General features: G+C 35.8%; 3 protein-coding genes across 7 annotated transcripts in view; all 3 read left to right on the forward strand.

Annotated features, from left to right (window-relative positions):
- The first annotated feature begins 4085 nt into the window (after window positions 1-4085).
- On the forward strand, window positions 4086-21278 carry LOC142832428 (sulfotransferase 1 family member D1). Its single transcript, XM_075942824.1, has 8 exons — window positions 4086-4395; window positions 11495-11651; window positions 13192-13317; window positions 14156-14253; window positions 17216-17342; window positions 18556-18650; window positions 19058-19238; window positions 20223-21278. The coding sequence occupies exons 2-8, from the start codon at window positions 11504-11506 to the stop codon at window positions 20333-20335; spliced, it is 888 nt and encodes a 295-aa protein (XP_075798939.1). The 5' UTR covers window positions 4086-4395; window positions 11495-11503; the 3' UTR covers window positions 20336-21278.
- A 10886-nt stretch (window positions 21279-32164) lies between these two features.
- Window positions 32165-44474, forward strand: LOC142832341 (sulfotransferase 1B1-like). Its single transcript, XM_075942777.1, has 8 exons — window positions 32165-32446; window positions 33031-33159; window positions 36485-36582; window positions 37481-37607; window positions 38224-38318; window positions 41349-41529; window positions 43814-43927; window positions 44114-44474. The coding sequence occupies exons 1-8, from the start codon at window positions 32302-32304 to the stop codon at window positions 44143-44145; spliced, it is 921 nt and encodes a 306-aa protein (XP_075798892.1). The 5' UTR covers window positions 32165-32301; the 3' UTR covers window positions 44146-44474.
- Window positions 44475-65622: 21148 nt separating this feature from the next.
- The window catches only part of LOC142832325 (UDP-glucuronosyltransferase 2A1), a 21670-nt gene continuing 15203 nt past the window's right edge, over window positions 65623-72089 (forward strand). For 4 of the 5 annotated variants that reach the window (XM_075942733.1, XM_075942734.1, XM_075942735.1 and 1 more), the window contains exon 1: window positions 65623-66337. In XM_075942733.1, coding sequence (XP_075798848.1) covers window positions 65623-66337 — 715 coding nt within the window. The remainder of the gene's footprint in view (window positions 66338-72089) is intronic. The other variant, XM_075942737.1, reaches the window with a different exon arrangement.

The following is a 72089-nucleotide window of genomic DNA, read 5'->3' on the forward strand; positions in this document are numbered from 1 at the left end:
GGTCCTGCATAGAGTAGTCTGTGAGACTGGACCATCTCAGCTACCCATCTTGAATTTGTACTGAGAAGTTTGTAGTCCAAAGGCGATCTTTGGGTGGTGTTTATCAACTTAGTGGCATTACCATAATCTGGGTAATCATTGTGGGGCCCCATCTTCATTTTGGAGACATCAAGTGTCACTGTTAGGCATGGTCATAGTTCACTGCAGAAAACTTAAGCATTTTAAATGTCATATACAGCATATATCAAAGAGATTAAAGGACCATAATTTGTTATATACATCCAGAGTCCAAAAAATTAATTTTTAATTACCTAATAGAGACTCAAACCCAAACTCATATATAAGAAGTTAGATAAAGGCTTTTTAAAGAATTATTTAATAATTTTTATGACCATTAATAACATAACAGAAGTTTAAATATATGCATATACATGTTATAAAATTTGAGATAATATTTATACCTTAAGAAAAATTTTAAAGACTCAAAACAAAAGAATTGTGAGATTAGTGACGATAGAATAACCCCTTAATTTTGGTTTTTCTTCTGTTACCTATCAGGTGACTCTTCTGCCATGAGAGAGAGATTTTGGGTTTTAGTTTAACAAGCATGCTTCAGTTTAAGGAAAGAGAGATCCACACTCCCACTGAAACTTCAGCTTTAATTTTTAATTGAAGCGAGAGCACAAATGACCAAAGAAGACCGTTTGTATTATGTCTATAGAGAATAGTAGAACCAAACATTTAAGAAGACTTATGAAATTTTATCCTGTTGTAAATGTGATATACCAATAGGCCAATTTAGTTTTTTGGGGGGATTTTTTTCTGGATTATTAATCCTTTTTTTAAAAATGTCTCACTTGTTCAGGGGTCCTCAGATTTCTTAGTTATATGCCTTCATTCTCCTGGAATAAAAGGAAAAAGAAAACTTGCCCCAATCCTAACTTTGGGGAGTTTCCCTTTTAGCAAATTATATCTGATCAAATGAAAAGCATTTGTTAGTCTTCTTGGTTAGTTTAAATTGAATTGTCATAGTATTTTATGAACTGTCTATTGCCTCTTCTAATCAAGAGGTCTCTCTTGTTTGGAACAAATCTTTATCAATTTTGATTGTATTTATAACTTTTCTTCTCCTGTGGAATCAAAAGTAAAACCTCTTTCCAATGAAACATATATCCCAGTTTCCATTTTGAGGTCAGCAATATTTAAAATATATAGGCTGATTTAATTCAGCAGTGTTTTCTGTTATTCAATCTCTCTGCAACTGTTGTGGAGTAATTTCTAAAATAATTGATGAATCAATGAAGGGTAAGGTGTCTCTGTGATTACTAAATCATATGCATTCATCTTCAATAATAGCCAATTTTAGAAGTTCCTACATATATATCAATAACCTGATATTTTATCATTTGCAATAGCTCTTAAAATATCAAACTCATGTTTTAACTGAATTATCCAATCATTTTGTCCTAAATCTCAAATGTAAGACCCAAGTTGTGTGGAAGAAAGGAAATTTCTAATGTATATATCGACGAAAACTACTCATAACTAAAAAATACTAAATTTAAAACAGTCTCCATTAGTGATTTTTGTTAGCTTATTTGTTTTTGGTTTTTTGAGACAGGGATTCTCAGTGTAGTTCTGGTCAATCGGGACCTTGATCTATAGACCACGCTGGCCTAGAACTCAGAGATCTGCCTCCTTTGGCCTCTAAAGTGCTGGGATTAAAGGCATGCACTATCATGTCAAGCTTGGTGATTGTTTTTAATGAAGACTTCAGAAAGAACTGTTTAGTCATGTCTGGATATATACTTTTTCTTTAGGTCTAGGATTGCCAGAGCCTGAGTAATATTGATAAAATCCACTCAGATCACATCCTTCCCCAAACCCACATGTTTTATGCCATGTATAATAGAGGTCATTTTTTTCCACTTTTGTCTGTACACTGTCTGTATGATGATATTTGTTTTTTTGTGTGTGTGTGTTTCAAATGTGTTTATCTTCACACATCATAGACACATATTCTACAAATTCATAAATTTTGTCTTTAGGAATCTATTATTATATATTTATTTCTATAAAACATCTTAAATGATTTGCAACAAACAAAGTGGCAATAGCTGAAAAACAATTGTAAGTAGAATGAATGAAAGTCCTCTAAGGCACTGCGTTGGCTTTTTTCAGTATACTCCGTTAAGACCTCTTTTCTCCATGTTGGTTGCTGGACTAGGAGGATAATGTTTCTGGATTATTTCCCCAGTGTCCTCGTACCTTTGTTTTCTTCTTGATAGGAGAGAGGAAGGAGAGAAGAGTGTGAAATCAAGTTAATTATTGTTGAATTCCCTGGTTCATTTTCAGGAGAAAAAACTTAGTGGTCTGTACTTCGGTGAAATGACCAGGATATAATTTGTCACTTAATTCTTTTTTTTCTTTTATAATGATTCGTTTGTTTCAACTTTGTTCTATGACTGTAAACAACAATTCCATAATGCCATTTTACTAGAAAACAAATCTTCAGCATCCTGTAGAAGGAAAACATGGGAACATGCTAAAAGCCTGCAGATCACTTTCTGTCTACAAGGCAGGAGGTGGCAATCTAGGAAACTTTTTTCTTTGTTGTTGTACTGATCATTTGTTCAAAGCCATTGAGTGCTTGGTGTGCTATGGCTGTTTCCTGTAGAAACGTGCTATTGGGGCTGAGGTGGCCTCATCCCTGAAGCAGACTGATGCCAGGCCTCTTTAGCCATATTCCCCAGGGAAAGGTGAATGCACTATCCTCCCTTTGGCAGCCCCACCAAGCAGGACAATCAGAAGCAATAGAGAGTCAAGTCAAAGCAGGAACTCAGTTTATTACTGTGAGCATCAGCTTACACAGATTAAGTGACCTTGTGTGATGTGGGGGTACCTCTGTGAGACCCTCATCCCTTATTCTCTAAGAACGAGAAGGAATTTCCTAGCAGGGTGTTTTAAAATAAAAAAAATTAAAAAAAAAATCTTCGGACTAGCTTCATGTTCCCAGAAAAGATAGTGGCCTCCCTACTGGGGAAATTCCAAAGCACAAGGACACCTGGCCACCTGTTGGAGATTGATAAAGATGTCCTGACATGGTGACCTTGCTCTGAAAAAAAAAGAACAACCTGACATTGCAGGATGGGAAGAGCAAAGAACTTCCACCCATGCCAAATCCCCGTGAAGGCCCTGAAGAGCTTGTAGATTTTGCCTTTAAGAAGCAAACCCTACAAAAGGATTCGAGCTCCTCCCTGCCTCGCTGCGCTGCTACAAGTGTGGAGATGAGTCCCAAGCTAGCCCATATTATGCTAACAATAAACCTTGCTCATTGCAGTCTGGAATTATCTGGTTTCTGGTCTCTTTGGGGGTCGTAATCTGGGCACAACACCTCCAGTCAATGAGAGACAGCCAAACCCTACCTCTGCCTGGAGGAGCATCTACTTAGATTTTACTGTCTCATTCCCACCTCAGAAGCTTTAAGACTATTTATCCTTCAAACTCAAGCCAGGCTTTTTTCTATCCTACAGGCCTTGAGGTACAGGCCCTGAGATAATTTTGGCCCAAAAAACTGAAATAAAAATCCCCAGTCAAGATTTTTCTTCTGTATCAAACAATATGTATGCCCGAGATGTTCACACAGGAGAATAATAAAAAAAAATAGTTATATCCTTATATCTTACAAAATGGGAGGGTTTAACTTCAACTTATTTTGTCACATCAGCAATCAGATGTGAAAACTAGGAATAAAAGCAGTAAGCACATACCAGGCTGTCTTTTTGGCAGTATGAGAAATTAAGACTCTTAGTCTACTTGTATTTGGAAACAGACTTTATCACAGTCACAGTTTGAAATGGTGGCAGATATTTCTACTTGTCTCAGGATGGTACAGCATCATTTAGGAGTAGAATTTGCTCCATGTTTTCCTGGCCACATTTCCTCTCGCCTTTCTCTGTCACAGGGAACATGGTTTTGCTTTTGTAGTTGCAGAATTCAGTAAGTGTTCCTTGGATTGACTCCTAGGGGCTTGGAGCCCTGAAACAGCTTCTGTTGTTTGTTTTTCCTTCCAAACCAGGAGCTCCAAGAGTGAAAACAAAGGGCTTTCACTGTGGAGTACAACTACTTCAGGGCAGTAAGTTCAGAATAGATATATTCTTTTATCGTATTTTATTCTACCTACAATTTTAACCTACACCTATAAGGCACTCTTGAGTCTTTTAAACTTAAGACAGCAACTGACTTTGTACAGCAAAGCAAATAACTTTAAGCAAGTCATTAGTCTTCAGGCTTCACCATTCAAAACAACTCAGAGAACAAGGCTTCTGTTAAATAACATCTCTACAAACAAAGGTTTGTCCTCCGGTTCGTCCTCCAGTTCGTCACAAGTGCCTGGTAAGTAATTTATAAGTTCCATCATTTTAATTACCCTACATTCTAGAACTGAGAAACAAGAGATTAAAATCCGAAACATTCTTGTATTTGTATTTTTTACCACAAGATAGGAAACATTTGGAAATCCTTAATTCTAAATTTCTTCCCAGTAAAACCAGAACATTAATATTTAAAGTTCTATTGAATTAGTCTTCTCTACTAAGTTTTATGTTTGTTAAGATGAAAATAATATTAAAGGTATAAATTGCAGTCATAGTAAATATTACTTTTCATCTTTTCAGTATTTCTGTTCATCACAGGGGAATATTCTGAGGCTGAGTCCTACGATCTGTAATTGGAAGCCATAAAAACAACAAGGAGGCAAGGATAATCAAAATAAGCTTGTTTCTATACGATTCTCCAGGATCTCGACAGTGAAGAACTATGCCAATACTATTCAAGCATATTTGCCACTGGTAGCTAATTTGTGTTCCCTTCTAGAATATTTTGGCTTTTTAATATGTTTACATATAGTTTATTTTATTAGGCAGTAAAAAGTTACTGAGGTAATTGCTCTTAAATTTCTGGTGATTTGTTATTTCCTCAAGGATATTCGCATTTGATTTTAAGTGCCCCTCCCACTGCTGTCAATGCAGGGATTCTCCATTTAGAATGCTCCTTTGACCGCTTTCCTTCTCCTTGGCTTCAGTTCAATAACAAAACACTATGGTAACAAGTTTGCACAGAACAAAAACGTTCTGGTTGATGAAGAGCCCTGTGAAGTAGCCATGGGAATGTTTAGTGTTTGACTAAATGCAAGAGTAACAAGCATTTTTTTTTTAACCACTGAACTTTCTTTCTTGTCTCATTCTCCTGGGTTGTTAGAAAATTTATCTTTGTTTTTTAAACCAAGAACAACTTAGTCTTTTTCTCTAAAAATTGACACAGTTAATTATAAAAGAACCTTTGCAATTAAATGCAAATGTTGTTGAGAAGTTGTTTTCAAAAGACTTTAACAAGGTCTTGTGCCCCATCAAAATCTACATATTTCAGACTGTTGCAAACACAAGTGTTTACACAGGGCAATTCTTTATTTCTCTTAGAAATTAAAGGCAAATTTTATTATTTGCAGTGCATGTGTTTCATTTTATTGAATTCTGGGCAAATAATTAAATTCAGAATGATTAGATTTGACATAAATGTCAAGGAGAGGAGACTGGGCACTCTAGCATTTCTAGATTTTTCAATCTGAGTAGTTCTAAAGTAAGTAATTATAAATCAATTATTAGTGCATCAACTTTTATGAATATATAGCATGGAAACATCAATTATATTTGCTTATAGTTCATTTAATTATTAAACATCAATGTGGTGACTATAAGCTTTTATTTACCCAGCAAAACTAAAAGTGTGTTTCTCTGATATAACTAAAAAGAAAAAGAGACTTAAACATATTATATCATTATTTTAAGTTTTCCATTGTGTGATGATGAATACTTGTTTCATGCTAAGCATTTGTTAACTATCAACTCATAAATTTCTAGGGGAATAATGTATTGATTGTCATGAATTTGATATTTACTTTAATGCATAAAGTTCAAAATATAATCAGCTTCACTACTGCTTAACTCACCAGTAGGATGAAAAGTCCTAGTTAATAATTCATCAGTAATGACTGTTACCAATGAACAAAACATATAAGATGTCAGGTCTCATAATTACATCCCTAGGGAAGTTATATTCAAGGGACAGTTGAGGAAGGTAAACAGAGGGGTGGCCTTAGGGAAACCAACATCTTCCAATATTTCCTGAGATTACAATGACTCAATTTCTTTCCGCTATTAAGTTGTGTACTATCCAGGGGCATCATTTTTTTAACAAGATTTTGGCTCTGATTCTTTATCTGAGACAATTCATTTAAAGCTCTCAGGATTTAAAGGTAAGCCAAATTTGGCAATATTTCTTACAAGAATATGTTATTTTTTAAGGAGCAGTTATTACAAATATGGAATCTTAAATTTATACATAAAATTTCAAAGATCCAAGGACTATAAATTATACTTTTGGGATCTGAGCATCTGGTTGGGTGATCTGTGATTGTCAGATACTGATAAAAGCACAGATATTTCACAAGGTTCAAAGAACATTATCTAAACAGTATCTTATAATATTTAAATATTCACTCAGAAATAACTCTAGGTACAATCTTACCTTTTATATAATCGAGTAGACTATATGGCTATCAGAAGAACACCAATATTATTTAAAGAAATCACTAGTAGGATTATATTTTCTAAATTATCTCATATTCTTTTCAATATTATATTTATAGCAATGTGCATGAAGCTCATTATTAAGGAATACAGGGAGTAAAAACAACAGGGCTAACCTCTTTGAACTAGCATATTCTTCTCAGATAATTAATGAAAATTCTTACCACTTCACCTTTATTATTCCTTTGCCAGCACCTTGGCATAGCTTGGAGTTTCTCTTATCGCACCTTGTATTATTATTTATTGTTTAAAGGCTTATAGTACAACTTTAAAATAGCTAACACCGTAGGACATACAGTTAAACCAAATTCTGCCACTTATTAAGAGAAAATTCTGGAGTAGAATTAATTAAGTTTCTCATTGTTATTTTCCTTTGTAGCTAAAATCTGACAGTTGTACTTAACACATTAGATTCTTATGTAAACTGAAGAATACAGTATATGTCAGTTAAAAAAGTTCTGACTATGCATGTGTTAGTTCTATATGATCATTAAGAATAGAAAGTCCTTTATGAAAGGGACTGATCACACTATACCTGGTATTTTGTTAATGTTTTCAGTGTTTACTTTTTGTTATTGAGAATTTCATATGTGTAATAGATGGTGAAATAAGAACATATCTATTCCATTTTTCACTTGCAGTTCCTCCTTCGCTCCCTCATCAAATCCTTCTGACAGATTCATGTCTTTTATCTTTATTTATTTTTTTAAAAACCACTAAGTCCACAAATGCATGGCTGTGGGACAATTCATTGGATCACGGTTATGCTACCAAGTATCCACATTTTCATAATTGGATTATTCCTCCTTGCTCAGCAACTATAATTTCTAATAGGTTCTGGTAAGGAGGAAGGCCTGAGGATTATCTTCTCCATTTATCCTGGAATTTTGGTTGGCTTAAACGACCTTATGCAGGTAGCCCCAGGTGCTCAGGAGAATGTTAGGCAGCCACGTCAGGGCCAGAAGACATTTAGCAGCATTCCTCCCAATCCTCTGGCTATTGCACTCTTCCCTCCTCTCTTCTGGAATGCGTCCTGAGTCTTGTGAGGGAGAGATTGCCCATTCAGATCTGAGAATTCAGTCTATTATTCTTAGCACTTTAAACAACTATGCTTTTGGTTTTTTTGTTTGTTTGTTCTGTTTTTTGTTTTGTTTTTTTGAGATAGAGTTTCTCTGTGTAGCTTTGCTTTGGTACCTGTCCTGGAATTAGGCCAGGCTGGCTTCGCACTCACAGAGATTCTCCTGCCTCTGCCTCCAGAGTGCTGGTATTAAAGGGTGCGCCACCACCACCCGGCTTAATCAGCTATAAATCTCTCCACTGACTTTTGACCGCAATTGAGAGCAGCCTCATTCTATGGGTGTAAACAAATAATTGGAAAGCACTTTGAAAACATGGAATCCATCTCCAAGATGGCAAAATGAGATTTTCTACGAGTTTCCTTGGGTGAATGTCCTTATTGATGAGAGGCATAGTTAGTGCCTAAGAGGGGGCACAGGATTCTCTATTTTATCTGTATCAAGAAACTTTGGATATTCAGTCCCAGTGATTGCCTTCGATTCTTGCATTGTAGGCAATTTAGTTTTAATTGTTTTACATTCTAAATACACACATTTCACAAATTTAAAATATTAGGTTTATGCTCATTAGCATTAGTATGCCAATCCCTTTTTTGAGAAAGGACAAACACAGCCAGAACATTTCTGGGAGCCTTTGTTTATTTAAGGAGCAAAATTACTTTCGTGAGGGGGTCTGTGATGATCTGTTGGATCATGAAATGAAACAAAAAGCAGCTGAAGACTGTATATTATGACCAGGTGGTGGTGGTGCATGCCTTTAATCCCAGCACTCCGTAAACAGAGGTAGGTGGATCCCTGTGAGTTTGAGGTCAGTCCTCTGGTCTGGTATACAGAGCTAGTTCCAGAACAGGCCCCAAAGCTACAGTGAAACCCGGTATTGAAAAACAAAAGCAAACAAACAAACAAACAAAAAGATTGTGATGAGAAAAAAAAGAACAATCTATTTGTTGGTAGAACAGATGAACACAGAATTTTGGGTGTTAACTTCCACCCTATTGCCTCTAACAACAGTACAATCTTAACAGCAAGGCTTTTTTCTATTTATTTAATTCTAGTTTCCTGATGTGCCCCAAATTAAGCACTGAAAATAAAATATTTGAAGCTAGGATCCACTTATGAAAGAGAGCATATAGTTTTGTCTTTCCGGGCCTAAGTGACATGACTAGGCATATGTTTTTTCCATTTCCATCTGCTTTCTGCAAATTTCATTTTTCTGTACTGATGACTAATATATCATTGTGGAAATGTGCCACATTTTTTCTCAGTCATTCATCTGTTGATGGAAACCTAGATAGATTCAATTTCCTAGCAACAAACGTGGATGTGTGAATGCCTCTGAAGTATGCACTGAATAAATGCCCTTTTGGAGTAGAGCTAGGTCATAGGACAGTTCTCTTTCCAGTTCTTTGGGAAACTTCCAATCTGGTTTCCAAAGCAACTGTACTTTTTTTTTTCACCCTAAGGACATTGTAGCTGTCTAAGTTTGGATAAGTGCACTCTAATGTTTTTTTTTTCATCTGGACAAAATCAACTAATGACTTTTTCACAACTGTCCCCTATTTTAATTGACACATGGCTATATTTCTTGGGCATAGAACTGTGATACATGGTTAATGTCCCGTGTTGTTTCCTCATATGTACCTAACTATATTTGTTGAGTTAGAAAAGCTCCCAGGAATAGGAGTTGTAGTTATTAATTCCAGAGAAGAAATTTGAGAAGCATTAACCCTCTTCTGATTCTAAGGGGAAACCATTTGAGAAAGAACAGAAGTTCCAGGAAAAATTATGGCTGTTGCCTGTGTGATTGACAAAGTAAAACTAAAAACTGCCAATAAATCAACAATATAATGCAAGAAAAGAGTCTGCAAGCTTCATGAATTCATCAAAGTCCTGTGGTACCCTGAAGTCTACTGTTCGTTGCCAAGTGAGAGACCTTAATTACAAGATTTTTTTCCTTTTCCCCTATCTTCACACCCTCCCTTAAACCCTCATCTGATACCCTTCAAATTCATGCCCTCTCTTTTCATCAAGAGAAAATTATTTACTATTGCAAGCATGTAGTTAGTTGCATATATAGGTATATTCTTAAATATAGCTGGTTGAGTCCATATAGTGTTACCTGCATGTGTGTTTTCACAGCGCATCATTTGACATTAGACAAAAGCAATTAGTGTCTTCTTCCCCAGGGAGGGCTGCCTCTCACTCCCAGATTTACTCACTTGCCTGCATTTCTTTGTGTAGGGATGTGACCTCATAAGCTTTTCCCCATGCATTTTGGCATGCCCATTTGCATCTTACTCATAATCTTTATTTACTCTGCTAAATATTGTCTCACACCCCACATACTTCTTTATTTGTAGCCTGACATATATGATTAAAACAACTTACCTGTTTACCTATAAATTCAAAGGAAGGACATGAAAATTTAGGGTGTGTATGAGTTTTGATGAGGAGGCTTTGCCATTTCAGAACTTGCAATGATAGTCCCATGACTTATAGTCCTGCAGTAACTTTTCCACACATTTCAACAATCTTTACATTGTCACATGGTAGTGATACAAAAATGAGGATGTGTCAATATTATGTTGTGTATGAATAGCATATATGGAAATAGATGTACAAGACTTATTTGTTAAATTTCTTTTCTTTCCTTGATTCTAACACGTGAACTGAGTTCATGTCTCTGAAGTTTGAGAAATTATACTTCAATTAAATTAGTAATATTTTATAATATAAATCTGTATTGATTCTTTAGACATTTCACTTTATACAACCCAATACTGATCACCTTCAAGTCTCTCTATATCCTCCCTTTATCCCTGCCCCATTGCTCCTAAAAGAACGCCCCCAAATCAATTAAAAAACCAACAAACAAAAAAACCCTGACTTCTCTGTCTTTCCAATACCTCTTCTTTCATTTTAGTAGCATTGGGTGTGACAGTGTGTTACGAAGTATACTGTTTTGTCTAATAAGCCCCAGACACAAATGTTTATTGCAACGAATCTTTAGTCTGGTTCAGGTCTCTGGTCTCTGGCAAACCATCATCACCGGACCCTCGCTGAAACTCCTCTTGGATATCCTGCTGTTGCTCAGAATCATGGAGATCCTGAGGTTATCAATTGTCAGGACTAGTTCCTTCATGCATTCCAGCAGGTCATAGATGTTAGGGTAGGCCAACCCAATGCCAAAGATGTGGGTCTGGGTGGTATCTGAGCCAGTTAGTCTGGTCCATTGGACCACCTCCCTCAGTTGAGGGACAGAACCAGCTCTCCTAGAACCATGCCACCAGGGGCAGCTCTCGTATGCTGATGGTGAAGGATGGGGCCATCACTCCTGAATAGGGGGTCCAACTCTTCCATAGAAGTCAAGGTCAGCTCTCCTGCTACAGTCCAGCAGGAGGCAGTACTGGCTCAGCATCACCTTTGCTTTGGGCATGAATGGTTCCTATGACCTCTTGTGGCAACATGGCTACGAACATTATCACAGACCCAAGCAGGAGCAGGAACACAGACCAAGACATGGCCCTCAGCAGCATCTCAGGCCTGGATGTCACGTTGGTCCTGGTGGGTACACAGGTCCCCAAGATCAGTATGACCCCAGTAGCAGCAAGGCCATTGGACACAAACGGTCTCTGGTGGCTGTCCAGACTACCTGCATTCACATTGCCCTTGCTGGTAACAGGAGCCAGAAATATCAACTCAGACTCTGGCTGCTACCAGGAATTAGTAACATTTTAAATTTGATTGATGCTGCCCTTTGTTAAAATCTAGTCTCTCCAAATGGATAAGAAACTGGATATCTTCAGGAGGGAATTAGTGGATGTTCAAGGGATCCCTCTCTTCTGGAGCATTGCTGAGCAGTGGTCTGAAGTGGAGTCATTTGAAGCCCGGCCTGATGATCTTTTGATCTCCACCTATCCCAAATCTGGTAAGAACTTTGAATTTATTGACTCTCACTGGTTAGATAATGATTCCTATTTAGGAGCCTGCCTGCCTTCAGATACTTATCTAATCTATGCTGAATTTTTCTAACATGTTAAAGAAGTATTGTGGCTAATGGGAGCAATCTTGTCTCAGCTTAGATTGCTTTACGTCCATTTCAGAAGTATCCCATGAATTTACTTGAACCCACAATCAATCAAACTTCCTGCCTAATAAATGCTCTAACGTCCACTTTCCTCTGTACTTCTACTTAATTCTCTAAGGGAAACAAACAAACAATTATACTAAAGTTTCAGATATTCTAATCTACCAAGATCTCACAAATCCCACATGATTCCAGGGTCTTAGGAAGTAAACAAATATAACATGACCCTGTCGGTATGAAAAACAAGGTGGTTTTGGCAATTTTTTCTCTCATTTACTTTTATTTTATAATCAAAGGACATATGCAATTGAACAGACTGTGTTCTCATTTGAATTTGGTACTGTTTTTCAAAGGACTGGTGAAACATTTTCTCATAGTTGTCAGAGTGAATCACTGTACTGAGCTCAAATGGGTCCTATTGTTGGGCATAGCACCCTGATAATTACAGGCAAAAGTTCTTTGTATTCTTTTTTCACACCTCCATCAAATGGTGATCCTCTTTATCTGCCATTTTATTCAATTCTATGCTATAATACCTTTTTTTTTAAATTTTTTTATTTTTTTGGTTTTTCAAGGCAGGGATTTTCTGTAGCTTTGGAGCTTGTCCTGGAACTAGCTCTTGTAGCTCAGGCTGTCCTCGAACTCCCAGAGATCCACCTGCCTCTGCCTCCTGAGTGCTGGGATTAAGGTGTGAGCCACCACAGCCCAGCTTATATTAACTTTTTATATTAATAGGAAATTCATGAACTGATAATTTCATCAAGTTGGCTATTTTCTTGCCCATCATAATCAGGATCCAACACAAATATATTTTAGAATATTTTGATTCAAATTAAACCATTTTGAAGAAGGAGTATTGGGGAGGGGATGGGAAAGGAGGGAAGTGTGCTATCATTACTTGTATACTGTCTCTTCCACACACTTTTTAAATCTACTTTTTGAGGCATTTTAAGTTAGAATTTTATGCAATGACAGTGTCTACATCCCTGATAGATGAGCCTATTTCCTGTCACTTGTAGTGGTGGTACATATTTGATTTCAGTACTTAGGTGGATCTCTGAGTGTGAGGCCAGCCCGGTTTGCAGAGTGAGTTTCAGGACAGTCAGGCTATATGGAAAAACCCTGTCTTGAAAAACCAAAAGAAAACCCAAACAGACAAGAAAGATCAGTTCTGGGAAGAAGAAGTAGTAGGAAGAAAGAAAGAAGAAAGAAAGAAAGAAAGAAAGAAAGAAAGAAAGAAAGAAAGAAAGAAAGAAAAAATAAAAACCATATTTTATTTGTTTCTTTGTTTGTTAGTTTCAGATATTTCAAAACACCTCCTCCTCCCTTGACTTTCTCATGTTCTCAACAGAGATATTTAATTCTTCTGTTTTCCTCGTAGGGACAACCTGGATCAGTGAAATATTGGATTTGATTTATAACAATGGAGATGCAGAGAAGTGTAAACGGGATGCCATCTACAAGCGAGTGCCGTTCATGGAGCTTATAATTCCAGGATTGTCAAATGGTATTTTTTTAATAACTATTCCTTTCCATTATAGGAATAAATTTACCAGTGTTCCCAGTATATGTGAAAGAGTCAAGAACAACAATAATACATAAAGAACAAAAACTATGAAATAAGTGTCTAGAGGAGTTAGAATTTGGTTAGGCCCCATCTACTCACAGATAACATCTACATATGGTCAGATCTTGATTTAGCTTAAATATCTTAATATAGAGAAATCTTCGTCATTTAACTAGTGTATCATATTATATAGAGGATATTGAATATTGAATCCCACAAAATTATGTGACTAGTTTATACATATATAGATAACGTTATCAATATAAAATGATACTTGATATATGATCAATAAAAATATGGGAATACATTACTTGGCATTATTTTAAACCTTGAAAAAAGAACAATGAATATTATGATATAATTCTATCATAGGATTTGAATATGAGAGAGATTGACAAGGACTTTGAAATATTTTCATATTGTACACAAGATAAAGGGTAAAGAGAAGACCTAGAGATTGTTCCACAATTGTTTCTTCTGCTCCAGTAAGATGTTACAAACCAGGAACATCTATAGTTTCTATAGTCAGATGTGGAGATCATTATACTATTGTACTTACAGAGGGTAAAATAGGCCACTTAGCCATGACTTTTCATGGTTTGTCTTCTTTGAGATTTAGGAACATAGGAATCTGTTGAGCCTTGTAACTAACAAATCAGAAAAAAAGAAAAAATAGCCATTACCAAGCCATTAATAATGAGAAGATCTTGGGATAAATTGCAAAGAAATCTTGTAATTTCACACTTACAATGTAGTTTGTTAACGTGTATGCTTGTAGGTATCGAACTGTTGAAAAACATGCAGTCTCCTCGACTGGTGAAAACTCATCTCCCAGTTCAACTTCTTCCTTCCTCGTTTTGGAAAAACGACTGCAAGGTAGTCCAAATTTTAACAAGAGCGCAGTAAAATTTTATTCAGGTTAAAGTCTGAGGGCCAGTAAGAAACAGCATCATATACATGTGACCACTTCACAGCTTACTTATGACTAGTACTACTCCTAGATGGTTGAATGCCTGCCAGTTGCCAACAATGGAAGCAGTGTTCCTGTGCATATTTTCCATCTTTTAGGGTATGTTTGCACATTTCCTCTTGGATGTGTGTTTAGGGATAGAATTATTGGAACTTAACATGTTCACTCATTGGTTTAATAGGTATTTTAAAATAGGATTTGAAGTGTTGATGAGCACTATCAACTAAGTTGTTCCATGTCTTCATGAACATGAAATATAGGCAAACCATTTCATTTGAGTCACACCGTTGGATACTCAAGGGTTTATTTTGTGCTTTCTGATTGACTGATTGGGTTAGGACCTTAATTATGGCTTATTGACCACTTGAATATCTTCACAGTTATCCCTTTTTTGCTTCCTTTTACATAATGTTTTCCCTCTTCTCAATAAACATACACAGAAAAAGAGAGACAGAGACTGAAAAAGAGACAGACAGAGACAGAGAAACAGACATTCAAGTAGTGAAAATTAATAAAAGCCCTAGAAGAAGGTTTGGTTTGCTTTTAGGAAGTTGTAGAGACATCTTCATAGAATGTTGTCTATACTAAAATAAGTCAAATATATTTTGCAAAAACGCCACAGATGTTATTGCTAGATGCCTTGGGCTAATTGCAGTAGTTCCCTGATACTGAGATAAGAAATAGCAAGTAATGTTTACAAGGTTTAATGATTTCCTCAATAAGTGTACAAGCAAAGTATGCTACATCTCTTGAAAAACCTTTCAGTCCACTCCTTATTCTTATCCATTTCCTAGTTTATCAGGGCCACTATTTTTGATGTAGCAATATGAAAGATCCCATTTTGCTCATCAGTGGGGTGAGAAGGAAAATCTAATCATAGCTGCACAAAAGTCTCTTCACATACTATTTCTTCTTGCCCCCTTTTTTTAGGAAATGGCTACTTCATACACAGCTAAGCTTCAAGCAAGATAAATTTCGCTTTCTAGGAGAGGAGGCCTAATGTATGTCAGTAGATAGACTCCATAAAATAAATTCCCCAGGGTGCTCTCATGTTCTCTCTCTCCCTCTCTCTCTCTCTTGCTCTCTCTCTCCCTACCCTCAAGAAGGTCAGAAGACAACTTGTGGGAATCAATTATCTATTTCATCATGTGGATTCTAGGTACTAAAATTAAGTCATCAATCTTGATTGTAAGTGTTTTTACCCTTTGAACTATCTTGTCATCCCCAGAGTAATTTTTATTGGGCAATAATTCTTCATTCATACAGATCCTAAAATTTGATACATAAAGATTAATCCCACACATATTGTTTGGTTTGGGACATAAGGGATTATAATATTTTCTAGCTCTAAAATTGTCTAATAATAGTTTTTCTTCAGTGAAAGTTTAGATATTTTTCAGCTTAAAATTTTATTTTATTTTGTTAACTTTGGTGTATGACAATTCCATATTTTTATATGTGTACTTTGATTGCTGTCATCCCTACCTTCTCTTGTATCTTTCCTATTCCTTTGTATAGTTTTAATTTTTCTATTAATTTAAATATACTACACATATAAATTTCTAAATTTAAGAATATGTAAGTTGTTTGATGTATTAAATATTCAGTCTAGTTCTTTTTTCACAAACTTTCTTTGTATCTCTTTTTTTTTTAAATTGAAAGTAGACTCTTCTCTTGTACAATACATCTCTACCACAGATTCCCCTTACTCCATTCTTTCTAGGTCCCTTTCACCTCCCTTTTCCCCTAGATCCATTCCCTCTCCATTTCATCCCCAGAAAAGTGCAGGCCTCCAAGAGACAATAGTCAAACAGGACAAAACAAGATGCAATAAGACGAGGCAAAAACCCTCATGTCGAGGCTGGACATGGCAACCCAATAGAAGGAAATGAGTGTCAAGAGCAGGCAAAATTGTCAGAGACTCACTGGCTTCCACAGTTAGGAGTGCCACAAAGAACCAAGCTAAAATCCATAACATATATGCATAGAACCTGATGTAAATCCTGTGCTTGCTGCCTCAGTCTCTGTGAGGCTACATGAGCTCTGCCTAGTTGACTCAATGGGCCTTGTTCTCCTGATGTTCTAGATACCCTCTGACTCCCACAGTCAACCTTACCTTCTGGTCTTCCACGGGATTCCTGATTTCTGAGGGGAGAGGCCCAATGAACACCTCCAATTTAGACTATCTTTCCATTAATGTTTGACTGTAGGTCTGTGTACCTGCACCAATCTACTACTGCAAAAAGCCTCTCTGATGACAGCTAGACAGGGACCCAATCTATGAGTGTAACAATATCATTAGGAATCATTCCCTTTCATTTATTCTTTTTTTTTTGCCAGTCAAGTTTGGTTCTACCCTAGGTCTCTGGTCTATGCAATCTCAGGTCCCTGACCATGCAGGCAGTGTAGGGCATGGCATGGGCCTCAAGTTAAACACAGGTTGGCACAAGTTCTGTGCCTCCATTGCCCTAGTACATCCTGCAGGATGAACTGGTTGTAGGTAGAGGGTTTTGTGACTGAGTTGGTGTCCAGATTTCTCTTTCTGTAGCCTGCAGAATACCTTCTCATGCCAAAGAGTCTACAGTGTAGGGATAGAGGTGAATGCTCTAGTTTTTATTGTGGTTAATTTTCATGTTTTATGAGATAATCTTGTGAAAGATTAAAGAGAATGCAGATTTATCAAAAATGGGAGATGAGCTTCTGCATATTAAAACATTATATAATTGTGAATGCTGTAAGTCGGGCATAATTGCATAAATATCATGCTCAGAAACTGTAAAGAATAAATAAGCAACCTGATAATGTAAACAATAGTTAAAAACTATTAAATTACAAAAACAAACCCCAACCTTCTATTTGCCCCTTCAGATGGTCTATGTGGCACGGAATGCCAAAGACGTGGCTGTTTCTTACTATTATTTCTACCAAATGGCCAAAATGCACCCAGAGCCTGGCACCTGGGAGGAGTTCCTTGATAAATTCATGGATGGACAAGGTGAGTCTAACAGTTCCTTTAATTATGATTTCAAAACAAATTGGTTTTTTTTCAAGGCAATATAAAGTTTAAAATCTAAATCTTATGAATACTGTAAATTTAATATTAACCAAACCATCTCCTAATACATTATGGAGACTAAAGAGAAAGAATACAAGCCCCTTCCTTCTTTGTAAACACTTTTGGATAATTTGTGCTATATATGTTTCTGGTCCTAGGTTGCATCATTTCATTAGTGATGAATGACTGGTGGCAATATATTTAAGTGCCTTTAAATATCCATGTCTATGCTGGATTATTTTAACTGTGTGTCCATTCTTTGGAGTCTCTTCTCTACCATTCAAAACTCCTGTAGGAAAAATTATCAGTAAACATGTTCCCATATAAATCCCCTCTTAGAAGCAAATGTGAATATGTGACACCTAGCATAAACTAAACAGCTCTCGTTGCTTGGACTCTTATTTGCTCATGGTGTCAATGTTATTATCCCTGCCAAACCCCAAAGGCTTCTCAGAATGAAATGCACTCTACTCTTCCCCAGGGCTTTTGTGACACTCTCTTTATGTAATGTTATTTATTCACTAGTCCCTCCCTTTGAACTTGTACATCGCTTATTGCTTGAAACCTTATTTTTGTGGTCTTAGTTATGTTTATCAAATGATACATTAGTTTACAAAAGGTATCATAAAATATCATATTGAGTGATTTAGATGATATAAATGTATTTTTTTAAGTTTTCAGAATCTACAAATCTAAGGAGAGAGTGCTATTGGTGTTTCTTTTATAGCCATTCCGTTAATTTGTGCAGGGCTATGTCTTCACCCTATTCTCTCCATGGCTTTCCACCTTGGTGGGTCTGTCTTAACTCCTTTCCCAGTAAGGGCAGTGATAGTATCAAGAACTGATTTTATTAGTTCTGTAGGGAACTGTTTTCTCAGTACAACTTCATTATTAGGTATGAAGTGTGGCCGTTTCAGTATATGGATTTCAGAAAGACATGATTCACCTTGTAACAGAGTTACTTTTTTCTTTGAAAGTAGATTTCAAATTCAGTAACAAAGTGGTTATCTCACATACTCTTATTTGTATGGCCTTTTTTCTTGAACTACAGAAATCACTGTATATGAGCAGATGATCATGACGTAAAGAGACTTTAGCTGTTTTCTACTTCATGTAAATAGTTTTTAATTTCACATTTTATCTTTAACTTTAGTGGGTTTTGGTTCCTGGTATGATCATGTGAAGGGCTGGTGGGAGAAAAGAAAAGATTACCGTATCCTTTATCTATTTTATGAAGATATGAAAGAAGTAAGGAGAAATTTCTGTTTATTTTTTAAGAAACCCAAGATTTAACTTCTTTGTCTCTTACTCTCATTTCTTCTTAGTCTATAAATATGGCTAATTTATTTTTAACTCTAGTTCTGGCATACAATACTAATTCATATAATTCCCCATCTTGTTACTGTTATCCATTTAAAGACAATAGTATCTTTGAAATAAAAACCGGTGTATTTCCACTCATGTCTTCATATAGTTTAGTTGCTTCTTTAAAAATGACAAATATAACTGTTTGAGTCTTGCTTTATGAATTAAAAGTATAATAAAACCCTCAAATATAGTTCCACTAGTTAATTTAAACAAAATCTTATTAAGAGCACTCCTTTCTTTGTGACCAAATCCAAATGAAATTATTCTTTTCCCCTTTAACGTTTCAGGATCCAAAGTGTGAAATTAAAAAATTATTAAAGTTTCTAGAGAAAGACGTGCCAGAAGAAATTATAAATAAAATCCTCTACCATAGCTCTTTTAATGTAATGAAGGAGAATCCTAGTGCAAATTATACCACTATGAACAAAGAGGAGATGGACCATTCTGTGTCACCATTCATGAGGAAAGGTGAGAAAAGTACTAATTCATTTCTGTATAGTTTCTGGTCACATGACGGAAAATATAATTAATCACATTTTGTGAGATTGTAGGAAATTAGAAACAATTAAGTATGCTTAGGAGAGAAACTGAAAAGTAGAAAAAAGAAAAGCTTTAGAAGAAATACTGTGTACTGTTCTATGCCATTTCTGTGAGATGTAAACAGAGATTTATGATGAGAAATATTTGCTCAACATCCTATGCACCAAAAAGTGTTATCATTCTGTCCTTAGTATTTAACTCAATATTAAGCATCTTGTATAAAGTAGATATACATTATATATATTTACATATATATTTAATTTTGTGTATGTGTTCATAAGTGTCTGTGTGTATGAGTGGAAAATAGCAGTAGATAGATGATAGATAATTGATAGACAGATAGATGCATAGTATTGCGTATGTACCAATCAACTTTTATATAAAACTCCCACAACCCAAAGGCTTTTAACCACAAGATTTATTTTTATTTAAGCAATGTGTCATTAATAGGTGATGGTCACTGTGAATCTTGCACTTTTGTTTGATTTTTTTTTAGCCTTGGCTCCTTTTTTATTCTCTTTATAAAGCCAAAGCCAAAAGCATGGCCCACACATGTGATATGCATGAGATCATGTTATAGATGATGAAAACTGACCTTGTATTTTAAAATTTTTTCAGATACTGTGTACATTAAACATGTTACCTTTCTACTGTCCAAAAAATAAAACCTCTGAGTGAGACAATCAAACAACACTAGACGAGTAGAAATGGAAAACATCCTTATTGTAGAGAAGAATTATTAGCAGTAATAAAGTTTAGGAAGGTTCTTGAGATTAAGATTAGGAAGGTTTAAGCCTAGCAGTTCGATACAGAGTTGAAGATTAAAGTTATGATGCATTCAAATTGATAATTCAAATTACTATTAGCCAGAAATTTTACTAATCCCGAACTTTTTTTTCATCCTTTGTACAGGTATTTCAGGTGACTGGAAGAATCAGTTTACTGTAGCCCAGTATGAGAAGTTTGAAGAAGATTATGTCAAGAAAATGAAAGAGTCAACACTTAAGTTTAGATCAGAAATCTAGAGGGTATTTTCTTCTTAGTCTCCTTTGGCCGGCACTAAAATTAGAGGGGAAAATCATGGATTAGTGAACTAAAAGGTTGTACATTATTTTTCTGTATTTACACAGTCTACAAACCAAAATTACCAATATCCAGTAGTAATTCTCTCGTAATTCTCTTTCTTTTAGATCAGTTCATGCAGTAGTGTTCCCCTCACTGTCTATTATGAAAAAACACAATTTTATGAGGACTTATGACATGCTATGTTTTCAGTTTCCATAACTAATAGCTTCCTTACCCTCTGTACATGGTTTTCTTTCTCTCATGACATAGGCTTCTTAATGATGTTAGTCTCAAAGGTTAGGTTATCCCCTAGAAAAAAGGCTACATTTCATGAATTCTAATCCTTCAATTTAATCTGTTGATATTTTACATCTTAAGACAACCAGTCTTTAACAGTGTCAAATTATTCTAACTTACAATGTCAGAATATCCTATTTCACCTTATGGTTAGTTTAGAAATACTACATTTAAATGAACAAATCAAGAACATGTATTTTTATAGAATTTAACGTAACGGTTATTAAAGAGCCAACTCTTTTTGTTCATGTCATATACTGAAGCTATTGTAAAATTTTTTGCAGAAAATAGTGATGTTTGTTCAAAATACTTCAACTGGCTAGTCTATCATCTACATTATATCCAATTAGCATCACTTCTGAGATGAAAACTTTGTACAATTAGTTACTTTCAGTAATCTTCCTTTTTCTTGGCTCACTTTTAGATCATGTTAGGGTCATTTTGCTATGGCTCCTTCTGAAAATAATTATTTCTAGGTGAAACAAACACTCATTTTTGAACTATCGAGAGACATAAATTTAAGATACTTTAGATTTGTCTCCAGGAACTAATGATTAGTGAAATGCAGAAACTGTAAAATGGCCGAATAAAGTACTGTATGTTTCCATTCAACTTGTGATATTGTTTGTCATAGCCAGAACCTGGAAGCAACCTAAATTCCCCTCGACCTAAGATTGAATAAGGAAAATGTGGTACATTTACACAATGGAGTACTACACAGCAGAAAAAAAAAAATCTTTAATTTTGCAGGAAAATGGATGGAGGTAGAAAACATTATTTTGAGTGAGGTAACCCATACACAGAAAGACAATTATCACATATATTCACTATTAGGTGGTTTTTAAATATAAGACAAAGAAAACCAGCCTACAAATCACAATAGACAACAGTGAGGACAATAAGAGAGACTTACATGGATCTAATCAACACGGGAAGCAGAAAAAGACAAGATCTCCTGAGTAAATTGGGAGCATGAGGACCTTGGGGGAGGGTTGAATGGGGGAGGGCATAGGCAAGGGGGGGGACAGAGAAAAATATAGAGCTCAATAAAAATCAATAAAAAAGTATTCTTGACATAAGAAAACTGATGAGTTGTTTTTTTCGGGTCTGGGCACAGCAGTAGCAAGTGAGTATGAAGAGGAGAGATGGGAGAGAAGGAAGTAAACAGATATGTCATGAAGAGATGTGAGAGAAAGAGAAAGCAAGAAATCAGAGTTCTCTGAAGAGAGGTGGACCTAGAGGAGCTATAGCACCCTGATAAGAGAGCCCTACACAGCCACATGAGACCACGATGGAGACTGGGCTCCCTCTGTGACCCAGGCCTTGTGTTTTATGTGGTCCTAAGGCATCCGGGATCTGTGTGGATGTCCTTGGCCTGCACTACCACTGAAGAAGGCTCTGAGGATGTCTGGGTCTGTACTGCAGCTGGAGCTGTCTTAATGTCCAAAGGTCACACTGAGCTGGCTCTACTATGCACCAGTCACCATATGGTGGTACCAGTTGAGACATGGCCTTGGTAGAGTTAGCCCCGACAGCATGGTTGCTGGAGGGGTGACTTTGCCCCTTCCCAGGGCAAGCACAGGATTGCTGCCTCTGATTGAGTGGCTGTGGGAGAACCAGGCACTATGACAAGGGGCAGAAGAGCTGGCCCTGCCCCTTATTGGGGCAACACTGAAGAACTGGCCCCAATGGCATTGGTATCGGAAAGCTCGCATTACCTCGTGCCAGCTGATGTGCTCAGGAGAGTGGGCCTCATTCCTTGTCTGGGCAGAGCAAGAGAGCTTGCCCTGGTGGCATGGGAACTGGAGAGCTTGCCCCACATCTACCCTGGGCCAGCCATATAGGGTAGTTGGCCCCCTCACTTTCTAGTTGATGTATATAGCAGAGCATGCCTCACCCTTTGCCCAGATGGTAAGGGAAAAAAATCAATAAATTCATATTTAACCTACAAAAATAAAAAAATAAATAAAATAATAATAAAAATATTACTCATTGCTCTTCCTAAAGTCTCTCTAGCAAAGGTTTTCCCTTCTTCTGTTGTGAACTTATGCTAAAAAAAAATATCAGAAGAAGTCCTTAACAACAACAAGGTTATAAAGTGTGGAGTGGCATGTGGTTAGGGGCACATGAACAATGAAAGCCATATTTCATTGTTTACAAGTATGGAGTGTTCAAATAATAAATGAAAAAATATAACAAATATAGATGTGAATGCCTGAACATCTTTAGAAACAGGGTCATAAGTGCCCTGAGCATTTCTTTCCAATTTTGTTTAGATCATGTACACATGTAAAAAAATATTCTTAATTTCTTAAACTCTTATCTCTTTATAGTGTAACTTTACACTGGGTAAATGTCATTTACTATGCATTTTTAAAATTGGCATTACCATATTTAAGTGGCAGGAGTATTACAAAAGATGAGAACTTGTCAAAATGCCATCTATTCTGGGAAAAGAATTAGTAGGATTTTAACTTATCATCTACAGTCTTGTTTTTCCAGTTTGGGTGGAAAGTCACCTTGTGAACACTAATCTCTGTTTGCAAGCTTGATTGAAGTGGAAGATGGCTAGAAGATAAGGAAGATACACTTTGGGGTTTGAAACAAAATACAGAAGAAGGAGAAAGCTAGGCAGTACATATAAGTTTTGTTCTTCCTGTGTCACTGTGTCCATTGGTGCTATCATTGTCCATCAATACAAAACTCTTGGTTCTTCAGGCTTTCACCACGAAATCACCCCAATAACCCAACTACATCAGAAAGATATGGATCTGTGTCCACTTAGTGCTTTCAAAGAATTAGGCAACAGTAAAACCTTAAGTCTAGCAGGCAGGGATTAACTCCTTTTCCTTGAGATGTATTCATAATCCACTCTAACTGATACTATCACTTTGACCTGAGTTTCTCAAGATAAATCCCTTATGTTTTCTTATGTGTCTATGTCCTGTCAATGCTCATCTGATCTACAGACCCTATCGTGACATGGCTGGGATAATGGTAGCTTCCCTGCTATATTGTCTGGTATAGTGCTGAACAGAACATTTGTAACATGTATTTCTTTAATATCATCGTGGTATGTGTGAGTTCCTGCATGTACAAGTGCACATCATCTAAGAGCCTAAAGTCCAGATAACCAGAAGGGGTGTCAGACTCTCTAGAATTTGAGATATAAGAGGTGTGGAAGCTGGGAACTAAACACGGGTCTTCCGAGAGAGCAACGATTGCCCTTAATGTGTATTCATCAGCTCCAAATGTGCTTTTTCAGTATTGAGGTTAAAGTCTTTTATATAGAGTGTCTAGATTAAGTACAGATTTGTCCCTGTGTCCTTTAGCTGCCAAAACAGGTTTACAGGAATGAGTACTTTCGCTAAAGCTGCATTTCATCCTCTTCACTGTGCTACAGAATTCCAGCTGGTCTTTCAAAGGTGTTTCAATAGAAGTAAATAATGTAGTGTCTAATGCATCAGAAACATATTTCTGGCACTAACCATATGCTTACTGATATTTTACAAAATAAAAACTGGTTAGTTATGTTGTGAGTACTGACGTAGAAGAGTAAGAAACACATTATTAAACATGTTTGTATTAGAAAGTAAATATTATGTCAAATAGGGCTAAGAATTAGCCAGTCATGAAATCAGGGTTTCTAATACCTCACTGGAATATCTGCATTGCATTATTTTCCATGTTCTATTATTCTGCTTAAGAAAACAATCAAAGTTTTAAGTGGTCATTTAAAGAAGAGAAAATAGGATATTGTATGTGAAAATCTGTTCTTCAATTCTATCATTCATTATACCTGTATGTACTTCTAGTACTGTGAATATAAGCAGACAACACAAGTGTTCTGGGTTGCTCAACTCTCTGGAAACAATGACTACACACTGTGGGCATCTATAAACAAAGGCAGGAGAACACTGTCATGGTCTTTTATCTACTGGACACAGTACTTCAGTAGTACCCTTGTTAGAATAAGGCTCTGAGATGTTTATGAGTTACTACAGTGTAGGCTACCATACCATGTGGTATTAAAAAATGCCAGTTCAAGATGGGAGATTAGACTTAGAGATCACTAAATTCTCTACTTCATACATGAGGTAACAGTTTTGAGTGGTTAACTGTTGAAGGAGGCTGCTTATTGTTCCCGGCTGCTCAGCACTGAAATAATCACACAGAAACTATATTATTTAAATCACTGCTTGGTCCATTAGCTCTTATTGGCTAACTGTTACATCTTAATTTAACCCATCTCCATTAATCTGTGTATTACCATGAGGTCGTGGCCTACCAGCAAAGTTTCAGCACATCTGTTTCTGGCAGCAGGTCGATGGTTTCTCCCTGACTCCGCCTCCTTTCTCCCAGCATTCAGTTTAGTTTTCCCTGACTAGCTCTGTTTCCCTACAGCTCCACTGTAGGCCCAAAGCAGTTCCTTTATTAACCACTATATTCACAGCATACAAAAGGGAATCCCACATCAGTTACTCTTGGGTCAGGGCTTTTTCCATTGAAGTTTGAATACTAAATATTATAGGCTGTGTGACTAAGTCATTCCTCCTATGATTAGTGAATTCAACTGTAAATTAACAATCTTACACATTGTATAATATGGCTACATTCTAATAAAATGTGTTTATATTCTGAATTTTGAATAAAACCGAACAAAACAAACAAGCAAAATTATTCATTGCCCAGTAAAACAGGAATCACATTGCCATTTTACATTTTCCAGTCTTCCAGTTTACATACTGCTTCTATGTCATCTTGATTGATTTTGTTAACACTAAGAAAATTATTATAATCCTTGCATCCCAGTATCAGAAGCAGATTTCTTTCTATGAATGTCAGATATGGAGTCTCTGTTCAGGTACCATCTTTGGGTAAAAAGATATTTACTCATCAATCTCACTAGGGGGCATACTTTCATTGTACCATGGCTGGTTGAGTGGCAGATTTATTTTCTTTGTTCAGGTTGTGATTCATACTTGTCTAGAATATGCTGAAAGTTTTTTTTTATCTTTGGCTGAAAAGAGGCAGATAGGAATATTGTTTTGTCTTTCTCAACATCTTCAAGGCCCACATGTCTCATGACTCAAGTTTCAGTTTTTCTAAGATCTATTCCAGCAAGCTATATAATGAAATATCATGTCAATCTCAAAATATTGAAGGGAATCTCTCTCTCTCTCTCTCTCTCTCTCTCTCTCTCTCTCTCTCTCTCTCTCTCTCTCTCTCCACCTCTCCTTCCCTCCTCCTTCCCTCCCTCCATCCTTCCTACTCCTTTTTCTTGCCTTTCCTCTTCCTCGCTTTTCTGTCATTGGTGTCTGTGGAGGTCTAAAAATGTGAACCTTTTCCACCTTGTCTGAAGTTCAGAGAGTTTCTGCTTGCTCAAAGTTATTGACAACAACTATGTTTACACACTCTGACCTAGGGTGTGGTTATTTGATGTTTTGAACATTAGGATGACCATACAGGTCATCCACCTTGACCAAATATCAGAGAACTCAGCATACTTCTGCTCCTTCTTTTGAGTTAGGAGGTTTGACCTAGGGAGTGACTGCCTTCAGGATACTTGGCCTAGGGTGGGTTTACTGCCAAAACAACAGAATGCTTTTCTCAAAATTAATGACTTGATGCCTCAAATATTGAAGCAAATAACTGTTCTGGTTGTCCTTTGTATCATGTTAAAGCAATCTTTGTCCTTCTTCACCCTTCCTGTTGTATTGGGGTATAAAAGTGTATGGAAAACAAAATGTGGGCTATTTCAGTATTCACTGCAACTTCTTCCAATTACTATTCTATTTCTGTTTTATTATTTTCACTCATGTCTTTGTTCTTTTTGTTATTTTTCTGATCCCCATGTCCTTACCCTGGTAAGTGATATTTTTGTCAAAGGTAGTACCCCAAATATGTGTGTGTGTGTGTGTGTGTGTATGTGTGTGTTTATATAAAGAAAGAGAGAGTAGATAGGGATAAGTAGATAAGATATGACTTATCTGACCAACCTGTCACTAGTACTAATCTATGGAATAAGCATATAAGCATAAATATATAGAAGGCAATTTCATATCACATTATGTTCACTTAGCAAAATGACATTAGTAACTTATCCTTTAGTGCTCATGCTGACCTGGTTTACTGTACCAGATATGAAACCTCTGTTTGAGTGGGACTCAAGTCCAAATAGAGTGTGTTCCATTCCTTCCAGTTAGTCATTTTGCTTCTGTACCACTGCGTAAGTTTTTTCCCGGTCTGTCTTTATAGTGCACCCAGTGTCCACAAATGACTCAAATATTTGACATTTTTCTTAGCAGTAGGCAGTAGGAAAGCTAGCCAGGGATGAAACAACTATCCCAGCTCTGACTTGATTTCTCTATGTCCTTCATGTGATCTCTTCAGGATTAGAGTCTTACCATTTAGTCATGGTGAGCAACCAACAGGAGTGCCAAAGTGTTTGGGTAGCATCAGGTGTCTCCCTAACCAATAACTTGTAAGGAGGTATCCCACCTTGACCCCGAGATTTTTGTTAATACTCTATGACTTGCAAAAGAAGCTTTGTTCATCTATTCAGGCAGTTGAAGGAACATGTTCTGCAGTATAGTTCTCATTTCTAAAAGTTTCCTTGAAGTGGCTTACAAAGGAAAGGAGGCAGTAAACAAGGCTGACCCTGAAGGGCATTAATACGAACGGCATCATACAGGAGATGAGACATTTTTTTTATAGTGGTTTCATAAAAAAATTCATATTTTGTGAGCATGGGTTCAATATAGCTATAAACTTCTTGGTCAACAATCCAGTCAGCCTCTCTCTACCTCAGACAAAGAATTTCCAGATGTGAAAAACACTGCATTCATACATGCAGGCTCCTCCACAATTGGACACAGAGGGCTTAGAAGGAACAAGAAATTGGAAAGTTATTATAGACCACATCAGGTCTTTAATGTTTTCCCATCTATTTCTAATAGATGTCTCTCCCCTCAGCTCAGGGAGAAGAACATGGCTGAGTGTTTATATTTAGCCATCCCATGCAATGTAACAAAATATTCTGTTCAAAATTTAAAGAATAATAAAATAAAATTTCAATGATGTCACTAGTAGCAGTTGTAAAGTCTGAGCCCACATCAGCTTTGAAAGGATTGCAATTACGGAATTTGTCACATGATTACTATAGACTTCAGTTCATGATTTTTGGGGTGATTGAATATGTACCTGGACATTTCCTTCTGTGTGTTTATATCAGAAGGAAGGTTTGGATCAAATATTTTTCTCAGTAGTCTAAATATTCAACTGCTGTTGGTAGAATAGCAAATAAGGGAAAATAATACCTGTTGTCATTCTGGGGGAGTCACAATAGGGCCCAAACATTACTCATTGTGTCTTATCTATTAATATAAGGAAGGAGATTTAATCTAAGCTGCTTAAAGTAATTGAGTTCCAAGGGAATGCACAAAATGTGTAAACCTGCTCTAGTGAGAACAACAAAATACCCAGGCTGTGGAATTGAGACTTAGTCTTTCAAGCCAAAGGAGGCAAATCTCTTCCTTCTTCCATGGGACAAGGGTTGTTTACTTATTCTCAATTACCTACACTTATTTTTATCCTTAGACAACCATTTCTCAGAAAAACTACCCAAGACATTCTCCAGTGTGGAACAGTAGTAATATCTATTAAAAATGCTGGTTTTTGCATCAAATTCTAATGTTTTAGAGTGCTGTATTTGAAGTTGAGAATTCTAAATGATACTTTAGACCTCCATGTTGATAACTAGATGTCAAAATGAATTAGTGATTTGCTTACTATGATTTTCACTACCACAGATTTATGTATAAACTACTAAAATAAAATAAAAATGGGAGATCAAAAATGTGTCACACAAGAAAGGTATTTTTGCAACGTGGGCAAAAAATAAAATTCTGTAGTCAATGAACAAATCAAAATACATAACTAAGAATAATTTATTACAGAAAATGCTGAGTTTACTTCCTGATACTCATTTAAAACTGAAAATAACTGCCCTTTTTGTATGAAAGATCTTTCTTTGACATTAATCCATTTAAACTCTGCCTTTCTTTAAGATACAGGGCAGAAGTATTATCATTTCAATTATAGACGTACTTCTAAGAAAGTTTATATTATATTTCTATTTTTAAATAACAAGAGCAAGCTTACTGAGTTTTAATTTATTAAAATAAAATTCATGACTAATTTTTCAGGTCCTATTTGACTTTGTTATCTAAACACAGTTAAGGACTAATAATAAAGGAATTTGCATTAGATGCTGTAGATTGAATTTCCAAACTTTCTTCATCCATGTTTAGTTTTCCATTTGATTTCTTTTTCTTTAATTTTTAATTGGTTTTATTTTTCTCTGCTCCACTCCTTTCCTCTCCCCTTCCCCCTCCCCTTTCCCCTCTGCTCATAATCCCCATGCTACCAATTTATTCAGGAAATCTTGTCTTCTTCTACTTCCCATGTAGATAAGATCCATGTGTGTCCCTCTTAGGGTCCTCATTGTTGTGTAGGCTTTCTGGGATTGTGAATTGTAGGATGGTTTTTCTTTGCTTTATGTCTAAAAGCCACTTAGGAGTGAATACATATTATATTTGTCTTTCTGGGTCTGTGTTACATCACTCAATATGATGTTTTCTAGCTCCATCCATTTGTCTGCAAATTTCAAGATGTCATTATTTTTTCTGCTGTGTAGTACTCCATTGTGTAAATGCACACATTTTCCTTAACCATCCTTTGGTCGAGGGGCATTTAGGTTGTTTCCAGATTCTATCTACGATAATAATTCTGCTAGGAACATAGTTCCTGGGGTTATAGACAAACCATGAATCTCCTTCAAATATTAACGATGTAGTCTTAATGCAGTTTTTTCCAAATAGGAAAAGAAAACTATGAACACTATTAACTGCACATTATGGATTTTTCCCTCAGCTCACACAATAGTTCCACCATAAATATGTTTATAACTTTCAGACCATGGTCACTTATATCACAAGAGGGAAAAATATGAGAAAAGACTCGTTTCATCTCTGTAAATCTCTGTCTCCTTTCTGTATTTGTAAATCTATAATAAGGGTAAGTACGGAAGCTTTTGACATTCCAAAAATAGACTTACAGGACTTAAATATTATAAATGTGAAATGCAGATTCATAGATCAGAAAGTGACCAAATGCCTTCATTCTATAAAAGCAAACTAGAAAAATATTACAAGTTGATAGAATCTAGTTGAAATTGACTCTAGTACAATTCAGCAAAACAGCAGTTATACCTTCCAGGTCAGTGCCTATTTGCCATTCTCTGTTACATGTTTTCTGAGATTCTTAAAACTTGCCATCACAACAGCAGGCCCTTGTATGGATGTGTTTGAATGGGCTTCAAACCCTTAAGGTTTTTACTGCCTGCAAAGTCACAGACTGCTATGTGTAGGTCCTGACTTGACCTTTTTTTCCCTTCTGGAGAGGGCAGGAGGTATCCTGCCCTTCCCATACCACCACCAACTCCAAGGGTTCTTCTCAGCAACAATGCCTGTGGCTGAAGGTGAAGACTGAGCAAGGAGATCACGCTGTGAAGTAAAATTTATTTTTATATTGTTTTTATTGATACTTTTTGTAAATGTTTAGTGCATTGGAGTCCTTGGGTAAGGGTCTTGCACAAATCAAAACACAGGGGATGCAGAGTATGAACAACTGCATAACAAGCTTTATTTTGTATGGCTTTTTATGCAGACTAAAAAGCATTACCTCAACTCTGAAACCCCCCTTTACTCACGTACATGATTCTGAGAAACTCTTACCTCCCCTTGCAAGAAACAATACCTCAATTAATAACAGTAATAAAGATAAAAAGAAGTACATAGAAACAAGGCAAAAAGTATACAGAAGCAAAGCACTCCTTTATATCTGATAGAGCATGAAGAACTGAGCTCAAGGGCCGCTTCTTTATCCAGGGTACGAATTCTGACAGATCGTTTGAGAAATGGGCAAAGAAAGTTTTCTTTTATCTATGCTTAGGTTGCCCAACAACTGTTTCCCAGCTTCGTCTCATCTAGCCCAGGAGGAGCCTGCACTCTAAGCCAGTTCTGTGTTTCCACAATTTCCTCCTTTTTTAATTTTTATTTGAAGTTAAAAGGAGTTTCGACCATAAAGTATGTAATTTTTTTTTGTGTTTGGTCAACTACAAAGCTTATACATAATCAAGAATAAATAAAAGCATAGGAACGATTACAATAAATATACCACTGGAGGAATGAAGAATACATGCACAACTTGAGACAGTGAGCAGACCAAAGTCTATTCCTGGTGGCTACTCCTTCTCTGTGAGCCTCAGATCCCAAAAGTTACAGCTGTTTCCTCATCACTAAGACAAAATGGCAACCCACTGACTGGGAGAAGATCTTCACCAACCCCGCAACAGACAAAGGTCTGATCTCCAAAATATATAAAGAACTCAAGAAAGTAGACTTTAAAATGCTAATTAACCCAATTAAAAAATGGGGCACTGATCTGAACAGAGAATTCTCAACAGAAGAAGTTCAAATGGCCAAAAGACACTTAAGGTCATGCTCAACCTCCTTAGCAATCAGGGAAATGCAAATCAAAACAACTTTGAGATATCATCTTACACCTGTCAGATTGGCTAAAATCAAAAACACCAATGATAACCATCTATGAATTGAAAGCATGTCTTAAGAATGGGTAAGAAAGGGTGATAATGGATATTATATATAATAAATGCAAGACCTAAAATGCATGTTAATAATTTATGTATTTATAATCTACATTTTCAGAGAATAATTAAAGTGATTTAAAATCATCCTCAAATTTTAAGGTGGGGAATTGCAGGGTCTCATTAAAATGTACATTCTTAGTCTGTATGGGGACCTGAGGGTTCTGCATTTCCAACAAGATCTCAGAAGAGGTCAATGGCACAGGTACTTATGCAGGGTCCAGAATTTAGGTAGGATATGTTAGTTTACATTATAAATATAAAAAACAGTATTAAAAACTAAATTAAAAATTTAGAATTGGTTAATAAAAAGTAAATATCCACAATTCCAAGAAGCTCAGTATAGCTGAAGTCTATATTTGCAGTTGTGGGCATACTTATATGTACACACAGAAATAACCACATTTGGGAACAATCTGAATCATTCCCTTAAGAGTGTTGACAAAGAAACAACTCTTAGAAGAGGACACAACATGTGAAGTCATATATGTCAAAATGTATGGCACTAAAAGTCACAATGAAACTAGAGTAACCCTAAAGAAAAATGAGCTGCAACTAAAATGCTGATACCTAACTATACATGCAGAATTTTTAACATATTTCTGTAAAACTATGACTTAATTCACGGAAGTATAGGGCCCCTTCTCTTCAAAGTTTCTGCTGGTGACCTTTGTCCTGGCGTCAGAGAGCCGAGTGCCACACTTGTCAATCTGTTCTATCAGTCCCACAAGATAACCTTTGTGTTTCTGTGTACAGTATGATAAAGTCAAAGTTCACTTTGTACTATAGTTTAGTGTCTGAAGCCGAGCATTCGTTACGCAGATTCTGACTTTTCGTCGTTCTCCACTGGTTTACTGCTAATAGGCAGTCTGTTCTGCATCTGTACAACCTGCTACAAAAATGGGTACTCCAGAAGTTCGGAGGAAAGATTTGAAGATGATCAATGGCTATCCTATGGTCTATGCTTTTGCACTCAACTGGGAAAGGATGGAAGAGTTCCAGGGCAGACCAGATGACATTGTGATATCCACATTCCCTAAATCAGGTGAGTTCTGTGTCTAAAGAATGCAGGTCTAACCTTGACTTTTGTTTATAAGATTGTTTCAGATTTTATTTTATTAACTTTTTTTTCATTTATTTTACACACCGAGCACAGTTTCCCCTTCCTCCTCTGCTCCCATCTCCTTCCCGGGAGACTCCCACCTATCCCCCTCCCCATTTACTCCTCTTCTGCCTCATTCAGAAAGGGGCACACCTCCCATGGTCTTAACCATGGCACATCAAGTTGAGGTAGGACCACCCTCCTCCCCCTGCATAAAGGCTGGATAAGGAAATCCAGAATTAATCATAAGTGTGTATGTATTTGTTTGTATCTGGGAAGCAAATGTGCGGGTGAGAGCTGGTATGGGCCAGAGGTACACACAGGCTTTAGACAGAGGAAAGAGAGGGGGCAAATGCTATTATAATATTGTGATCTCAAAAACTTCTATTTATTTAAAATGTCACAAAAATGTTTCATGTTTATATGTATGAGCTTCTTGATAAATCAATAAATAAAATCAAATAATATTGAAACAAAGAAACTAACTGATCACTGATTTTAAAAATTCTGGGTTTTTTTTGTTACAGGTACTACTTGGATTAGTGAAATTGTTGACATGGTTCTAAATGATGGAGATACTGAAAAATGTAAGAGAGACGTCATTACTACTAAAATTCCAATGCTGGAACTGTATGAACCTGAACACAATATATCAGGTAAAATTTAAATCTCCTGGTGATTTTGTAATTTTGTAAGAGTATTCTCATCTAGCATAGTCCTATTTGTGATTCTAACTAAGAAAAAAGAAAGAAAGAAAGAAAGAAAGAAAGAAAGAAAGAAAGAAAGAAAGGGAGGAAAAAGAAGAAACAGAGCATGAATATTTGTATAATTATAAAGGATTACTTACTGTGTTGTGAGTTAACTCTGAATTATTAGTAAAATATGCATATTCTCACCAAGGAATTACAGAAATGTTGTAACATTAAAAGCAAATCAATTTGTAACATATTAGTTCTACTAGTCTTCCAAAGCCAAAGAACAAGACTGTATGAGACATATTCATAAGAAAGATTCCCTTAGATGTATGATCAAGGCTAGCTACAGTTAACGAAGGGCCAAAGATGTGCACGGAATGTGGGCAAACATAACCTAGGGGCATGAAGCATCTAAGTGTAAAGGGATTGATACAGTCAAGTCTTTAGGGCAATATAGGAACTAAAACAACAGTGAAGCAAGGGGTGGCAGAAGGTGCAAAGCAATTTGAAATCATATCCTGATGAATTAAATAAGCTATGGAATCGTAAAAGTTTCTTTTATTTTAAACAAGGTAGGGAAGATATTGAATTAAGAGTCACTGACTTTTTTTGTTGTTGTTTAAAATACAAAATCTAGCTGGGCAGTGGTGGCTCACGCCTTTAATTCCAGCACTCAGGAGGCAGAGGCAGGAAGATCTCTGTGAGTTTGAGGCCAGCCTGGTCTACAAGAGCTAGTTCCAAGACAGGAACCAAAAAGCTACGGAGAAACTCTATCTCGAAAATCAAAAATAAAAAAAATACAAAATCTACCCTAGTTTCTCTGTGGGATTGAATTTAGGATGCTAGCAATATATTTTGAACTTATTGACTGACAGATTACCTGAGAAATTTGAAGAAAATGAAGAAAGAAGGGTAAGTTCAGAAGTTTTATTTAGGTCAACCAAATATGAAGCCAGGTATTTTTTTGGAAACTTCAGAATTAAGAATTTTGTATAAGATGTTAGATTTCAGGTATTGAGAATTTTAAATAATCAGTTGAAAGATATTGATTCAGCAACTTTTAGTGTTACTGGCACTCGAAGGCAAGATTGTTGACCCAGAAAATTGTAATGCAGTATTAAAAATTGAAGATTATCCTCTTAAATTGCCACTAGGAAGAGGTTTTGAAAGATGAGCTAACAAAAACTCATCAAGCTAAAAGGGAATGAAAAGCGTGGATCTAACAGGCAAGTGTGAAAGTTCGCTTTTAGTGAAGCTGCTGGGAACCTAGATAACAGGGAACACACTAACTTGAGGTCAGCCCTTCCCGTGCTGCAATTTAAACCCTCCCATGCAGTGGAGACTGCTCATGGCAAGAAGGTTTGTATCCACCGGAAAGGGTCTATTGAACTTAGCTCATTGTCTAAAGTTGAAGGGAAAATAATAGCTTGGAAATGAAGAGTGGTTTTAATGTCGCAAAAATATAAAATGAAAAATTAATTAAACTAAAATCTGTAGGTTTCTGGGATTACTGGTGGGGCCAGGGTTAAAAATGGAGTCAATTGCCACAGAAAGATGAGTTGACATTTAGCCAAGAGATAAATTATTAGAATTATTCTAGAGTCTAATCGTGAAATCTTCCTAGCAGTTGTATTCATGGATTTAAATCACTTCACTCAGAAAAATGACTATGAGACAGTGAAAAACAGGAAATCTTTTATGGGTCTTGAGGCAAGAACAAAGAATTGCCATGGGGAAGGAAGACAGCCTTAGATTAACAGAGGGAAGTTTGCACCTCTAAAAGCTTACAATTTTCATTTCTGTGTACTGTGTAACATGGCTGCTGTGGTGGCATTTCATTTGTATTTTAATAGACAAGCACATAAGCTCTTAGCCTCAGTCTTATAATCTTCTCTATTTCTGGGATCAAGGGCAGGCACCACTACTGCCTGGTTTCTATGGCAAACAAGTGTGACTACTGGGATTAAAGATATGTGTCATTGCTGCCTCGTCTGTAAGGCTGGCCAGTGTGGCTCTTTTACTTTTTTGATCCTCAGGCAAGACTTATTAAGATACAAATGAAATGCCTCTACATACTGTTGCTGCCAGTTTGGAGATATGAGATCCTTGATGGAATTTTAGGTTTCTGATTAATATCTTCAGATATTTGATTTTCACAACCTTATTTTTATTGTTATAAAGTGGTTGTACTTAATATTTATTGTAGGCCATGGACTTCAATTAACAAGATTTTCATTGGTAAATAGCATGTCAAATTCCTGTTCTGAAGGAATTTCCATTCTATTAAATGTATATTGTAGAGCCAGCATAAGCAATAAGCATTGGAACACTCTGGAAATAAGCACATTTCTGCTTGTGAATAGTTCCCTATTTTAAAAAAACAGTTTATTATGGACTTCTAAGAAGTCCAAGCTGGCCTTAATCTTAACATCTTCATGCCTCAGTCTCTTGAGTATTGGATTAAAGCTCCCAGTCACCATTACAAAATACATGCCATATTGCATAAAGATAAGTGTTATATAGAGCACTGGGACTGGATGTTGTATGATAAATTATAAACAGTTAAAACCGGTGATTGCTTGGAGTTGATTAAGCAGGTGTTTTCAAGAATGTATTCCTATGCTAAAAAATGGCAAGAGTCTGTAGTATTAGCAGATAATTTAGAGATTAGAGTTGCAGATGTGCTAAAACTCCAAGTTACCAAAGTCGTGTTTTAGTCCTTATTTTGCTAACAAAGAAAATGAAACTGACTCTTAAAAATTTAGAAATCTCTTCCTGAGTAAAATTATAGTAGAAATTTTAATACAGTGATGTAAATGTCAAAGTGCACACTGTTGCCTGTCTCCTAATACTACTTCCTGGAATTCTGAAAAACAAAACAAAATAAAAAACAGCCTGTAGTTATTTTAGAAATTATCTACATTTAATATTGCTTCAACATGTCTGTAGAAAAATGCTTGGAAGACAGCAAGATAGCTTGGTAGGAAAAATCCCTGGCTGTACAGGTACGAGGACCAGGAACCCACATTACAGGAAAAGGATGGACTCTTGAAAGTTGTCTTCTGACTTTCACAATACTCTTGTATTGTGACACATGAACACATCTATCATACACACACACACACACACACACACACACACACACACACACACACACACACACTTCTCATGTACATGTACACACCCTCACACTAAAATAACATTTATAAATATTGGTGGGAAAGATGAAGAAATATGAGTTCCTTTCGTACTCTGATCTTTCTTTGTCCTAAACTGAAAATTTCAGGTATTGAATTCTTAAAGACAACTCCATCGCCTCGGGTTATAAAGACACATCTACCAACTGATCTACTCCCGAAAAGTCTCTGGGAGAACAAATGCAAGGTACAAGCCTCCAGTTGAACTCTGTCCATTTATCTATTCCTGTTGTGAGAACTAGCAGTATGTATTGTGACCTAGAGAACTAAACTACACAAGGAAGTGCTTGATACTCTCCTCTTCTCTCTCCTGCCTTCCCCCTTCCCTCCTCCACTCTCTTCTTTTCTCTCCTCATCTCTCTTCTGGCTCCTTACTTTTACTCCTCTTCCCTTGTCACCTTCTGGTTTTGTTTTGTTTGTTTGTTTGAGACAGAATATCACTATATGTGCCATGCTGACCTTGAAATTGATATCACATTCCTGAGCTTTCTTTCCCAGCTGCCCAAGTACTACAATAATAGGAGTTTGCCACTATGAACGGTTAAGTGTTTTTTAATTAGTTTCAATTCATTAATATGAAATTTATGAGATTAAAAGTAACGTAATTCTCACACCAACACAATACTGCTACTTTTATTCTTTTTCTGTGCCAGGATAATGTGGCCTTCAACAAAATTTCAGGCAAGAATATATATTCTTAACTGAAAGTTTGTGATATTATTTAGTGAAATATTTGTGACTGAGTTTGTTTAGCAGGAAATTTTAAGTTCTTCAATAGTTAATCATTTCTTAATTAGTAACTCTGCTATAAAAATTATCTAGTTTTTCCGACTTGACTTTATGTAAAGAATTTGGGTGTGGTATATAAAAATGAAGCGCAATGATCTTTATATACGAAGGTATTTTCTTTGTAATCTAACCAAAACCTTAATAAGTTCATGAGAACAGTTAGAAGTCCTGATAGGTTAGCATTAGGATGCATAACTTCCAGGAGAAAATCTGCTCTGCAATTTTATTTATTTATAAATATATTTATTTATTAATAATGCCCCATTCCTTGATTTCCTTTTTCCTCTCTCATGTAGATGATTTATATGGCTCGAAATGCCAAGGATGTTACTGTCTCGTATTATCATTTTGACTTAATGAATAATCTACACCCTGTTCCTTGCACCTGGGAAGAATATGTGCTGAAATTCCTAGATGGAAATGGTGAGTAGCCAGAAAACTTGGCTTTAAAATGTTGACTAGTTTTTATTTCAAATATTTCTATTTTAAATAACCTATCTTCCTTCATTTTGTTAAAAGTCAGAACATTCAAGTTTAATACTAACATATTAAATTCCAGTTTAGGAAAGTAACTACATTTAAGTGTTTACTATAAAAATTAACTTGAAAGTGTGATAATAATCAATGCCATATGAAGACATTTTGTAATCTCTTCCCAGTGTTAAAAGTCCACTCTCAGTATTTATTCATCATTAGAGAGATACATGCTGTATCTGTGATATTTATATTCACAATTGATACTTGATGTTATGTAAATCTTCAATAGGGTTCAACCTAACTCAGTGGTAGCCAATCTATTCTTACTTGAAATGCTGCCTTTGCAATTTATGTTTTAAAAATTGATATATATATATATATATATATATATATATATATATATATATATATATATATGGCTAATTTTAACTTTTTGAAAATTGATCCTATATTGTCAGCCTCTTTGATTATCAAATTCTATAAAATGTCTTTGCAAATGGCTTATTAAAATTTTTTGGATATGGTAAACACTTATAGAGGTACCATTTTTTTTCTATTTTAGTGCCTTATGGTTCATGGTTCAATCACGTTAAGACTTGGTGGGAAAAGAAGAAAGATCATCCACTACTTTTCTTGTACTATGAAGATTTAAAACAGGTAACATAGTAGATGTTTATTCTGAAAAATGTGTACACTGTGTCATGGAGAAACCATTAATATCTATTTTTCTAGCTAACATTAGAATCCAAATTAAAATGGCTTTTTTCCCCTATTACCCATACCTCTGCATGTCTATCAGACCAGTTACCACTTTGTGAAATCATTGATCTACATTTAGTTAACATGTGATTTCAACCATCCTTTTCCCTAAAATTCTCCCCTGGATTTACCAGGACATCATTCCCAAGACTTTGCACTTTGTATTTGTTTATACATCCATTTTTTTCCTTTTCAATTGATCGCTATAATTTGATCTTCACTTCCTTGTTCTGCATTTCCTGAATATTTATTTGTATTTCCCATATATTCATCATTTTCTAAATGGAATTTTAGACCAACATTGGAATTAATTTAATATGTTCAAAAGAAAAAAATGTTTAGTTTCCAACCTCTCATCCTTTACAACTTGTATTTTCTTTTTACTATATCAACTTTATTTTTCCTTTTAGAATTCCAAGCCTTCAGTTAGGTTTTATGTTTAGTATAATTACAGTCTACCCTTTGCACACTCTGGACTTTGGATTGTGTCCATGCTTTGTTTGTTTTATCTTCCAAATGTTTCTCTTTCTTTACTTTTTCAATGTTGTGCCCATAGTCTGGACCTGCAAAAACCACCAAGAAATCAGATCCAGTGTAAAAGCAAAGAGCCTTTTTAATTACGAGTTTATTCAGTTCCTCTATCCATCCAACACAGAGGGTGGCGTACGTGATACCATGAGACATATTGGGGCCCCTCATTTATTAGGGGTGGAGCAAGGGGCCGCATTTGGGGGTTTGGAAGTTTCATAATAACAGTCTCAGAATTGATGCACCTCCAGGCTTGGGAAACCCTTCCTGAACAGATTGGTCAGTTGCAACTGCTGAAAGGTATCTTTAACACATCAGAAGTTAACTGGCAGGTTCTGGATCTGCTTTTCTGATGAGGTGGAATGCAGTAATCACAGCAACAGCCCCACTTCCCCATGGCCTCCAAGTATTGCAACCTTTCCACAGTTGCAGTTGACCAATCAGTTCAGGACAGCTTCCTCCAGTCCGGGGTACACCAATCTTGAGACTGTTACTATGCAACTAGCAGAATCCCAGATGTACTGCCCTTGGTCTACCCCCAATAAATGCCCCACCCCGCTGTGACTCAGAGTCTCTCCTACTCTTCCCACTGTATTGAATGAATGGAGGACCTGAGTTACCTTGTAATTACAAAGACTCTTTGCTTTTGCATCGGATCTGGTCTCTTGGGGTTTTTTTAAGTCCAGACTCTAGGCATAATACACAGTGAATTTATTTTAGAGTATAAACTTGCAATTCGCACAGTCTCTATGAAATAGGTTTGTTCAATATTATTGCAATGTACTTTGCCGCTATTCTGGGCTATTCTACAAAACTTGGATAGTCCTGATGACCCTCCCAAACCATTGAAAAATGTACAGAAATGTTTCTTTGTTTGTAAAGCTCCATATACACAATTTAGAACACCTTTCAATTCTCAAATCTGTGATGGAAACTAAAAAAACCTATCAATTTTGAAACTATACTTATAGTACCAAATACAGTGCTTAGGAGTTACACATAGATGGAACCTTTCATAACGTGATGACTTGTAGGCAGAGCAAGAGTAATAACCAAAATATCAGTCACAGTATGTCCAGTGAATGGTGACACGCTCTGAATGTGCTCTTAGGAAACTCCCCAGCATTTTTATATCTTGCCTCCGATTGTCTGAAATTTTCCACTATTTCCAGGTTGTAGTTAGTTTACAGTATAGAAGAGATCTGAATCACCCAAATTGGAGGGATAACCTCTACTATCTTTAGGAAGAGCTTCTGTCCTCTCTCTACTGAAGTGATTTATTCAAAAAGACAAATTTTGGTTGATTCATGGGCCAGCCCAATGAGCACTTGAGGAATATTCCAACACTTTTTAATACTCCTGAAATCTGCTATATATGTATTCTTAGCAGGAAGTATTTTGAAACATTTCAAAGTCCTGTATTAAGAATTTAAGCTGTTTGCTTTTACTGGGTGTTGATACCAACATCTCATCACCACATTAGATGTTACATTTTAATAAATTCTAATCATATCTTTCAATTTTAGTTTCAATCTAATTTTTCAAAATATTTTTGAAATGTCAATGAAAATTTAATTGCCTGATTGAAAGCTATACATATTAAGCTCATGCTATGTTAATGAACTGAAATGAGGTGATTGATTTTGGTTAATTTTTATTATTGTGTCTGTCTGTCTGTCTGTCTGTCCGTCTGTCTGTCTGTCTGTCTATATGTGAGTGCACATGCTCTCAGAGCCCAGTGGGGCCTGGTCCCTGGAAGCTGGAGTTAAAGGCTGTGGTGTGCTATTCTATGTGGGGACTGGAAACCAAGGGAGTCCCCTGAAAGAGCAGTGTGTGCTCATTCTTTCTTTAGTGTGTTGAATTAGTGTCTTTCTGTGTAGCACAGCAGACTGTGAATTTGTGTTTTTTTTATTTTCTTTATATTAACACCTCACATGCTTTTTAAAATTCATTTTACATATCACCACAGTTTTCCCCTTCTCCCTTTCTTCCTCAACCTATCCCTATCCACTCCTCAGAAAGGGTAAGGCTCCCATGGGGAGTCAATAAAGCCTGGCACATTCAATGCTGGCCGGACCAACCACACCCCCTTTCCCACATCAAGACTGACCAGAACATCCCATCAAGTGAAATGGGTTTAAAGTCAGTCAATCATGCAGTAGGAATAGATCCTGGTTCAACTGCCAGAACCATAAACAGACCAGGCAAGAAAACTTTTACCCACGTGCAAAGGGTCTGGTTCCTAGACCTTGAATTTGTAATGTTTCATCCTCAAACTTCTGCATACACATATGCAAACTCAAGAATAATAATGTAATTAGAAAGCTGCATCACTTTGTAAATTATATGAGTGGTTTACATGTTTGTTATTTCCTTGCATTTATCATCTCACTCCTGAAGAACCCAAAGGAAGAAATCAAAAAGGTTGCCAGCTTTCTAGGCAAGACCTTGGATGAGAAGACCTTGGACAAGATTATCCATCACACCTCTTTTGAAATGATGAAGGACAACCCCATGGTCAATTATACTCATCTGCCCTCATCAATGATGGATCACAGCAAGTCCCCTTTCATGCGAAAAGGTAAAATTTTGTTGAATGTAATTCCCACCTTTACTTTCTTGTGAAGAATCAGTTCTATGATTTCTACTGCTTTATGTAACTTCTTTAAGTTTCAGTTCTTCATAGGAAATCAATAAAACCAAAAACATATATAGTCAAAAGTCACTTTATTAGGATCATCCTTGCAAAGAAAAACAATGTACCCAGTTACTAAAGGTTTAATACTTTCTTCTTATTTACTATTCTAAATACAATTGATTTTCATAATTATCATGCAATATCGTGAACTATCATGTTTATCATTCTACTGCATTCTATAAATTGGCATAGACACTCTTCTTTCCTCATTGGTCGCTTATCTAGTAAGATGCAACTTCCTTAAAGCCCCATAGAACTTAAAAAATTGTCAATTTTTATGTAGACAATTCATCAAAAAGAAGTTTCTTTTCCTTACGGGAAATTTTCCCTTTTTACAGATACTATCTGAATTACAAGAAGGAGAATACAAATTTAACTTAGAAGAATATGGAATTTACTATTGAAATTCTTGGTTTGCTATGAAGCAAATCATGTGTATTATGGTTTCTTATACATAGTCCATTTCAATAATAATAAATTAACACATAATAAATTAATTTAAATTTTTACAACTACTATTTTGATTAATGTTTATTGAAATAAATACAGAGGAAAGGGACTTTCTTTAATGCTGGTATATAAGAATAACTCCAGGAATGTGTTTGGACATTGAAATACAATTAAAAACAATTTGAAAATCATTATATTATGACATTTTAATAAAAGTTCTAATCTTGTCAAAATAACAAGTTGTTTTAGTGTTAAATTTATCTGAAAAGTATTACATTTGGCTCCAAAGACAATGCCTACTATAACAGAATAAAGAAATATGTTGTTGTTGTTATCATTATTATTTAGAGCAGAATGACTAATGTATATGCATACACAATTATATTTATACAAAGTTTACCTGATAGAGCTTGAAAAGCAATTCCTTTTGTTGAAGCAGTCAAATTCAGCTATGTCACAGAAGGTAATTCCCCAAGGTGTTTAGTTCATGCCATATGAAAATGGATGAGATCTTTCATGACAGCTTAAAGATTGATGAGTAAAGAAAATGAGCTTCGTGTCTGGATTTGATGTTTTGTGCAGCATCATCATGAAAGACTACTACATGTTAACAAGATTGTGAAGTCTTTACATCTGCTGTAGAGGAAGAAAAAACATGTCCTGTGGTTAGACCAAGTTCTGTTTAAATTTGTGGCATCAAATACATCAACTAGCTAGCAAAAATTCTACTCACATCATTGACAAAATACATAAAACAATAACACATATCATATAAAATTTGGGGAAACACTACATGAAATGATATCTAACAATTTAGAAAATTTTCTAACCATAAATTAGACACATACATATATATGTATACACACATTATATAAATATTGGTAGCGATTGTGATTCATTTGTTTATTCATTCACTCATTCAAAAGACAGATTTGCATGTTTATCTAGTAATTCACATATAGTACAGGCTCCTCATGAATACCTACATGAGGCAATTGTTCTTTCAAACAAAGTCATATGTTTGTTTCAAGACAGCTCTGGAGCTTTATAGGTTTGGCTTTAATGTTATTCTCACCTAAAATATAAATAAAGTATAAATTTTGTGAATTAGGGGAAAAGTGTCTTCTAATGATCACAGGATTCTCCTTTGTAAATTCCAGGAAGAGAAACTCCTCTGTTTCCCATTTGAGAGCTCTTTTGGATGATGGACAGTTCTTTGTGCAGACATTATGACTGAGAAAATAAAGTGTTGTCTTCCTGCTGAAGATTGTGCAGGACAGTTAGGAAAAGTACAAGATCTTCCTTATGAAGCAGTATATTCCCTGAGAATTTAGATAAGAAAATTATCTGTCTCAAAATAACTCTTAAAATATGAACTCCATGCTTATTTATAAACTTGTTTTACCCATGATAATAATTAAATTTTAAATAGCATTTTGAAATAATCAGTATTTATTTAATATGAGATTAACTTTAAAGATCCACCAGACAAAATTAATTTCAAGACAAATATATGCATATACACCATTTACCATTGTTACAAATTAGAATAAAACTGGTAACATTTTTCATCATTTTTTATAATAGAAATTATTTTTGAAGCCAAATGCAGTGTATTTCAAATTCATTTCTCAAGTACTCAGTCTTTCCCTTGATGAATATTAGCTTTCCTTTTGTAATTTATATTTTATTCTTTCATGCATTCTTGTTATTTTAGGTACTATTGGTGACTGGAAAAATTACTTCACAGTGGCCCAAAATGAGATATTTGATGCCGTCTATGAGAAGGAAATGTCTGGAACAACACTTAAGTTCTGCACAGAGATCCAAAGTAATTAAGCTGAAACTTGAATATATGATTTCTTAAAATAGTAACTTGGCCGGGAAGTCAAATGGATTTGTGAAGGGAAATAAATGTGCTTTTTAAACACTGATTAAATATGTCTTACTAATGCCTCAGCAAGTAATATTTTATATTATCTAGAGCTAAGGGTCTTTGTTATGTTATTTTTCAAAGGTTGTTGCTGCAAATTCCTAAGTGACTACTGAATTGGAGGAATAGCATTTTTGAAAAACAACATGGACTTGTTTCAGGGCATGAAACTTGCATTCTTGTTCCTGATAACATTGCACAGACGACTGCACTTTCCCATGTGATCCTCCTTGTCATAGTATTTAGGATTATACCACCTTTGCTATAGACACAACTTGCATGGTTGCACATGGACTACATTTTTCTACACTTCCCCTGCCTTCTAGATCCTGAATATCTGATCCAGAACATTGTGGTCAACGGCTATAATGGCTTCTCATGCTGTTGACTCATTACTCGTCTTTCTGCCACAGGCCTATTTGGATAGCACAGATCATGTCCCAGATAAAATAACTTAGATTTTGAAAATGGTTTTCTGTACTTTATCAAATTTCTAAGTGTCCAAAGGCTGGAGAGGTGGCTCAGAGGTTAAGAATATGGATTGCTCTTCCAAAGGTCCTGAGTTCAATTCCCAGCAAATACATGCTGGCTCACAACCGTCTGTAATGAGATCTGGTGCTCTCTTCTGGTACAGGCACACATGTGGGCAGAGCACTGTATACAAAGTAAATAAATCTTAAGAAAAAAGGACTAAAAAAAATGAAAAACTTACATCATTATGTTTAGGTACAGTTCAGGTACAGTAATTGATTTTCCCCCTTTGTAGAGGGTTCTCTCAAATGACCCTTTTGAATTTCCCAGAACCATCCTTCACTATGCTGATCACCACAAGTGTATTTGGGTCCAACATCAGTACTTTCATTTCACAAAATGAAATTATCACTGCAGCTGAAATCTTCTAAACCTTAATACCAAAGGGAGAGTTTCTAGACTGAAGGTCATTTGCCCTATTGACAGAGAGGTGGGGGATATATAGAGCAATCTCATGGATAGAAGCCACCTTGTACAATCTGTTTCTCAACTCCATATTTGTCTTGAACAAGGTTGTATGTAACTCCTTGTATAAAAAGATTTTCTGCCTGTAGGTCATATCAACCTATGTCAAATTGCATCCACATTGTCTCCAAACTAAAGCTGGTTGATATGCTCTGGATTTGTCCTTTATCTGTTCAGGGGATGGAGGGTTCACTTCCATTGTAGACACACCCTCAACTGTACTTGAGATGGGTTCATTAACATTGTAGACACACCCTCAACTGTACTTGAGGTGGGTTCATTAACATTGTAGACACACCCTCAGCCATAGCTGAGATGGGAAGTGATTGAAGTATTGTATTTTACAAGTGAATTTTAGTTATAACAGTTCTTTGCTTCAACTCCAGGGAAGAAGTAGACCAGTGACATTTGTAAACACAGCCCTAAAAGAGGCACGTCTCTGATTATTGAGACAATTCCTTCATATCATGCTCAATAGTTATTTTTCCTAGTGATGAAACATGTGTTCTAATGCTTAGAAATAATTTGTAGATACTAATTAGGATATTTTAAAATACTGAAAATTAATTTTACTTTCTAGAATGGTGGTTTTGAGCCTGTAGGTTGTGACCCTTTGGAAGTTGAATGATCCTTTTACTGGGGTCACCCAAGATCATCTGCCTATTAGATATTTACATTTCTATTATTTATTTATTTATTTATTTATTTGCTTTTTCGAGACAGGGTTTCTCTGTGGTTTTGGAGCCTGTCCTGGAACTAGCTCTTGTAGAACAGGCTGGTCTCAAACTCACAGACATCCTCCTGCCTCTGCCTCCCAAGTGCTGGGATTAAAGGCATGCGCCACCACTGCCCGGCTTTAGATATTTACATTTTTAGAATGGTGGTTCTGAGCCTGTGGGTTGTGATACTTTGGAAGTCGAAGGAGTCTTTCACTGGGGTCACCTAAGATTATTTGCGTACTAGATGTTTACATTGTGAGTCATAACAGACAGTTCATAACAATAGCAAACTTATAGTTATGAAGTAGCAATGAAAATAATTTTATGGCTGGTGTCACCACATCATGAGGGTTGCAGCATTAGGAAGGCTGAAAAACACTGTTCTAAAATATTTTTCTCAAGAAAAAAGCTAAGTGAGGCACATAATTACTTGCCTTAATATCATTACTCATAGATTAATCCAATGCAGATTCTGACAAAGCAGCCAGTTATCATATAAGCAATAAGCATCTACGATCTACTCACATTTTGTTTTCATGGATTGTCTCAAGTAGCTACGTTCACTAGTACAGTGAGATACATTCAAGTTTTCTCTTTAGGAATTATTTTTAACTCCATTCAAAAACAATAACTTTGTAAACTTGAACTTTGGTATTTTATGTGCATGGACTATAAACTGAAAAATAAAATGTACATATTTCTTTATTGTTCAATAATCTTTGTGCCTTTTTAATGCCATCTAAAACACTGCCACTAAGTTAACTTATAATATTTTACTTTTTCTTATTCATTAATTCCCAGGCAGAAATAAGAATTTTATCGTTTTTAAACTGAAGCCTTATAATGCAAGAAAAGTGATAGCAGATATCAGTGGAAAATTTTATTGAACACTTCATGAGCTTTTATTTTGAAAAGTTCAAAGCAGCATGACTTACTGCCTCCCTTCACATCCCTTCATTACTAGACAAGTCCTGGCTGAATGGCCTTTCAAAGGTTGTGGCCACAGCCCCTTTGTCCTCGCCCTGTTGTGGCCACTGCCACTTTCTCCTCGCCCTGTTTTGAGGTGATTTGTTTCCGACTTGTCTCTGTCCATATCTCTAACCTCTTTCTGCCTGATAAAGTTATAAGGCTTTAGTTTAAAAACAGGATTAAAACATCCTTTGAAGGTTTCGAAGGCTGACTACTATGTCAAAAAATTATCAGCATATTTAGGTTAACCTAGATCTGTGTTCTTGGTCTACAGATTCATGTTTGTAGGAAAAATAGGTTGTTCAAACTCTTGTTCCTTTTAAGGTAAGAGCTAGGTTTTTCATTTTGAAACCACCTTATTTACGGGAAATAATAATGTTCTTGTTTACCACAACCTTTTCTTGTTGATTTACAAAATGAACTAATTTGCATAATTACTAAGAAGTGGAATAATAAAATAAAATATATTGTACATTCTAATGCAAAATTAAGCAATTTATTATGTAGAATTGTAGCAAATTCTTGTTTTATTAGTTATTTTTTATATTTCCGTGTGCCTGCCGCGTGTGTACAGGTGCCCACAGAAAACAGAAGGGAGTGTTAAATGCCCCGGAGCTAGAATTACAGGCAGTTGTGAGTCACCCTACATGAGTGACGGGGTTAATAGTCATGACCTCTGGAAGAACAGCTAGCTCTCTCTTAATTACTGAGATATCTTTCAGCCCCAGAATGATATGTAATTCTCAAATCTTATTGTCATTTTGCTCATATCATAAATCATCCCAGGCTATCATGGAAAAAAAATTATCACATTCATTTTACAGCAAATAACCACTCTTAACTGTTTCATTAGGGCACATAAAATTATATATGAATTCAATAAATGAAATCACAATAAATGTTCCAAGCTAGAGTCAGCATGAAATCTCTGTTACTTTAGGGAACTTTCCTGAGAACCTATAATTACATTTATGAATGTCATTTTTTTTATCAATAGTCAGTGCTTGTTTAGAGTTCGATATAACAGTCACAATAGCATTGTTCAAACTCTCGTAGGCTACTTCAAGTTTCTACTTTGACCTGAAAGCTTACTTATTAAGAAGGAATGTCTCTGTGAAATTCACACTATCCCCACAAAAGATTAATAAGGCAATTTTGCAACAAAGCTTATTTATTACTCACTGACTGTCCTCTGCCCTGTTCTCTATTCATGCAGAAAAGAACAAGCTGTCATAAATTTTATAGAGAATCTTTTCTCACAAGTTAGAGTAAAGCAAACAGAAAAGAGCATAGAGATGAAATATTTTCTTATGCTTCACATTCCTATATCCATTTCTTCAGATCAGAACTGCTGCATACTTCACAAGCTTTGCAAAGCAAGTGAAATTCACATGCTTCTCTCTTAGAGGTCCTGATTAAGAAACTCTAGACTGGTGCCACACACTATGTGTTTTATATAACTACTTCAAGTGGCTCCTTGGCAGTATTTATTATGTAATTTTATTGCCACGAGACAAATGCAAGCTACTTCTGTTTTCCCAATGACTGTAAAATGGATGAAAATAGCTGCCAAGACAGAATGTTTTGTTGATCCTATTCATATTTGCAAACACAGGAAGTAAAATAGGAGGGCAGGAAAAACGTGAAACCAATTATTTAGTATTAGTTAAAAGATAAAGGAGCTTGGCAAGCCAAAGCTCAACACTGTTTTTTTGTTTTGTTTTGTTTTGTTTTTGCCAAATGTGCAGAGTTTCAAAATCAAACAAATGGGCAAGTTTCCCAGTACATCCTTCTCACTGTGTGACCCATTCATTAGCTTACATAATTTCTATTGATTAGGTTTCTTTGAAGATTTATTTTATTATTTTCTTAGAAATTAATCCTTTCACCGTACAAAAACTAAGTTTCTGTTGAGATTAGTGTACACCGAAACTATACCTCCACGATGCGTGTCTTGAATTGTTATTTTCCAATCCTATTTTGGACTGTAGGACTTAAAGTGTAGTGGGTTCTCTGCCATAAAATTATACAGGAAATGCAAACAGGAAAGTACAAGTAGTTAAATCGGTAAACAAAGAAAGCATATTCAAGGCATCCTGTTGCTCCATTCATATAATTTGAGAGGCCCTGAAGTTCTTTCTCAGTGCCTTCATGCGCATGCTGGAATGTACAACACATATACACAAAAAGAGGTAAATCTGGGCATGGGGACCTTGGGAAAGGGTTGAAGAGGGGAGGGGAGAGGCAGAGAGGAGAGCAGAGAAAAATGTAGAGCTCAGTAAAAATCAATTTAAAAAATCACAAAAAAACAATATATATATATAAAAAAGAGGTAAATCTCCTCAAATATATATATATATATATATATATATATATATATATATATATATATATATATATACACTGTTGGGAAATCACACTCAAGTCTCAAGAGAATACGTGGAATGCTAAGAGAACTGCAGTTTACCTTCCTGTTCTATTGGTCAGTAGCCCCGGGAGTGAAATCCATGATTCTGGTTTCTACCAGTGTAGGTTAGTTTACTTTGAGAAGTTCATTAAAGAGGAGGCTCAGCAGTTAAGCACATTGGTAGCTATTCCAGAAGACCAGTATTCAATTCTCAGAATTCACGTGGCAGCTCAAAAGCTCTGTAACCCAAATGTGCCATAACGTGCTATAGAGATATATAAACACTTACATGTGTGTATTAAATATAATTTAAATAAATAAAAATAATGTTTTCTTCATGGGTTTTTTTTAAATTTATTTATTTATTAAGGATTTCTGCCTCCTCCCCGCAACCGCCTCCCATTTCCCTCCCCCTCCCAAACAACCTTAGTGTTATTTATTCCTTCTTTCTTTCCTCCTCCATCTACTTCTGTATTGACACTCCTCTCTCTTCTCAATTAAAATTCTTTCCTCATTTTCCCATTTCCCCCTACATATCACTTATATCAAATACAATTCACTTGAAAAAATATTTATCTGATGCCGGGTGGTGGTGGCGCACGCCTTTAATCCCAGCACTCGGGAGGCAAAGGCAGGTGGATCTCTGTGAGTTCGAGACCAGCCTGGTCTACAAGAGCTAGTTCCAGGACAGGCTCCAAAACCACAGAGAAACCCTGTCTCGAAAAAACAAACAAACAAAAAATTTATCTGCATCTGAAAAACCTTCAAAAACTGTCCTTCAGTATCACTAAATGGAAATTGTATTTTATTTGTTTCTACATTATCTCTCTTTGAAAGGGAGAGAATATAAGTTCTTCAATATTTTATTACAGTATAGGAAGTGGCAGAAAAAAATCAATCAAACTCTACAAAACATACTGTAGAGATGGCGCTTTTAACACCAGTGACATCATGTGTTGGAGTGTGAGCTGTGCTTTTTCTGTCATGTTGAGTTGGATCCTCAGGAGTACACATGTGAGCACTCAAAATGTGCACATTAGCAAATTGTTGCTTGTAAACTTAAAATAGATTCAATTTTACTTTGTTATAGAAAGAATCAGAGACCATGTCTCTATCCCTCGGTTCCTAGGTGCCTCGTTCAGTTCTCAGACCTCTGGGCAACCATCCACCATTGCTTTATCACAGCCATTGCCTGGATATCAGTTTGTTTTTACTTTCTTTTACCTCTAGAGTATTGATCCTCTAGCCAAGTATGAGACCTGAAACAGAGAGAAAGCCATGTTGCATAATGCATACCTATTTATAACTACACAGGTATTCAGCTCCAGGAAACAAATTGTAATTTCCTTCAGGGGCTCCTAGATGTTTTTATATAATTATTAGGGAAATCTTGGCTAAATTAGTAACAATTTTTTATCAGGGCACTAAGTTATCCCAAGTTCATTTTTAACCTGCCTAGTAGTGAGCTAATTATTACTTTGATCCTCCTGTCTTCCTCTGACACATGTGCCTTGTATGGCTCTGGATTAGCAAATTTTTCTCAATCTCTGAAGAGAAGTCAATGTCCTTCTTCTGAGCACAGCCAAGGATACTCCTACTGATAACAGAGATCCTTGCAGTGCCCTGGCAGGTCACCAGAACCTCTTAGATGTCCTATTCCTCCAACATGGCTCTGAGTCAAAGGCAAATTGACCTTACATTCAGGGCTAAGAGTCAGGGATACAGCACAATTATCAGTGGGAAAATGATAGAGAGAGGTAATGTGGCATGGAGAAAAAGCCCACACATTCATATCATACACTGCAGGGTTTGACCCTATCTCCCCTAGGTACCAGTTATCTGATTTTTTTATAGATCACTATCTCTGATACATAGTTTCCTTAATTGCATGAAAACTGAGAAATGATACCTGTATTGTTGAAAGATCATAGAATAGTATTGAGCAAGCCATAAGGAACAAGCCAGTAAGCAACATGCTTCCATAGCCTCTGCATCATTTCCTGTCTCCAAGTCCCTGCCTGGATTGAGTTCCAACATTGGTTTTATTCAATGGACTGTGTGATTCTAAATATATAAATCCAAATAAACCCCTTTTCTCCATATGTTGCTTTTGATCATGGTATTTCATCACAGCAGCAAGAGTAACCTTAGCAAAATTATATCCTATTTTGTGACTTACATGTCCATTATCTTTATATGGTAAGAGAAATGACCTTTATATGGTAAGAGAAAGTCTTGGAGATAACTGTCTCAGTGGGTAAAGCATCTGGTACACAAACATGAGGACCAGTGGTCAAATCCCCAGAATCCATGTAAAGAAAAGGTGTGCACAGTGGCGCACATCTGTTAACACTGCAGTGCCAGGACTAAGCCAAGACACATGGGCATTGCTGGACAGTCATTCTGGTGGAAACATCAAGATTTAGCAAGAGACATTGTCTCAAAAAAACAAGTAGAAAGTAATTAAAGAAGAAATCTGAAATTTCACATGCACATATGCATAGAGCAACAAACACCTGTACAGATACATCTATATGCATGCTTATACCACACATACACATGCACACATACACACAAGCACACATATACATGTGTGTGTGCATAAAGACACATCTTATTAACGTTAAACTTTTAAATATAGGACAGATCAATAACCTACTTTAGATTTTCTGAAATTGAGCAGGAGCAGGAAGGATTATATTTTAATCATAAAATATTTGGCTTAAGCTGGAGAAATAATCCTTGAGTCAATTATATCACCAAGAATATATCTACCTACCACTAGCAAGAGTTAGAAAACTGAACAAATAGTTTGGATTATAATGATGATGTAGAATCACATCTGCTTGGTGAATTTGGTAAGGAGCCAAGGGAGTTCTATTCAGCCCATTTCTTCTCCCAGCCCTTCTAGGCTCTCTCCTGTTCCATTGTGTTCCAGTAGTAGAGACCGTCTGCATGCATCTGTGTACTTGCTCCAGGTTATAAAACCAGCAAGAAAGCTGACCCAATTGCAAGGCCACTCTAAACAAATCCATTTGTCTAAAAACTCCAAAAGACTGACTTCCAACTTAGTTTCAAAAAGAAGTAAAGGTACTTTCTTTATCTCTAATGTCCCTTCATGTATTGTAACAAATTGTGGATGAGAGGGTTATTTTTATTACCCTACTCAGAGATTGTACCATCTGGCTTCTATAGTTACACTGTAGTTTTAAATGCTCAGGCCGAAATAACCACTGAGTTATATTCCCCACATCTGCTGCTATCTTCTTCAATAACACAATTATCTTTATTTCTCATACAAGGAATTGACGACAGTAACAAGGAGGGTTAATTATGTATCTCAAAAAACATTTATAAATTAGATCATATCATTGATTTAACAAATCCTTCATGATGTTACATGTTAAGGACATAAACATGCATATGTACAAACTTATTTCTAGATAGTTTTGAATAAATATAATAGAACTTTGCATTATGAAGACTAAAATTGAATAGTTTTTATTTATTTAAAATACTTATATAAGCACATAATGTATTTTTGGAATTTAGAATGTGTCTTGATTTTTCCCATTATAGGAGTAGTCAGTCATGGTATATAAACTTGAAGCCAGACACCAGTTTAGAGATGGTAGGACCTGGGGAAATGAAGCCAACAGTGAGACAGACTATGTTCTCATGCAATATCCAACTCTATTGAAAGCAATACTCTGAGGGTGAAGCAAAATCACATAATTAAAATTATCATGTGTTTAAGCTGCATACAACGACAAGAGCAAGTCACCCATGGCCAAAATGTTTTTCCATAGAGGCATATAATAACAACAGTAAGCAATCCTGAGTAACTTGAAGTAAATTCACTCTTGTTTGCTACATCTAGAAGGAGGACACATTCCATGAACAGTTCTGTGTTTTGAAGAAACTGAGACCCATAAACTTTTGTCTTGTTTTCTTTGAGTGTTCCCACAAGTACTCAGAATTCTCCTCACACAACTTTATTCTTGGATCGTGTTTCCGCAGAGGCAAACCATGCTGCTGTAAACATGGCCAAAAGTTCATGACCACAGACACCATGGAATAGCAGTTGTTTTGCTGAATGAACATAGTGTTAACCAGCCTTATCAATATTTCTGAAATTATATCCATAGTTTTCTCTTTTGTTTGTTTTTGTTTTTGTTTTTTTTTTTTTTCGAGACAGGGTTTCTCTGTGGCTTTGGAGTCTGTCCTGGAACTAGCTCTTGTAGACCAGGCTGGTCTAGAACTCACAGAGATCCGCCTGCCTCTGCCTCCCGAGTGCTGGGATTAAAGGTGCGCGCCACCATCGCCGGGCTATATCCATAGTTTTCATGCTGATTTCAGCTGGAGTATGTAAAAGGAGACTGCTCTTTTGTTTCCCAACTGCTCAGACATGAATAGTCACACAGAAACTATATTAATTGCAACACTTCGTGGCCAAGGACTCTAGTGTATTCCTAGGTAGCTCTTATATCTTAAATTATCCCATTTCCATCAATCTGTTAATCACCACAAGAAGGATCTGTTTATTTTCCAACTTTACATGGCTTATTTTTTACTCTATTACTTTTTAGTAATTATTTTATTATATTTATTTCTTTAATCTATGACCTTCCATACTCTTCTAAATTACTTTTACTGCCTCTTTAATGACTCTATTTTATAACTGTCTATACTCTTTTTCCTCTCTCTCCCAAGTGTTTGTATATTCTTAAACACACTGTACCTCGTTTAGAAGTCTTTTATGTCTGATCTGACCTATTGTATATATGAAATACTTTTCTAATGAGGAACATTTTAAAATGGTAAGTGGAATGATGACAGCAGCCCTGGATTCTGGTTCCACCTCTCTTGGACTTTCAAAATGGTGGAGGTACATTTACCTCCAGTTCTGGGCCAATTGGCTTGGAGCCATGCTGACCACCTCAACTCTAGGAAGGAACATGCAGCACAAAAATCCTTTTTATCAGAGTAAAAGCTAAATCTGTCATGCAGCACTCTGCATAGCCTGGAAATATTTCTGTGTATGGTGGTGGGAATCTGCCATGCACTACTGCCTGTGCATGTCTACCAGACCCAATCTGGGGAGGGGGAGAGAGTTTCTTTACTGGTATGATCTCTGGTGTGTAGAACACAATCCAGAGCACTCCTCAAGAGTTGTTGACTTATGCAATGTCAGCTTTATGGTGAGAGAAAGATAAATCTATGATCTAGATAGATCATATAGATGATAGATAGATAGATAGATAGATAGATAGATAGATAGATAGATAGATAGATAGACAGATTTTAGAGAAGATGGGAAAATGGGAGGAGGGGGGAGTGGGAACTGGAATTGGTCTGTAAAATGAGAAAAGATTGTTTTAAAATAAAAAAGAAATTATTTTTATGAAAAATGAAGAAGCGAAATGAAATAAAAGATCACTAATTAATAGCAACTGATCTGTCCAAGTACTTTGTAAGTGAAGATTTTTGAATGCTGAATGCCCATGGGTCCGACTCTGAGCTAAAGTATCCATTTGCCCTTTTGTTCTGACCCTAAGAACATTAGGAGAGGGTCAAATGCAGGCCATTTTACTTTGGAAAAATGTAAAATAAAAAAATCATGTTATAAAGCAATTTTTAATTTCTCATTTTCCCTACTGAATTGTGAATATTGCTTCCTGACAGATGAGCTGTTAGGGATGGGAAGGTTAATTTATTCTAGCCTCTGTGTGTTAACATAAGCCTGAGGCAAAGGTACACGTTGTGCAGGCACCAAGAGGAGCACTCAGTGTCCTTGGCACACAGACTGGAACTCAGAGTTCACATTCCAAAGAAACACTGTTCTTAGGGCATAGTGTACAGCACTCTATGGAGTTCACTAGTTTTAGGCAACATTTTGGATTAGAAATTAGTGAGAATTATGAGGCAGGTAAAATTATAAAATGTATTGTACATATGATGTTTAAATAAATTTCTTAATGATTTTAAAACTCTAAGTTGTACTGAATAATAGAGAAATATCTAATAATCTATAAATTGTTGTTCATAAAATAGCATTATTTAGTTTGTATTCATTTACATGAAGAAACTTGCTAGAAGACTAGTTACTAGTGACATTGGCATTAAGATGGGAGGATGCCTCTGAGTTCAAGGAACCCTCTGCTGCAGACAGAATTTTCTGAAATAATGGAGACAACTCTTAACTGTCATAGTTGAGTATGACTTATCTTGAGAAATCATTGAATGCCCTAAATTTGGGTTTTTGTAAATCATTTATTTTCTGGAAAATGCTAAAGCTAAGCTTGACAAATCATAAACTAAAGCTTTACTGATACATTCATGGGCTGTTGGTAGAATGACCCTTTAATAAAGGATGACGAAGCAGGTTGCTGACTATATACTTGGGAAATGTACAGAATTTGGAGTTAATTGTTTTCAACATAGTGCTTATATGAAAGAGAATAATTTCTCCTTTTCTCTAATGTCTCTAATGAGTGATAGAAACACCCATCTGCACCATCCTTGCAGGGGACCGCAGCAGTAAGGTGGCTCTTCTAATTATTTTGCAGATGCTTTGGTATTATCACTTTCACTTTGGCATCCTAAAATACAAATTCCTCTCTAGCACTTTGGAGTTAGTTAAGAAGAAGATCCTTGAGGTCTAACTGAGATTAACAAGTTTCTTGATGCTTTGTAGCCAATTCTAGTAGCAGAATAATAAGCCTCAGAGATAAAGTATATGTCTAATACACTAAAAAGGAGCTTGTCCCCTAAGAAACACAGATTTCTAAAAATGCTGACAAATTGTTCCAATATGCATAGTCATTGTAAATTACAATAAATTACCTAAAATTGATCATGGCGGGGAGAGAGACTCATGAGCCCATTACTCTGGTTAAGGATCTAACGGATTTTATTAGTTGACTGAGAAAGGTGGAGTCATAGTTCACAGCTAAGCTGCCTTACTCAAATAAATAACCTGTTTCCTGCCTTATTTAGAAGTGATTTTCATAAATTTTGCTGATGAACTCACATGCCTCTGGTCAGACAGCTCAGGATGGCCACCTTTATTTGTGGGTGAACTCTCCCTGTATCGATATTGCACCAGCTCTCAAGAACTGTGGTAAGTTTCACACACATTTAGTCTTTGTAAACTTTACCTTTCTTCTCCTCCTTTTCCTTTTCTTCCTTTTCCTCCTCTCCCTTCTTTTTATAGCATTATTCCTATGGCTCGTGAGTGTTTTGCTCTCTTCTGTAGTAAAAATGCCAAATAAAAATCTATGGTGTTAGCACCCCATGTCTGCCTCATTTCCCTTCACCCTTTGAATCAAATGTGTTGCTTATAATACTCACTGCCTCCAGATTCTGTCTTTCTTCCATGAACACTTCCTAATGAAATTTTGAGACGTATTATAGTTAGTTTTAATGGCAACTTGCCCCAAACCAGAAGCACCTGATTAGGGAGGGTTGGACCACTGAAGAATTGTTCTGATTGCTTTGATTGACAGAAGAAGGACCATCCCAATTGTTTGAGGCACATTCAGACTGCAATACAGATTTCTTTCAAAAAGTTTTTCAGAATCAGTTCTCTCCTACTACCTCTTGGATCCTGGAATGTGGGTTCACACTGTCAGCCTTGGCAGCAAGCCCCTTTATTCATTGAGGTCCACACTAGCGTCTGAGCAGTGGTCATTAGTCCTCATTTTCTTCTGCATAGGAGGTTTTTCATACATAGATTGTGTCTCTCAGTAATCACAATTAAATAGAGCTCCTGCTTTTGTCATTAAATTCTTTGAGTTAAAAAAAATAGTGAAATAAGAGATTTACGGTTGGTAGATTTCAGTAAGATTGTAGTAAGATTGTAAGTTTTCAGAGAGTTGGAAAAATATCTCAGCTTGTGAGTTCTTTCCTTTTTCATTCCAGAACTTTCATGAGAATTCCAGAAGAAATGACAAGAACATTCAAACCCATAATGCAATTGTGTAGCCTCTCAGAGACTCAACAACAAGTGTCCTTGTTTATCTGGCTTTGGTAGGTGCTGCTCCTAGGTGAACTAGAGATCTAAGGGCCTAACTAGAGATCCGCTGTGACACCTGTTGGAAGGGGGAAAGCCAGTTTTCTCCAGTGGAGTAACACTGAGTATTATCAACCTCACCAGGGCAGGCATCATGTTTAGTAGCTGATCAGCCTATATTGGACTCCACAAAAATTTTCTGTTGTTGTATTATTTTGTTACAGTTTGGTGGGGTTTTTTGTTGTTTTTTCCCCCATTTAAGTGTTGTTTCCTTGGTTTTAATGGGTTTTATTGTTGTACTATGTTTTTGTAGAAAGGGTTTAAATCTAGGTGGCTGGGAAGGGGGGCAGGATCTGCAGGTATTTGGGAAGAGGAGACGAATATTATCAAAATACATTTAAATTTAAAAATTGTGTTAAACAGTATAGAATATAATGAAACAAAGAGAAAAAGAAGGGTATAGGGAGGGTTTAGAAGAGTAATTCTTAAACTTCCTAGCGCTGTAACCCTCACAACTCCTCCAGTTCCTCATGCTCTGCTGACCTTCAACCATAAATTTTTTTTCTTGCTACTTCATAACTGTAAGTTTGCTAGTGTTATGAATTGTCTGAGGGTCTTAGGCAACTCCCTTGAAAGAGTCGTTTGACTCTGTATGGGGGTCACTACCCACAAACCATTGCTTTAGAGGAAGAAAATGGAAGGAGAATTGATGAAGTTATGTTATAACCTCAAAATCCCAGGAATGGCAGGCAAAGGCAGGCAAATGTTTGTGAGTTCAAGGCCAGACTAATCTACAAAGCCTATTTCAGAACAGCTAGGGAGGTTACACAGAAAGATCCTGTCTTGAAAAACCAAAAATGTAAAAGAATTAAGTTTGAAATAGTTAATCTAGAAAAAAACACTAAAATAAAGAATTTTTTTAGAAGTTAATCTAGAAAGCTGGATAGTTTACTTAAATGAATAGATTATATTTTAAAAAACAAACTACATGCAAATACGCATATAACCATAAGAAACATTACTAAATAAAAATTATAAAATATAAAAAGTTAATGTTAAACAATATAAGTGCATTAAAAGTTTAGTTACATTAATTAGCAATATATATGATCTATTGACAACACAGTGATAAAATTAATTTTGAACAGTGATAAGCTCTACTCTACTTTCAAGTTCATGGTGCCATATTAGATTGTACTGCTTATTAAGTTAAGTTATACTTCTAAGCTTGTTCTTCTTGACTGAAATTACAATTACAGATTTTTTTTGGACATTTTAGTATGATCTTATTTTAATCAAATGGTCTTATGGAAGGCACACTCTTTCCTGTCTTTCAACTATCATTGAGTGTTATTACACAAGACTTGATTATCGGAATTTTCACATCAAGAAGAAATTAAAAAGATAATTATTAAAAAATCGTGTTATCTTCCTTTAAATGTATTAGGAACTGATAAGGCCCTCATTCTGTTTAAAGGACCGTTTGGATGGTGGGTCTTCACATGACACTATCAATACAGTAGGAGAAAGGGGATACAGCTTCACTGGGCTAAGTGAGAACACTGCAGACAATCTCATTGGAGCTGATGAGTCCGGGTTCTAGCACAGAGGGAACAACATGACTTTAAACCGTGTGAACTATGTCTGAGAGATTAGCAGAACTGCCCAACCCAAAACATCCTTACCCACAAAATTGAGAGTGGGTGAAATGATTCCTTTTTCTTCAAAATATTTAATGAGATAATTTTTTTCATGACAGCTAGTAACAGGTAAAGAAACCAATTATGTAAAAATGATGTTCAAATTGTCTATATGAAATTGTTAATAAATCAAACGATGAATTATGTAATAAATGATATATAATGTATTTTTGATTTGAAAATCAATGTAGAAACATTAAACTGTTTTTTAAAAAAATAAGAATTATTTTATGACTATGAGTATTTTGCCTGCATTTATGTATGTGCAAGACAATACATGTGTGCCTGGTGCTTATTGAAGCCATAGAGAGCATTTGGATTTCATGAACTTGAGTGACAGAAGGTTGTATTTTGCCACATGGTGCTGGGTACCAATTCTACATCATCTTCAAGAGCAGCAAGTATTCTTTTTTTCCCCGTTTATTCATTTATTAAAGATTTCTGTCTCTTCCCTACCACCTCCTCCCGTCTCCCTCCCCCTCCCCCAATCAAGTTCCCCTCCCTTGTCAGCCCATTGAGCTATCAGGGTTCCCTGCCCAGTGGGAAGTCCAAGGACCACCCACCTCCATCCAGGTCTAGTAAGGTGAGCATCCAAACTGCCTAGGCTCCCACAAAGCCAGTCCGTGCAGTAGGATCAAAAACCCACTGCCATTGTTCTTGAGTTCTCAGTAGTCCTCTTTGTCCGCTATGTTCAGTAAGTCCGGTTTTATCCCAGGTTTTTTCAGACCCAGGCCAGCTGGCCTTGGTGAGTTCCCGATAGAACATCCCCATTGTCTCCTTGTGTGGGTGCACCCCTCCCGGTCCTGAGTTCCATGCTCGTACTCTCTCTCCTTCTGCTCCTGATTTGGACCTAGAGATTTCAGTTCGGTGCTCCAATGTTGGTTTCTGTCTCTGTCTCCTTTCATCGCCTGATGAAGGTTAATATTCAGGAGGATGGCTATATGTTTTTCTTTGGGTTCTCCTTATTTGGCTTCTCTAGGATCACTAATTATAGGCTCATTGTCCTTTGTTTATGGCTAGAAACCAAATATGAGTGAGTACATCCCATGTTCCTCTTTTTGGGTCTGGCTTACCTCACTCAGGATAGTGTTTTCTATTCCCATCCATTTGTATGCAAAATTCAAGAAGACCTTGTTTTTTCTGCTGAGTAGTACTCTAATATGTATACATTCCATATTTCATCCATTCTTCCATTGAAGGGCATCTAGGTTGTTCCCAGGTTCTGGCTATTACAAACAATGCTGCTATGAACATAGTAGAGCATATACTTTTGTTGTATGATAAGGCCTCTCTTGGGTATATTCCCAAGAGTGGTATTGCTGGGTCCAGGGGTAGGATCATCCCGAATTTCCTGAGAAACTGCCACACTGCTTTCCAAAGTGTTTGCACAAGTTTGCATTCCCACCAGCAATGGATGAGGGTACCCCTTTCTCCACAACCTCTCCAGCAAAGGCTATCATTGGTGTTTTTTATTTTAGCCATTCTGACAGGTGTAAGATGGTATCTTAAAGTTGTCTTGATTTAGCAGCAAGTATTCTTAAGTGCTAAGCCATTCTCCAGATCATCAGAAACTTAAAAAGTAACATTTAAGTCAAAGTTACTGATTTTCTTGAATTAACAGAATGTTTATGCACTGAAGGAGCTTATTGCATATGTGTTCTATGAGAGAGTGATTGTGAGAAACAATGTAAATCAAATGCACACATCTTTGACAGAAATGGGGTGTTGACTTTTGTGTTACATTTGGTGACAGGGAATGTTAAAAGAAAACAGAATACGTTTTAATATAGATCCTCCATGGAAAAGGGAGGGATTAAAGGAATTGATTCTTGTTCATGCCATCTTCTATTAGCAGATGTGGAAGAGACTTTTTATCTGACATCTCATGGAAATGTCATCTTGGGCTTATTCTACTTGGTTGAAAAGCGGTGTGTACACAGCTCAACTGTGAAAATCTGTTTCCGTAGAGAATGCACTATTTTTAGCTTTACGAGTTCTGTGACGTGGCAATATTTTTAAGCATGTGTGTTCAATCCATGCATACTTGAATCTGAATGAAGTGTGTTGCTTCTCTTACACTCCCTTTCCAATATCATCACTGAAGAATGTCTCTCAGAAAGTTGTCCCTCACTAAATCTGTATGGATTTTATTGTCACCTTTGCATATCAACTAAAACAGTGAATGATGAAATCCTCAGCTGTACTTCTTATTAATAAGTATAATATATTTAGAAAAACATGCATAAAGCACATCAAATATGTTATTTTTTCTAAATCAAAATATTTCCATAATTAAATGTAGTGGGGATTTTATTCTCTAATGTTGTATACTAAAAACTTGTAAACTTAAGTGCACAGCTAGTAATTTAAATACTGATTTTTTTTATAGACAGGAAAGACTAATAATCAGATTGATGACTACCTTAATTGTCATCATAGAACTACATCTGGTGACTGATAAAATCAGATGCAGAGATTCATAACTAAGCACCAGAGCAAGCTCTTTGTAGTCCAGTTGTAGAGAGGACGAGTGATAATATGAACAAAGGGATCAAGACGACTATGGGGAAACCCACAGAAACAGCTTACCCGAGCAAGTAGCAGCTCTCTGGCCAGATAGCTGGGGAATCTGCTAGTTCTGAACTAGGTCCTCTGAATGTGAATGACAGTTGTGTGGTTAGGGAAGTCTGTGATGGTTCATTAACAGTGGAACCAGCATTTATTCTTAGTGTGTGAACTATTCTGGTTTTTTTTTTTTTTGAGTCCATTCCCTACAAAGGCTCAGCCTAGATATTGGAGGGAGGGATGGTCCTGCCTCAAGTGATATGACGTTGTTGACTCCCAGTGAGAGACATCACCTTCTCTAAACAGTGGACAGGGTGTGGGGTCGGGAAAAGGGGGAAAGAGAGCAAGGGAGGGAGAGGGAACTGGGATTGTTATGTAAAATAAGAATGCTTAAAAATAAACAAAAATATAGCTCATAATCATAAAGATTAAGAAAGTTAATTCATTGATATAGTAAGGATATCTCAATTGAAATACTCTTATAACTAATCATAAAAACTATGACATTGTCTAGATCCATCCATTTGTCTGCAGATTTTAAGATGTCATTATTTTTTTCTGCTATATAGTACTTCATTGTGTAAATGTACCACATTTTTCTTATCCATTCTTCAGGTGAGGGGCATTTAGATTATTTCTAGGTTCTGGCTATGACAAACAATGCTGCTATGAACATAGTTGAACACATGTCCTAATGGTGTGCTTGAGCATCCTTTGGACATATACCCAAAAGTGGTATTGCTGGGTCTTGAGGAAGATTGTTTCCTAATTTTCTGATAAATCGCCATACTGATATTGGGTGAGGTAGCCCAGACCCAGGAAGACAACTATTATATGTACTCACTCATAAGTGGTTTTTAAACATAAAGGAAAGACAACCATCCTACAATTCACATTTCCAGAAAACCTAGACAACAATGAGGACACTAAGAGAGACATACATCGATCTAATCTACATGGGAAGTAGAAAAAGATCTCCTGAGTAAATTGGGAGCATGGAGATCATGGGAGAGGTTGAAGAGGAAGGGAGAGAAAGGGAGAGGAACAGAGAAAAAAGTATAGCTCAATAAAATCAATAAAAAAGAAAAAATATGACATTGTGTTACATGAATTAAAGGATGTTAATATTCTATTTTTCTTAAAATAATGGAAAGATTGATCATCATTGCCATTGTTCTTATAGTATACAGCAGAGGCAGCATTCAATATAAATGGTAATAAAGGAGCCAATGGAAAGATATACCTTTAACAGAAGGTATCCTGGATGGGGAGGTTAAGTGTAAGCAAATCTATTTAATCTCTCTACCTTCAAGATCATGTTCCTCATATCACTGTGTCTACCCAGACTTTATTTAAATTCAACATTTCCTTCTTGACAGTTGAGTGCTGCTGACAGTGCTGTGAAGAACAGGTAAGAGATTGATAAGCATAAAGATAATCAATATATAATGGCCTCTTAGAGAAAGGGGTGTTTAAAAATTTGATTTGTGGAGAGGAATACTGTAACCTGACATTTTTGTTAGTCTTCCTTTTAAAGCTATACTAAATTATTTTATTATTCCTTGGAATGTAATTTTAGACTTACTTTGTAGTTTTTAAAAAGAATAACCAATGACAAAGGTTTGGGCTGAAACGGAGGTGTATATTTTTTTTTAGCTGCATCCTCCTGGAAATATTAGATTCAGAAATAAGCTGAGCTATTTGCTTTTTTGTTTTATGTTTGTGTTTTTTTCTATCAAGTCTGTGCCTTTCATATTGATTTCTAGTTTTAAAGGAGATGTATAAGAGGAAAGTTTATTTAATTTGGTCTGCAGGTAAATTCTTTGGCTTGTTTGAGGAATTATCTCAAATCCCTAACTCTTTGCAGTAGAAAGTTAACTTGCTCCTTTGTTGAGGAAGCATAATGTCATAAAGAAGGTTCACATTAAGTCATGACAAAAGGAAGCACAAGTCACACAAAGGCCACTGCAGTCCTTACGAGACAACTGTGCAAATCTGGGCAAGGTGTCATGTGGTACTTTCTTTTTCTAAATTATGTTGCTGATTTTAATTTCTGTATCTTTCAAATATAAATGGAATACACTTCGTGCAAAATAATTAAATGTGAGAAAGAAAATACAATTTCTCTATGGAAATCTCAGGTGTAAACAGAGTCAGCTACTCCAGTAAATGCTATGCTTAATCCTTTTGTGAACAAATCAGAAAATACCTTATTTACATTCACTGCCTAGAATAAAAATTTGGATATTGCAGTTTCTTTCCAATTATGCCAATTTCCATGTTGCAGCGGAGAGATGACATAAACACAGCAATCATTCTTTTAGGTTTGCTTGTAGTTTTATTTATTTATCTTTATTTTAGACAGTGTCAAGACTGATCTTGATCTAGGATCTTCCCACCACACTCTCCTCAATGCCAGGGTTGTAGGTATACACTACAATGCCCAATCATTCATTTGGTTGCATCCTGTTTCAGAATTTTCTGTGAAAGAGAAACTTAGGTTTACAATGAACTTTAGGTAACAGTAAATAAAATAAAAACGTATCTCCTTGTTTGTGAAAATATTTACTTTTAATCTCTTTATATATTTATCTCTACAATTTCTGGTATAGTCACCAGTTTAATTTTGGGCCAAAAGTTAATCTAAAATTTAACCTCCATATTTTGAAATAATTCTTAATATTGCCATTTTTCTGAGATGTGTATATGAAGATTAGGTTCATGTTATGGCATGATACTGGTCTCATTTGTATACCCTGCTGATTTCACACATCCAAGTATTCCAGACCACAAAATAAAGTCTGAAAATCAGATCCCTCCTGAATTCATCCCTATTCTTTGCTCCACTGACAATTCTTGCTAGAAAACAATATCCTGGGAGCAATTTCTATCCTGAATGAGTACAACAGATTACCTGTCATTCTATCTCAGAACGCTTCTCACTTGCTCTCTGTAAGACGAGGAGGGCTTATCGGAGGAACATATTACATTCTAAATCTATGGTTTATTCTGACACTGTATTTGTTGATTAATAAATATGATTTCATTTTATATGCATTCATTCATGCTCTACAGATGATTGCATAAGTATTAATTCTCTATTATATAATTATATTTGTTATGTAATATCACATCATGTACTTTATTTTTAAATTTTATTTACTAAATAATAGATATGAAACACCTAATTTACATTAATATTCCAACTATTAAAGGATTTTTCCCCATAAAAAAGTAACAGCAAGATACCATATAGAACTGGAACTGACTTCTTGCTAAAGAAACTAACACAAATAAAGCAACTCATGAACAATTGTCCCGTCCAGTGAACTATTTATTATAGCTATTTTAAAGATTATATTTCTGGAACTGTGGGTGAGGCTGGCATCAGCAGACAAAAATAAGTGCAATAAGATCAAATCTTTTAAAAATGTGAAAAGAAAGAGATTAACACATGTGACTTATCTCCAATGTCTTCATATTAGCAAGTGTGAAAGGCTGTGTGTGGTGTATGACAGCTGTCACTGCCCTGTGTTAGCTTGCTTTTCAACGTAACTTTGTGACATTGTTCTTGAATAAGCAAACCTCTCAACTGGAAACTGTTTCCCAGAGGATTGTTCACCATCCATTACGTATCTTTAGTGCATATTTTGTTCACCTACTTATAAAATGTTTTTCAGAAGTTAACAAATAGTTTCTCAAATGTGTGAGAAAAGTATTTATAGATGTAGCACGTGTGTTTGACTTTCATATTATTATGCTTCTGCCATAAACACGTAATTATACAATTAAAGCAAAAGTTTAAGCATTGATAATGTAATGATATGAATGTACTACAGTACAATAAATAAACAAATAAAACTCACTGTTAGTGTTCTTACACTGGCCCTTTCAACTGACATTATCTAGACTTGAATGTAGAGTTAAAGAGTACATGGAGTTGATTTGTTTAGGAGAAAATTATCAACAAGTAAGGTATATAAATAAGAGCCAAGAGATCGAATTTGGAAGGGTCAAAAGGTAGGAATCACATTGAAAGGTAGAACGTGTTGCTTTAAGTCTGAGTCCATAAAATATGTATCCATTTAATAACACTTGAGAGAGAATTATTTAAAAATATCAATTATTTTAAAAATATGGAGTCATATTTATTTATTTATTTATTTGCTAGAAAAGTGAAGAAATTTGTTCAGCATCTTGAGAAGTCTACAACAAATGACATCATGCTGAGCAACGTTTTGCTGTGGTCTCTTCAGATAAGTCTCCTAGGGGTCAGTCTTGGCGGGAATGTTCTCATCTGGCCAATGGAAGGCAGTCACTGGCTAAATATTAAGATAATAATAGATGAACTCATAAGAAAAGAGCACAATGTGACTGTCCTTGTTGCCTCTGGAGCACTTTTCATCACACCATCAACTAGTCCATCTCTGACATTTGAAATATATCCAGTTTCCTTTCGCAAGGAAAAAATAGAAAGTGTGATCAAGGATTTTGTTTTGACATGGCTGGAAAACAGGCCCTCTCCTTCGACTATCTGGACGTTCTATAAGAAGATGGCCAGAGTCATTGAGGACTTCCACATGGTATCCAGAGGGATCTGTGATGGTGTTCTTAAAAACGAAAAGCTGATGACAAAGCTAGCGAAAGGGAAGTTTGAAGTTCTGTTATCGGATCCAGTATTTCCTTGTGGTGATATCGTAGCTTTAAAACTGGGAATTCCATTTATCTATTCCTTACGCTTCTCTCCCGCCTCTACAGTGGAAAAGCACTGTGGAAAGGTCCCATTCCCTTCTTCCTATGTTCCTGCAATTTTGTCAGAGCTCACAGACCAGATGTCTTTCATTGACCGAGTAAGAAACTTCATCTCCTACCGAATGCAGGACTACATGTTCGAAACTCTGTGGAAGCCATGGGATTCCTATTATAGTAAAGCTTTGGGTATGTAGCCATTCTAGCTTTATTATTGAAATATAAACATGGCTTCAGTAAGTTCTTCATTGTACACAAATCTATAATTTCAAGTTTGCATAGCAGTACACTCGTATACCCACATGTAAGAAGTAAAAAATGTTTTTAAACAAGCATGGGCTGTAGAATTATGGGACCAATTTACTAATTTTATGGACTTAATGTTTCAACCACTATATGAACGAAGTTTTTGAGAAATAATTTGGTTGCTAAATAAGACTAAATCTTATTTAGAATTTATATGGGATTCAAATTTGCCTAGAAAGTTTAGTCTAGTGTAGAATACATCTAGAAGAAGTTACATATTTTATAAGCCTTTTGTTGTATAGATTGACATCTACAAAAATTTTCTTATTATACATAGAGTCTTCAACTAGTGCTTAATAAAGACTAAGATAAAGGTCAAAGACATTTGAAAGCTTTATTTGTTGTATTTGTACACAGCTAACTTAAGTAAAAACACAAAATGAAATATCTAATTATTTTACTTAATTACTTAAATGCAATATAGTTTTTATTTGGTGAGTAATTGCAAATCTAATGTTCTAAAACATGTATATTGATTACATAAAGTGTCTATAGTTAGTCTAAAAATCAAATTGTCTTTGCCCTTCTCTCACTTTTTTTCTGAGGTTTGTTATTTATTCTTCACTAACCATGGATTTTTTAATATTCACCAGGCACTGGCTTAGATTAGAGATTGCCATTGGAATGATGTAAAGCCAGAGGCATTATGTTTATGAAGGGAATAATCTATTAATTATGCAAAAAGATACAGAAATAGGGTAAAGGAGATAGGCTTTTCTTGAATAATCAAAAGTGAGTGACATTCTGAAAAATTTTTAGATTTCACCAGGAAACAGTTAAATAGCGAATATTAGTCTCCCTGAAAAGCAATCATTGGACTGGAAATTGTGCCTAAATTGGGAACCAAAATTAGCATAATATATTCTGGCTATTATGTGTGATTTACTATTAGTGTAGATCAATATGAGAAAGGGGGGATACGAGAAAAATGGTAGAGATGACATGATTGTTAATTCAGTGTGTGTGTGTGTCTGTGTGTGCGTATGTGTGTTTGTGTGTGCATGTGTGTGTGCACGCGTGTGTGTTTGTGTGTGTGTGTATGTGTGAGTGGTGGCTTATGTACACATGTGTGCCAGTGGGTGCCTGTTCATGCCAGATGTAAGAGGAAGATGTGGGGTTTTCTGTTCTGTCATTCTCTGCCTTATTCCTTTCAAAATTTATCACTGAACTGAACACTTCTCTAAACAGCAAATTTTCCACAGTTCTAGGGTTACAGACATATGTGGCGATACTCATGATTGCTTTCAAAGTGGTGCTGGATTCTGAACTCAGGTCTTCACTCTTCTGCACCAAGTGCTCTTTCCTACTGAACCATTTTTAGATCCTTAATATATGTTTTAGTAGTCTCTTGTAAGTTATACTAAGTGTTTCAGCTTGCAATTGTTTAGAGGGATTTGTTTTGACAAAAAAACCCATATGTTTTATTAAAATGACTGGACGCAGAGGTTGCGTGGAGAGCCTTGGGTCTTTGCTACTTCCTCACTGCAGGAGCATTAGCAAGCCATTCTCAACTTTACAGTCATAGGTCTCATGATTACTACATATCATACCTGTGAGATTATTTGTTACTTAGCCTTCCTCAAGATGAAGTTTCAAAATCACAAAGCCCATTGTTCTTTGTTATTAAGTTAGTGCTGATTATAGATTCACACTATTCTAGACTTGGGGCAGGAGAGACTAATCTTTCTTAACAGTTTGTTCATGAGAAAACAATGAGGATTTCAGCAGATGTTCTTGATATACAGGATCGTGTTGCTAATTGAATTACCCTCTTCTGACTCAAAATGCCTATATAAGTTTGTTTCTTACCAAGATATAGTAATCTGGTGATCTGAGCGACATGAACACTCATTTTTAAAAGATCAGGTAAGAATAAAAAATACTGACATGCTAGAGTAAGTACCTCATTTTAGTGCAATATATCATTGATGTAGAATAGTAATAAGGATGATGCCAGCAATGGATTTGGATGTCCTTCCAAAGGGTCATTGAATTTATCATCTGCTTCCCCCCTGTTCTAATGCAAGTTTTGTAATGTCCCCAAAGACATCCAGGTCTCAAACTGTCACAACTGAGAAAACAAATAAGCCAAATTTCCCAGAGATTACTTCTCTGTGAAAGAATGTAATGAGAACCACCGAGTGGGTTCTTAATCTCTGGTAATTACTAGGAATTGGATCTTACAATGTCAAAATTATACGTTTTTCCAAATTCTGACTATTTCATTAAAACTCATGGATCTGTATTGATAGTAGCTAGCAATAGTTAACTTATACTGTTCCAGGATGTGTTTGTGTATGTATGTATGTATGTATGTATATATATATATATACATATGTATGTATACATATAATCACATAACTTTGTTATTTCACTTCTGAGAAAGAAAAAAATTATTATTACAGATGAAAGTATTGAGATTTCAAAATATCAGGTATGTTAAATTAAAATCGTATACTAATAACTTAAATAATGTACAAATAAGTCTCCTGTGCCTTCTTATTTTAGGATTTTGTTCTAATTTGATTTTGATAACTTAATACACTACTACTGCATCTATATTACCTCCCCCTCCCCCTACCTTTCAACTCCTTTCACCTTCTTTCTTTCCTTCCCAGTCATGATTTCTTTGTCAATTATTATTGTTACATGCATATGCAATATATTATTTATATATGTATAAAGTTCGCTGAGTCCATTTAGCATTGCTTATATGTGCAAGTGTCCAGAGCCCAGTACTCAGGGTTTACAAACCAAGGTAGGAGCCTTTTACTAAAAGAGACTGGTTCTCCCTCTTTTGGGAGCTGTTAACAACCTGTAGCTATTTATCTGGGGGGGGGGATCATATTGAATTCTCCCCATCTATACAGTCATGTCAACTGATGCCATTATTCTGTTCTTGTTTAGGTAACCATATTGGTGAGATTTCACGGACACATTTTCCCTGTTGTGTCTAGGGACAATGTCTAGCAGCAGGGGTCCTGAATCCCTTGCTCTTACAACTTTCCCACCTCCTCTTCTCTTAGTTTCACTGAGGCTTAGTTGCAGAGTGTATTGCAGTTGTATCAGTTGAGGTTGGACTATCTTAACATAATAAACTCATGGACAACATCATCCTAAATGCCAAAACCACAAAACAAAGCTTACTGAAATCTCTGTTTCTTTTCAATATTGTGCTTGAAGCTCTAGCTAGAACAATAAGACACAGGCAGGAAATTAAAAGACCACAAATAGGAAAAAAAATCAAGTTTTCCCTATTTGCAGATTATATTATAAGAAATCTCCAAAATTCCATCAGAAAACATAAAATGATCAATAGGTTTAGCATAAAAATATAAGTAGACTTACAAATATAAGTAGCCATATATAGTGTGTCGTACCCACCAATAACAAGGATGCTGAAAAAGAAATCATGTAAGACTATCATCCATAGTAGCTTCAAAAATATATCAAAGAAACTTGACCTAGGAGCTGAAAGAATTCTGCAATGAAAAATGTGAATATATGAAAGAAGGATCGAAGAAAACACTAGAAGATGAAAAATTCTTCATGCTCATGATCCAGTAGAATTAATATTGTAAAAAAGGTCATGCTACCAAGAGCAACTTGCAGATTCAATACAATCCTAGTCAAAATGCCCGTGACACTCTTTTCAGAAATAGGAAAAACAATACAAAACTAAATTAAAACTCATATGAAATCACAAAAGACCCTGAATAGCAAAAATAATCTTAAGCAAAATGGAATATGCTGAGGGATTACCATACCAGACTTCAGAACTTTTTCATCCAATTTAAATTTAAGACAAAAATATATCAGTATTTAACATAGTTTTGTTTGAACATTCCTGGATATTTTCTTTTAGTCTTTTGAAAACTTTGTGATTCTGTCTTTTAGCTATTCTTACTTTGCTGCATGAAGATTAATTACCCGTGTTGTTGCTATGTCATTCACTATCCTTAAGGAATATAGCTCTCTGGGGCTCTCTGATCTCTGAGATCTGTTGTCTGGGATATCTTTTCTTGCTCTAAGAGACTTCTGTAAACAGTATCTTGCTGAAAATAAGAAAAAGGGTCTGCGTATTTCAAATATGATTGTTTAAACTTAAAACAGGTAAATTTTATGTTTTTATGGGATTTTCAAAAACGCCACCAAAATTTTGCAATATTTTGAAGAGAAAATAATACAGATACTGCATAACAGTGGAATATATAAAATCCATTATGCATTAATATAAGTTTTATGCTCTGATCACTACAAAACAAGCAGGAATTTGAAAGAGCATCTTTTGTATATTTATATATTATATAATATATTATATATAATTATATAGTATAGTATTATGTATGAAAATTAACTGAGAAATTGAAAATATCAACAAAACTAGTTTAACTAAATGCTGTATTCAGATGTTTATTTGAACCAGGCACTCATGGAGACTAATTGATCAATGTAAAAGAAAGATTTGGAAATCAATAAGTAATTTTATCTGTCCAAGTACCACTTTCATTACTAAATCAGACAGATTTGATACAAATTCTTCTCTTTCCATTTATGGAAATTTAACTCCATCAGATAATACCTACAAACATCCATAAATAAAATGTACTTGCATTATTTTAATTTGTAATGTGAAATATTTTGGTAGTATATGAAACTGGGGATCAAAATACATCAGAAGCCTAAAGCAATTCTCATGAAGATAAACTCTGTACCATCCAGGTATAATTTCTAAACAAAGAAATGCATGCTTCTGTTGTTAACTAAATGCGGTATTTCTTTATCACAGCATAATGAAATTATCTTACTGCCCAGCAAGGATCATTTAAAACTCAAAAACTGACACCGAAAATTTCCTGTTTTAAACTCCCAAGTAATTTAGTGGTGCTGCCAATAACACTCTCTACGGACACCCATATGAGATATTTCACACTCTCATCTGGCTCCTGTGATTCAAAACGGAAATGGCGGCACAGTACTACAGCAGTCTCCAAACTGAAGCTGTCTCCTCAGAAATTATAAAAATCACAGTTCTAACAGTGCATCATTCCCAAGTTTTCTTTCTCCCTCTTTGTGGTCCTTCAGTTCCTGAAGAACCTGGAATTTCAAGATTCAAAAGTAACTGATTGTGAAGTAACGTTGCGTGCTAAATGTTCATATTTCAGCTTTGGTTTTTTATCATCTTGATTATATTATTTGTTGTCATGGCTCTGTTTAATAGCATTGGGATGAGTTTGACATTCCAAACTTACGTAACTGCCTTTGCTGGGTTCACATTGGTTCAGAATTTCAAGTGGTGCCTCTAAACCCATCTCAAAAGCTAGATCACTGATTTAATCAATAGACTCTTTAATCTGCTAACATGGGAACTTTTATAGACTGTTAAAATCTTATATAGTGTCATTCCTCTGTGGGAAGCAGCCTTCATGGTAGCTCTACAGAGACTGCTAACTTACAAAGCCATCTAACAAATTAGTTCTGTTCTCATTCACTTACACCAAGAAAAGTGAGGCTGAGAGGTCCAGATCATTCTCCAGCATCTTCAAACCTTCAAAGGATATAATGCTTTTGGTTGGGGCTTACTGTACTTTTGGCTTCCTTTTGGGTAGTCTCCTACACAGAGGTAAAATAGACC

The sequence above is a fragment of the Microtus pennsylvanicus genome, chromosome 12 (assembly GCF_037038515.1).
Source record: "Microtus pennsylvanicus isolate mMicPen1 chromosome 12, mMicPen1.hap1, whole genome shotgun sequence".
Lineage (NCBI taxonomy): Eukaryota > Metazoa > Chordata > Mammalia > Rodentia > Cricetidae > Microtus > Microtus pennsylvanicus.

Coding starts and splice junctions, on each gene's coding strand:
- LOC142832341 (XM_075942777.1), top strand. CDS start 32,302: ATGGGTACTCCAGAAGTTCGGAGGAAAGATTTGAAGATGATCAATGGC. Junction 36,583..37,480: donor TCTGGGAGAACAAATGCAAG/GTACAAGCCTCC, acceptor TCTCTCATGTAG/ATGATTTATATGGCTCGAAA. Junction 41,530..43,813: donor GTCCCCTTTCATGCGAAAAG/GTAAAATTTTGT, acceptor TTGTTATTTTAG/GTACTATTGGTGACTGGAAA.
- LOC142832428 (XM_075942824.1), top strand. CDS start 11,504: ATGGATAAGAAACTGGATATCTTCAGGAGGGAATTAGTGGATGTTCAA. Junction 13,318..14,155: donor AATTCCAGGATTGTCAAATG/GTATTTTTTTAA, acceptor GTATGCTTGTAG/GTATCGAACTGTTGAAAAAC. Junction 18,651..19,057: donor TTTATGAAGATATGAAAGAA/GTAAGGAGAAAT, acceptor TTAACGTTTCAG/GATCCAAAGTGTGAAATTAA.